The 67,456-nt window shown below is 56.0% G+C and overlaps 3 protein-coding genes across 3 annotated transcripts in view; 1 reads left to right on the top strand and 2 right to left on the bottom strand.

Moving 5' to 3' along the window:
* The window catches only part of CMTM5 (CKLF like MARVEL transmembrane domain containing 5), a 2,680-nt gene extending 1,725 nt beyond the window's left edge, over positions 1-955 (top strand). The window contains exons 3-5 of the mRNA XM_065872384.1: positions 189-281; positions 481-565; positions 666-955. Coding sequence (XP_065728456.1) covers positions 189-281; positions 481-565; positions 666-676 — 189 coding nt within the window. The 3' untranslated portion in view covers positions 677-955. The remainder of the gene's footprint in view (positions 1-188; positions 282-480; positions 566-665) is intronic.
* Positions 956-3,175: 2,220 nt separating this feature from the next.
* Positions 3,176-27,100, bottom strand: LOC136118684 (myosin-6). Its single transcript, XM_065871939.1, has 37 exons — positions 26,900-27,100; positions 25,624-25,767; positions 25,223-25,379; positions 25,098-25,125; positions 24,701-24,812; positions 24,339-24,431; positions 23,374-23,437; positions 23,010-23,108; positions 22,477-22,580; positions 22,254-22,392; positions 19,959-20,227; positions 19,510-19,680; positions 18,008-18,317; positions 17,249-17,319; positions 16,871-16,958; positions 16,664-16,781; positions 16,395-16,518; positions 15,974-16,110; positions 14,447-14,702; positions 14,082-14,324; positions 13,756-13,932; positions 13,325-13,470; positions 13,008-13,098; positions 10,489-10,878; positions 10,011-10,137; positions 9,801-9,919; positions 9,242-9,438; positions 8,515-8,698; positions 8,176-8,341; positions 7,921-8,045; positions 6,711-7,019; positions 6,266-6,469; positions 5,566-5,691; positions 5,079-5,354; positions 3,819-3,914; positions 3,563-3,697; positions 3,176-3,199 (listed from the first exon to the last, which is right to left on the bottom strand). Exons 1-37 carry the CDS (start codon positions 27,098-27,100, stop codon positions 3,176-3,178), a joined length of 5,820 nt encoding a protein of 1,939 aa, XP_065728011.1.
* A 5,352-nt stretch (positions 27,101-32,452) lies between these two features.
* LOC136118685 (myosin-7) lies at positions 32,453-55,250 on the bottom strand. Its single transcript, XM_065871940.1, has 40 exons — positions 55,204-55,250; positions 53,937-53,989; positions 53,307-53,515; positions 52,905-53,048; positions 52,458-52,614; positions 52,255-52,282; positions 51,521-51,629; positions 51,346-51,438; positions 51,179-51,242; positions 50,663-50,761; positions 50,326-50,429; positions 49,523-49,661; positions 49,298-49,416; positions 49,040-49,189; positions 48,591-48,761; positions 47,691-48,000; positions 47,353-47,420; positions 46,931-47,018; positions 46,180-46,297; positions 45,911-46,034; positions 45,492-45,628; positions 44,989-45,244; positions 44,118-44,360; positions 43,795-43,971; positions 42,842-42,987; positions 41,413-41,503; positions 40,320-40,709; positions 39,962-40,088; positions 39,685-39,803; positions 38,712-38,908; positions 37,984-38,167; positions 37,645-37,810; positions 37,390-37,514; positions 36,541-36,849; positions 36,096-36,299; positions 34,884-35,009; positions 34,397-34,672; positions 33,405-33,500; positions 33,149-33,283; positions 32,453-32,587 (listed from the first exon to the last, which is right to left on the bottom strand). Exons 3-40 carry the CDS (start codon positions 53,505-53,507, stop codon positions 32,570-32,572), a joined length of 5,808 nt encoding a protein of 1,935 aa, XP_065728012.1. The 5' UTR covers positions 53,508-53,515; positions 53,937-53,989; positions 55,204-55,250; the 3' UTR covers positions 32,453-32,569.
* Between the last annotated feature and the right edge of the window lie 12,206 nt (positions 55,251-67,456).

The raw sequence follows: 67,456 nt of genomic DNA, 5'->3' as shown, positions 1-67,456 counted from the left end.
CCTCCGCTGGGGAGCTGTGTGAACTTTCTCTCTCTCTTTGTCTCTCAAGCACTTTATGTTGTGTCCAAGGGTATCTCCATGTAGGGATTCACAGTGCCTGAGGGTCAAGCTGCTGACTAGCCTGGAAAACCTCAGGGCGATGCCCCCTGCCCTCTGCTTCCCTTTGACCCTGCCCCCCCAACCCCCAGGACTTCCTCCGCTGTGTCAGCGCCAGCATCATCTTCCTGGTGGTCTCCTTTGCGGCTGTGACCTCCCGGGATGGAGCTGCCATTGCTGCTTTTGTGAGTCCAGCCCCACAGAGCTCTCTGGCTCCCCAAGGACCTTTGGCTGGTGGTTGCACACTTTGTGCCGCTCTCCACCCCAAGCTCAACCCAGTGCCCACACCTTGCCCACACCTTGCCCCATATCACCCACCTCCCTCTCCCCAGTATCAATGGCCCAATGACCTTTGTTGTGCCATCCCTGCTCCTACGCCCACAGGTTTTTGGCATCATCCTGGTTTCCGTCTTTGCCTATGATGCCTTCAAGATCTACCGGACTGAGATGGCGCCCAGGGCCACCCAGGGTGAGTGCCTGTGCTCTGGGAAGAGGAGATGTCCCCTCTACCCCCTGCCCCAGCTACCCCACCCTGTCATGCCCTACCCCACCTGGCTCCATCTTCACAGGGGACCAGTAGTGATACTGGGGCTACCTGGCTCCTGAGCCCAGCCAGAAAAGGGGGACAGCAGAGCCCAGACACGTCTCCTTTGGATTCACTAGCTCCCCAGCCTACTGTCCAGCACCCCAGCCTACAGCGATGGAGCCAGGCCTGAGAAGTCACCGGGGATTTGTCTGTGAGGCCTGGTGTTCTAAGATCTGACTTCTGATGAAGCTCGGCCAGGGAGGGGGTATTATGGATGAAAGGGAGGGTATAGGAGGAAGCTGGTCATTCCCAAATTAAAAGACTTGAATCCTACTGGTGAATCTTTTTCTTCCCCCCAAATTAGGCAGACTAGGAATGCCAAAGAGTATTCATGGGAATGTTGCCTGGAGCAGGTCATGGTCCCTTCTCTGGGACCAGGTGTGAACAATGAGAAAGGGGGGGCTTAGACATCCTTCAACATAAAGCTTCCATGCCACAACTCTTGCGTGCAAGGCCACCTTGCGGTGTGCCTGGTGGCCGGGCACCCAGGCTTCTGTGTCTGAGAAGGCGCAAGCCTTCCGTCTGTGAATGAGTGCCCACTTGCCAAGCTTTTCACATACCTGTCTTAGTGGGTTTGAGGTGAGGTGCTTGCCTGGGGCGTGTGTAGAGCTCCCCCTAGTGGTGAGGGGAGGACTTGGCCCGCAGGCTGCCAGGGAGAGGTCTGCGTCAGATGAGGGCAGATTCCCACATTGCTGGAGCTGCATGAGCCCCCAGATATCAGCTGGTTCAATGCCCTCAATTCACATACGAGAGGACACGCCCAATTAGGGGAAGTGACCTCTTTGTCTGTGACAGAGTTAGGGCTGGACCCCAGCTCTCCTAACACCTGAACAGGTGTTCTGGATATGGTACTGAGCCCCTGTAACTCACAAAAAATGGACCAGCCTCATTTCCAGCTCCCTCCACCAGCAGGTCCACCTTCCCAGCTTGCCAGTGCGTCAGCAGGACATTTCCTGAGCATCCCATGTGCAGACCCCGTGCTGGGTCCCAGGGATTCAGAGGCGCCCAGCAGGCCCATCCTTGAACGCTCACAGATGGGGAAGAAGACCGGCTAGTGAAGGGCAGTCATGGCTCCGGGGGACTTTGGAGTCAGCCCTGCCTGGCCCATGACAGTTCAATGTGGCCGGGACATGCTTGCCCAGCCCCGCAGAGCCCAGCGTGGCCTAGCTCGTCCAAGCTGACTTGCTAGCCCCTCTCCAGTGCTTCTGTGTCCCTGCCCTGAAATGCCTTCCTCCTTCTAGGGTGCTCCTTCCAGATGCAGGCCCCAGCACCCAAGCCCTGCCTGAAGCTGAACTCTGGTAGAGTTGCTCTGCTCCCCTCGGTGCTAACCACCAGCCACTCTTGGTCTGGCTTTTCCTGCCTCTGGGTTCCTGTTCTCCTGACCTCATGTCCTGGCTCCTCACCGGAACTGGTAGCCTCTCCAGGGCTAGAACCGATTGGCTTTTGTGTTTCTCTGGTCTCTGCTCTCAGTTCTCAGGACTTTACCAACAGGCCATTCTCAAGACTGGTGACCAATCTTGGGCAGGGGCGGTCAAGGCCTCAGAAGAGGGAGCGGAAGGGCTTAGCCAGGGGAGTCCAGGAGATGGGGGGGCGGGCAATGAAGGGATGAGAAGGTGGTCAGGAGGGCCTGGCCATAGTAAAGCCCAGCAGGGGGCAGGGATTTGCTAGGAGCAGAGTGGGGTAAGGACCCGCCTTGACCCCTGAGCAGCCGTGTGACACAGGCCAGCAGAAGTGTGCTCTGTGGTGTGCACCTGTGCGTGCCCTGCTCATCTGTGTCTGTGTGAGAGGTCAAGATGAGACAAGCGGGACCTAGGTTTGGTCCACACTTTGGTTCAGTTTGGTGTCAGCTGGCTCCAGCGTCTCAGGATGGCCTCATGACGAGGTGTGGCCCACAGACCCGGGCCCCAGCCGACTGTACCGGGGGGTTAGGGGTTAAGGGGAGAGGGACTCCCTGTGGGTTACTTCCAAGGGGCTGACCAGAAAGGGACCTGCGTCACCCTCTTTATCCACATCTCCATCCCCAGCCAGCTCTGAGCCTCTCCTGGCATCGGTGGGGAATTCATTTTGGAGGAAACAGGTGTCCCAGGACAACTTTAACTCCTGTGGCCTCAGGGGTGGTGTAGGTGGAGGGTGGCTTCAGCTTCCGCAGTGCAATTCTGTCTCCTAGTGTCTGGAATTGGCTCACCCTCTGGTGCCTTTGTTTTCCCCACTTTTGGAATTTCTCCCTCTCTTCCCTTGTCTGGTTGGCTGAGCAGTAGGGGGACTCACGGCTCTGCCACCTCAGGGAAGCCGCCTCACCTCCATGGGCCTCGGTTCCTCTTCAGTAAGTGTGGGGTGTCTTGGCTCCCCCAGCTCTGACACAGGGGCAGGGCCCCCCCTCCCCCAGGAGTCCAGGACGGCTCCTGGATGGTCGGCGGGGAAGGATAGGGGCTCAGGCAGAGTCTGGCACTCATGTTTATTGCAGGTCAGCAAGAGCGAGGCTCAGAGGCAGTGTCACTCCTCATCGTGCATTTTTTGCTGAGAAAGAATAAAAGGTGTGAGGGGGCAGCTGGCGGGAGGGAGGAAGGGTGTGGGGAGGAATCTCTAGGGCTTTGAGGGGCCTAAGGGAGATGCCCTTAGTGGGGAGAGGTTCAGGCCTCAGGGATCTTGGGGTCCCATTTAGGGGCCCTTGTGGTTCGGGGTGGGGGTGGGACTGGGCTTTCTAAGGAGGTTCCAGTCTGTGGGGGGCTTCTCTGAGCAGGAGGGGGGATGCTCAGGTGTGAGTGCTGTGGGACCCTCAGGGCTATCCAAATACAGGGGGAGGAGTGCCCACTAAGAGGGCACTGACATTGGGGCCGCGCTGCTAGGGGGCTGAGTAGTGGGGTCTGGGGAGGGACCCACCTTGGCGCCGATGTCGCGGCTCTTGGCCCGCAGCTTGTTGACCTGGGACTCGGCGATGTCCGCCCGCTCCTCTGCCTCGTCCAGCTCGTGCTGCACCTTGCGGAACTTGGACAGGTTGGTGTTGGCCTGTTCCTCCTGCGGGGGTTCGGGGGGGCGGGAGGATGAGGTGAGAAGAGCCAGGGATTATTAGACTCCCAGCCTGGGGGCCGGCTCCTTGTCCCCTCCTCCAGGCCTGGGCCCCGTCAGGGTCACTCACCGCCTCCTCGGCCTGGCGCTTGTAGGCCTTGACCTTCAGCTGCAGCTTGTCCACCAGGTCCTGCAGCCGCAGCAGGTTCTTCCTGTCCTCCTCCGTCTGGGGGCATATGGACGGGAGAAGCCAGTTTTTTTGGGGGGTGGCAGGAGCGATTGTCTCTCCCTCCCTCACCACCCCATCTTCTCCTCACGCCTTAGCTGCTCTTCCCTCCAACAGGCCAGGTCAAAGAGGTGGTGGGGAAACTTCATCTCTGACACTACTTATAGGTCAAAGGGCACGGCAAGGTCCTCAGTCCAGGATCTAAAAAGCAAGGAGGGCTGTGGCCCTAAGGTGAGAAATGGGAGGAGGGGCTCAGAACCAAACGGGATTTCTTCATCTGATAATATGGAGACATCAGGGGTGTTCCAGCTCTAATCTGGAGCACCAGAGGTGCTCTTGGCCAGTGGTTCTGGAGTGACCAGAGAGGACTAATGAGGAAAGCAGAAAGAAGGGATTATCAAAATCCAGGTCATTCTAATCTATCATAACCCAATATATGTTTTACTGGGTCAGGTATCGGGCACCAGGATCAGTGGCTCCAATGTCACGTGATCATTCCTGATCATTGCATGTGCTAGGGTGCTATCGCCACTTATGCCCACAATACACCTGAAGTTCTACATCTGTGTCTCTTTCCTGTGTCTCTCATATCCAGCTGTCAAATGGACCAATACCCCCTTTCTCTGTCTCTCCTGCCCAGGCACACTGTGAAAATAACAGGTCAAAGGCATAAGCTCTGAGCTATACAGATGGAGGGCTTAGAACATTTTGGGATTTCTTTCTCTAAGGCCTTCTGTTTGTGGTCCTAGAAGTTCCATGGAAGATCTGAGCCTTTTCCCATCCCTGACTTTTATCACTAAAAGGCCACACAATGCCCCTGCCTCTGAGACTGGTGGAAAGATTGCTTGGACTGTTCTGAAGCCTTCATGGTAGCGCTTCAGGTTATTAAAAAACTGGGGAAATGCTGGTTCAAAGAGCTTTCAAGAAGTAGAAGTAGATTTTCCCTTCGCTAGAAAAATTCATGGACTCAAGCCAAACTATCTGCAGAGATTGTGAAAGAAAATTAATCTCAAGACAGCTTCTCAAGGAGCAGGTGGCGAGAGGGCTGGGTGGCTCCGTGTGGGGCCTGTGTGGGGCCTGTGTGGGTCAGGAGGGGGGCGCGAGGGATGCGCTTTCACATCCACTCCTAAGGGCCTGGCCCCAGAGCAGCCGCCGTGCCCGCACCTGGTAGGTGAGCTCCTTGATGCGACGCTCACTCTTCCTCATGCCCTTGATCGACTCTGCGTTGCGCTTCTGCTCGGCTTCCAGCTCATTCTCCAGCTCCCGCACCCGGGCCTCCAGCTTCTGCAGCTGCTTCTTGCCGCCCTTGAGGGCGATCTGCTCGGCCTCGTCCAGCCGGTGCTGCAGGTCCTTGATGGTCTGCTCCATGTTCTTCTTCATGCGTTCCAGGTGCGCGCTGGTGTCCTGCTCCTTCTTCAGCTCCTCCGCCATCATGGCGGCCTGTGCACGGCAGAGAGCGTAAAACAACAGGACCCCGGGGCCCCTTCTTTCCATTAAGGATCACCTCTTTCCCATCCTGCCGTTTGCTCCCTGAGGCCCTCAAACCCACAGAGTGGCAGAGTCACCGCTGTTACAGCACAGTGGCCTGGCCTGGACCCACAGGCCTGGTTCGAGTCTTTCGGGGAGGGCAAGAAGGGGAGCGGTCACTCACGTCCGTGATGGCCTTCTTGGCCTTCTCCTCGGCATTCCTGCACTCCTGCACTGCCTCCTCCACTTCGCCCTGAAGCTGGGACAGGTCTGCCTCCATCTTCTTCTTCTGGTTGATGAGGCTGGTGTTCTAGATAAAGGCAAAGAAAACTGTTGAATGTCTGCTTTGCTGCCTGATGCTACACTTTTTTTTTTTTTTTTTTGCGGTACGCGGGCCTCTCTTTGTTGTGGCCTCTCCCGTTGCGGAGCACGGGCTCTGGAAGCGCAGGCTCAGCGGCCATGGCTCACAGGCCCAGCCGCTCCGCGGCATGTGGGATCTTCCCGGACCGGGGCACGAACCCGCGTCCCCTGCATCGGCAGGCGGACTCTCAACCACTGCGCCACCAGGGGAGCCCAAAAGTCCCATTTTAATACAGCAAGCTGAGGCTGGCTGTCTTCTCGATGTAGGATATCACATAACAGCATGCATTCCACGACTCCCAGATATGTGATTTTGCCAGGCACCACCAATCCACCATGACACTCTTAGCTTTTAAGTGTAGACCCCTTTCTCAAGGCTGTGGTTCCGCAGCCATGACTAACAGAGGCGAGCTGGTCCAAGAGATGAAATAATTTATGACCCATGTGCTTGGACGTATGCTTTCTCAGGGCATCTGATTCAGAGCATTGCTAGGTGCCCTGGCTCTGTTCTCCTGGCCTCTCACCTGGGAGTGCAGCAGCTGCACCCGCTCGCTGGTCTCGATCAGCTCCTGCTCGGCCAGCTTCCGGGACCGCTCCGTCTGCTCCACCACGGCCCGCAGCTCCTCCAGCTCGGCCTGCAGCAGGTTGTTGCGCCGCTCCACGATGGCGATGTTCTCCTTCAGGTCATCGTTGGCACGGACCGCGTCATCCAGCTGGATCTGGGTGTCCTGCGCATCAGGAGAGTGGGCGTGAGACAGGCAGCTGGGCTCTGGCCCATCAGAAGGCCGGCAGCTGAACTGGATGCTGTGGAGAGCCCCTGGCGGTGGCTCAGGTGGGACCTGTGGGAGGTGCCTGCAACGGCCCCGGGGGCAGGAGGGATCTGGTGCTGTGATGGGACGCCACCCCCCAACTCGGCCACCGCCCCTCTCTGGGTGAGGTGACTTCCTGATTCCAAGAGTCACCAGGTACCTTCAGCAAGCTCTGGAGGCTCTTGACTTGCTTCTGGGCCTCGGCGGCCACGCGGTTGGCGTGGCTGAGCTGGATCTCCATCTCGTTGAGGTCGCCCTCCATCTTCTTCTTCACCCGCAGGGCCTCGTTGCGGCTGCGCGTCTCCGCGTCCAGGGAGGTCTGCAGGGAGTCCACCACCCGCAGGTGGTTGCGCTTCGCCTGCTCCATCTCCTCGTCCTTCTCTGCCAGCTTCCGCTCCATCTCTGCCTTGATCTGGTTGAACTCCAGCTGGGCCCGCAGGATCTTGCCCTCCTCGTGCTCCAGAGAGGCCTGGAGGGGGGTGGGGAGAGAGGGTCCGAGGAAGTCAGGGCACAGGGTACATTGGGGAGGGAGGCTGGGAGGATGCAAGGTGTCAGCCAAGAGGAGAAGAGATGGGGAGGGGGGACCTGCATCCCAGGCCATCCGGGTGCTCTGGGGGAGGAAGTGCTGGATACCCCTGGTTTCCTCTGTCAAGGAAAGGGGTCTGAGCTCACAACTGTCAAGACCCTCCAGCACCAACACTGCATGATCCTGACCCATCTAAAATAGCATAGAAAAGGGAAGGATTTTTACAACCAGAAATTTGAACATTTCTCTTTGTTTCCCAGGTGCCTCACCCTGTAGTGAAAAACGTTAGAAGCCCCAAATCTCGGGGCTATCGCTAGGTTCTCACAAATGAACAGTAACAATAGCTAACGTATATTAAGCACTTAAACACGATACCTCGTTTAATCTTCATAATAGTCATGCGTAAAATCTCATGAGGTATGTACAACTGATGCCATTTTACAGATGAGAAAACCGAGGTACAGATAGCTTAAGGAACTTGCCCAATGACAAAGTGGTGGTCCTGAAGCCAAGTTTCAAACTCAAGTCTGTTTGAGTCTGGAGCCCATGCTCCCACCCCCTGTCTGAGGGGTTGTTATGATGGCCAGGTTTCAACTTTATAAACCCAGTGGGAAACAAACCTATGATCAAGCTGTGTGTGGCATTTTCCTTTGCACAGACCTTGGCTTTGGAGGTAGTCATGGGTAGTGGGTATATGACCTTGGACTAAGAATAAGGAGCTGATAGATTTTGTCTTGGGTCAGCGTCACCCCCAGGTGAGGGAGTGTGCGGAGTCAGAGACAGGAGGGCAGGGGTGGGTAGGAGAGGGTCGGAGGCAGGGGTGCAGGCAGAGCCAGGCCCTCACCTCGGCCTCCTCCAGGGCCGACTGCAGCTCCAGCTTCTCGGCCTCCAGCTGCTTGCGGACCTTCTCCAGCTCGTGGATGGTCTTTCCACTGGAGCCCAGCTGCTCAGTCAGGTCGGAGATCTCCTCTGTGGGAGGGGCGGGCCGCTCAGCTGGGGGCAGCCAGGCTCCAACGGGGCGCACGCCTCTAGGAGCCGCTGGGTGGCGCCACGTGCGGACCCTCCCTGCCCCGCCCCCACCCCCGCCCCCGGCCCGCACCCTGCAGGTTCTTGTTCTCCCGTTTGAAGGTCTCCAGGTGCTCCAGGGACTCCTCGTAGGCGTTCCTGAGCTTGAAGAGCTCGGTGCTGAGGGAGCGCGCCTCCTTCTGCGAGGACTCCAGCTCCGACTGCGACTCCTCGTACTTCTGCTTCCACTCGGCCAGGATCTGCGGGGACGGGACGCGGCTCACCGGGCAGCCCCAGCCCCACGTCCAGAGGCGCCCAGGCCCCTCTCCTGGGCTCAGCCTCCTCCCAGCCTCTGCCTCCTGGGAGGACGTTCCTGACTCCCGCCTGCCCGCCTGCTCTGGCCCCTGGCTGCGAGCCCCCAGCCTGGGCCCACCTTGTCGAAGTTCCTCTGCTTCTTGTCCAGGGCCGCGGCGGCCGCGTTGGAGCGCTCCACGTCCACCATCAGGTCTTCGATCTCATTCTGCAGCCGGTGCTTGGTCTTCTCCAGCGAGGAGCACTTGGCGTTGACGGCCTCGACGGCCTCCTCGGCGTCCTGCAGCCTCTGGGCCAGCTTCTTCCTGCCCGGCGCGTTTGGGTGTATGTGTGTCACTCTACCTGGGAACAGCGGGACCTTGGGATGGCCCCTCCCTGAACTGCCAGATGAGGAGGGCCCGGCCCTCCCACACAGCTCCTTGGGACACTGAGCAGCCCTTCAGCCCTGGAACCCCAGCCTCCAGGGAGCCAGGGCTTCGGGTGCCTAGAACAGAGGCTCTTCCCTACAGGGAGCGGCATCAGGGTGGCAGCCCTCACTTCTCCCCACCCAGGCTGATCGGCGGTAGCTCCTCTGACCAACAAGCTTTTTGCTCGTCTTATACGTGAGCATCAGGTATAACCCGGGCCAAAAGCTCGCCCGTCACAGGAAGTGAGTCAGGGCCAGCCAGGGTTCACTCAGAGCGCAGGATCCCAGCTCCCTCGCAAGCACCTGTATTGCCTACCACGTTTCTCCCCACCTCCTCTCTTCCACCTCAAGTCTGCCTCCCGTGCCCACTCTGCCTGTCTCTACCCATGTCCTCTTGAGCCTTCCTCTCTTAGAAGCAGGGTGGGGTCCGCCCGGAACTCACTTGGCCTCCTCCAGCTCCTCGGTCCTCTGGATGGCGTCCGTCTCATACTTGGTCCTCCACTGGGCCACCTCCGAGTTGGCCTTGGACAGGACGCGCTGCAGCTCGGCCTTGGCCTCCGTCTCCTCCTCGTATTGCTCCCGCAGTAGGTCACAGTCGTGCCGGGCTGACTGCAGCGCGTGGGCCAGGGCATTCTTCGCCTGGGAGAGGCAACACCGGGAGGTGGGTTCAGCATCTGGGAAGGTGGGAGGGAAGGCCCTGTCCCCATTCTCCAGATCCTTTTCATATCTGTGAACTTCAACCAAGCCTCGGCCTCCTTCAGGGTGAGGGCTGGTGTGGAATCTCAACATCTTAAGGTACCTTCCCAGTCTGCCCATCCCTTCCAAATAAGAAAGGAGGCACTCAGTGATGTTCGGGTGTGGCTTAGCTGAAGAGTAGAAGAACCTGGCCTGGAGGTCTTTTCATTACAGAGGGCTCTCTGCAGCTTCCAGGCTCCATTTCTGAGGTTGGTTGCCCCAGGGCTGCCATCAATCCTGTCTGCTGCCCCGTAGCCGGGCCTCACCTTGCCCTCCTCCTCCAGCTGCCTCTTGAGGTCCTCCAGCTGCTGGGTGTAGGAGAGCTTCCCTCGGGTCAGCTGCAAGATCAGCGCCTCCTTTTCCTCCAGTTGCCGGGACAGCTCACCTGCAGGTGGGAACAAGTGTTTGTGGGCCATGGAAGGGGGCAACTGATGATCTTCCGTGAGGCAGGCGCAGGGCTGGTTAGGGGCACCCACCATTCTCCGTCTGCAGCTTGGCTCGCTGGGTGGAGAAGTCATTGAGGGAGCGCTGGGCCTCTTCTAGCTTCGCCCGGTACTCGTTGGCCTGGTCCTCCAGTGTCCGGGACACCTTCTCCAGGTTTGCCTTCAGGCGGTAAGGGACGAGAGAAAGGTGAAGGTGGGAGGGGCTGGGTTGACTGGAGGAAGGAAGGGAGGGCCAAGGTTGGGGAGCGCACAGATGTGGGGGGTGGGGGGTGAAATGGGGCGGGGCTGGAGGGGCACAATCTGGAGGGGATGCATGAATTAAAGAAGGGAGAGATGGTGAGGAGATGGAGACACAGGTGGAGGGCAAGGCAGGTGCAAGGGAGAGAGGGAGAGAGACCAGAGGGTGACGGAGGGAGTGAGAATAAGAGCGATGGCAGAGAGGAAGTGGAAGGAAGGCGCACTGCGCGGCTGTGAGGGAGGAGAGGGCGAGGAGAGGAGAGCAGAGGCCCACCTTGGCCTTGATGATCTGCTCCATGTTGGAGGTGACGTCGTCCAGCTCCAGCTTGAACTCGCTCTTCTCCTTCTCCAGCTTCTGCTTCACGCGCTGCAGGTTGTCGATCTGCTCGCCCAGCTCAGCCACGCTGTCGGCGTGCTTCTTGCGCAGGGCGGCCGCCGTGGCCTCGTGCTGCAGCGTGGCCTCCTCCAGGTCCCGCCTCATCTTCTGAAACTCAGCCTCGCGCTTCTTGTTCATCTCGATCTGCACGGACGTGGCCCCGCCAGCCTCCTCCAGCCGTTCACTGATCTCCTCCAGCTCCCGGGACAGGTCTGAGCGCAGCTTCTCCACCTTGGCCCGGGCAGCGCGCTCGGCCTCCAGCTCTTCCTCCAGCTCCTCGATGCGTGCCTGGGCAGGGTATAGGGGGCTCAGACCCACCGCCTGACCCCTCCATCACAGCCCCCTCCCCAGGGCTCTAGAAGGCTCCTGGCCAAAGCACCCAGGTCCTGCAGAGCAGTGGTTCTCACCAGGGGACATTCTGTGCCCCAGGGGACAGTCAACGAGGTCTGTCGACATTTTTGATTGTCCTGACTTGGGGAGTGGGTGTTGCTACTGGCATCTAGTGGGCAGGGGCCAGGGAGGCTGCCAAACATCCTATAATGCACAGACCGTCAGTGGGAATTTGGTTGAAGCCAAACTCTCAAGGCGTTTCCTGGAGGGGCGTCTCAGACCCAGTCTGAGCATCTGCAGCCCTGAGTCCTGAGAATCTGTCTTCAGAGAGGGATCTTGAGATCCCGTGAGGTCCTGGGTCTCAAAGATTCCACAGATTCACTAGGCTCTGCTCTGCTAATGATAAGGCAGGAAAGCTGGTGCTTGTAGTTTACAAATATTTGCAACAGTACGCCTCCAAATGATCAAGAACTTTTGTAATCTTCCGAATTAACCACAAACTCCAATCAACCATATTCCTCACTCTCCAGGGCTTACTTCATTTATGCCCAGGGCCTGGTTCCAGCTTAATTGTTCCCTTCCAGGCCAGGTGAGTGCTAGCAGGGTGCCCTCCTCTGTATCATGTCCCTACCTCATTATTTTCTGGCCTTAGCCTTGGCCTGACTAAATTGGCAGAATGTCCCATTTACAATTTTGATCTGTTGTCTGACTAGCAAGGAGCAAAGGGGAGGATTGGTGGGATCCCTTCATCTGTGGTTATGGATGTGTTGATGCAATTGTGTGAGGGGGTCCTGGGAGCAGGAGAGAGAGAACCACCAGACCCTTGCTCCCGGGATGGAGAATGGGGACTGAGTGCAAGAGCTTGGACAGGAAGGAGGAGGAGCCACAGCACACTGCCAAGACCTGGTGAGGATAACAGCACAGTTGTTCTGGGTTCAACAGTCAAAGAGGTTGCCCAGACCAGGGTAGGAGAACCTGGGGACGTCCTAATATTCGGGCTAAAACCCAGAAGGGGCACCCAAGAAGATGGGAGGGGAGAGTATCACTGAAGGCAGACCAGCCCCTGAGCAGCCCCCAGAGGAGGGGAATTGTGTTCATGTGTCACTTGTACCCTGGGCCATCGACCCTGAATGCTGAGGGGAGATTAGCTCTCTCCACTAGTGGTCTCATAAGAAAATGAGAGGATAAATAGCTGAGTCCCTGTGGCCTTGGGGTCACTATGTCCAGATCTGGCCGTATAGCTTCTGCAGCTATGAAATGGGAACGAGAGAACCTGCCTTCCTTGCTTCCAGGGCTCTTCTGACAAACATGGGACTAAAAGCACATTAAAATTCAGGGTGCATTAGAGGCAAGGGAGACTCTGGCTGTTAATTCAATCTCCTCCTGCAGAGGGATGAGAAAGCCATGCGAAAGACAAAAGAACATCTTCTTGCAAGTGGCCGGCTCACTTCTCTAGCCTGAGCTATATTAAAATAACATATATATGTTGCCTCCTGGTTGACAAAGTGGGTTCCTATACAATGTCTCTTCTGGTCCTCTGCAAGGCAGGGGTCATTAGTCCCATTTTACAGATGAGAGGAGAATCTGAGGCTCAGGATGGGGAGTGACTTGTTCAAGTTTGCAGGAGTTGATTCCATATCACGGTGCTCTGTGGGGATCCAGACTGAGTTAGTGGCTAGGGTAAATACCTGGGAAGAATAAGAACAGAGCTTCCCATGGCAAGGTGCTCCATGAAGGCTCTTCTCACCCCCGTGAAGTGGGGAGAAGCACCACAAGTAAGGGTTAGAGGAGAACGGAGCCCTACCAATTGTCCCAGAATAGAAAACCCACGAGGTGGAGCATAGCTCAGCAAGAGAAGCCCTTTTAGTAAGTATGATCCCCACCCTCTCCCCCAAATAGTCCTGCTGAAATAAGACACTATTGCTCTAATGGGGGAAGGCTGATGTTCCCAAGTGCCTGTAAGTCAGGGCTGTTGGGGCCTCCGGGCGGCTTGGAGTTCTAGATACTGTCTAGAACCCTAAGCAGCTCCTACAGCCTCAGCTGCCTCAGCGCCCTTGGGCTCCCGGTGGCTACACCCAGAACCTCACCTGGTTTTCCTTCAGTTTCTTCTGCAGCTGAAGGGCCAGTGCCTGCTCATCCTCAATCTTACCGTTCAGCTGATTAACGTCAAACTCCTTCCTGGAGGAGAAGAGGGTGACAGGTGGTTTTCCTTTCTCTGTGCCCATCCTCTCCTTCTGCCTCGGTATGCGAGGACCAGTCCCCTCCCCCTGGCCCCCGAGGGTGAGGTGGGGGGCGGGGGCTGTGTGCCCAGAGCAGCCTTGGCCAGAGGTGCTGCAGCACCTTGCCGTCTAACCCTCAGGCCAGACACCCTCAGTAGCCCCTCCTGGACGCCGCAGGCTCCTACTTCTTGAGCTTTTCTTCCAGATGCAGCTTGTCGTTCTCTAGGTCCATGTTGCTCTCCTGGGTCAGCTTCAGGTCACCCTCCAGCTTCCGCTTGGCTCGCTCCAGGTCCATGCGCACCTTCTTCTCCTGCTCCAGGGATCCCTCCAGCTGGTGGAGAAAAGAAAATGAACAGGATGTAGGAAACCTGAGATCCACAGTGCATCCTCTTCGGCTCCCTTCTAAACCCAAAGGCCAATGGGGTTGGAAGTCAAACCAGCAGAGTTAGCCCTGCAAGCATGAAGGATTAGAGACCCAGCCTAGTGAGGAACTGCAGAAAGAAAAGGGCCCCAGGGGTCATGGAAGTTAGTTCTGGGGATTGGGAACCCCTTGGCCATTGGTGTTGCCTGAAAGATCCCAACCTGAGAGGGATGGAGCATGGTTGTTACTACTCACATCATCCACCTGCTGCTCCAACTTGACCTTGGCCTTGGTCAGGGTGTTGACCTTGTCCTCCTCAGCCTGAAGGTCATCCAGGGCCTGTTGGTGGGCCTCTTGCAGAGCTTTCTTCTCCTTGGTCAGCTTGGCAATGATCTCGTCCAGCCCAGCCATCTCCTCTGTCAGGTTCTTCACCTGTTGACCAAGAACCCCATCCCCTTTAGGGTCAAAGGTCACCAACCTGGAGACATCTGTGGAGACCTCCAATGCCAAGGACCGGGGCCGCACTCAGGTCTCGGAATCCTGAGGAGACTTGGGCTGGAGCCAGAGGGAGCTGCCCTCACCTTGTTCTCTGTGGCGTGCTTCTCCTTCTCCACCTTGGCCAGCGTCAGCTCCAGGTCATCAATGTCCCTCTTGAGCTCAGAGCACTCGTCTTCCAGCTTGCGCTTCTTGGCCGTGAGCTCGGCGTTCATCTCCTCCTCGTCCTCCAGCCTCTCGGTCATCTCCTTCACCTTGGCCTCCAGCTGGATCTTGTTCTTGATCAGCTGGTCGCAGCGCTCTTCCGCATCAGCCAGGTTGTCTTGTTCCTGGGAGAAGACGACAGAGAGGAGAGATCCAGGGTCTTAAAGAGAGCCAGAGCTCTGAGACTCAGTCCCTGGTGATGAGACGGGCTATAATCCAGGGGAGGTGAGAGGAGAAATGGTCTCACCGCCTGCACTTGGAGCTGCAGGTCGTTCTTCTCCTGCAGCAGGGACACCATCTTCTCCTCCAGCTCCTTGCGTCGAGCCTCCGACTTCTCCAGCGTCTCTTTGAGGCGCCCAAACTCCTCCTTCATGGTGGCCATCTCCTTCTCTGTCTCTGCGCTCTTCAGCAGCGGTTTGATCTTGAAGTAGAGCTTCATCCAGGGCCAATTCTTGACCCCCATGAAGGCCCGAATGTTCCACTGGATTACCAGCAGGGCATCCCTGGCAAAGAAACATGGAGGCAGGGAAGGGCACTGTAAAAGAGCGCTTCGCAATCATGGGGCCAGCGGCACTCGGCTCCCAGCACATGTAAGCAAGTTTGTAGGCACCTGACGGCAGGCACCCTGTCCTGTAGCCTTGATAGGCAACCCCACCTCAGCATAACCACACTGAACGTGGAGTTGCTCCACAAATAGTTATTAATTGATCAATTCAACAAAAGGGCAGTTTATACCTTCCTTACTGGAGTATTAGTAGCTATGGAAGCTACCACTTGTAGAATGTCTACTGTGTTCGGTGTTTCTAATCTCGTAAGAACCTCAAGCATGTTAAAAAGATGATATTTTCCATTTAGGAATATCTATAATATATGTGTAAGTTATGAAGCATGAAACAAAATGACTGTCCATGAACTCATCACCCAAACAAGAACTAGAGCATTGCCATCGCTGATTCTGCCTGTGGGCTCCACCCCATCCCCTTTCCTGGTCCTTCCACCAGAAGAAGCCACTACCTCGAATCTTGTGTTTTTTGTCTCCTAACTTCTTCAAAAAATATTTTAACCATGTGTGTATGCATCTTTTAACAATATGCTATTTTAAAAATTATTTCTGAGATTTATAAAAATTGCATCACACAGTAAGTATCCTTCTGTGACTTGCTTTTGTTTACTCAGCAATAAGGTGCAAACATATTGTACCATGTAGTTTTAGTTCCGTCCTTTTTCATTGCTTTATAATATTCCCATGAATGAGTATACTACTATTCACCCATTCTCCTGTGGATGAAAAGTCAAGTTGTTTCCAGATCTTTGCTATTTTGACCAATGCTACTATAAAGATTCTTTTTTTGTCTCATGTTGAACACGTGCAGGAGTTTCTCTGTGGCAATGCACTCAGGAGTGGAAAGGTATGTAACTGTTCAACTTTAAAAGAAAATGATACGTTGTTTTCCAAAGAGATTGCACACATTTACACATCCATAAGCAGAGGGTCAGACTTCTTGATTTTTGTCAATCTAGTGTTTTAAAATGGTATCTCATTGGAGTCTTAATTTGTATTTCCCTAAGGGGAATTTTCTTTTTTTTTCTTTTTGGAATTTTCTTTTTTAAAGAATTCAAAATGAGACCCAGAGTGGCAAAGTCACTTGCTCAGGCTAGCTAGTAAGTGGTGCAGCCAGGATTTGAATTTAGGTCTCCTGACCCACGACACTTCGCTCTGCTTGTCTGCCTCTTACATCTCTGGGAGTGCCTCTCTCTTTCCCTCCAGCCTCACCTGCGCTCCAGGATCTTCTTGAACTCAATGCGCATGAGCTGACCCCGGGCTTGTGCCTGGATGCGGGTGATGATGCGGCTCAGCCTCTCGTCCCGCATCTCCTCCAGCAGCCCCAGCAGCCCCGCCTTGAAGAACACCTGGGGGTGAGGGGTAGAGCCAAGGGGGCCACAGCCTCAGAGAAGCGTAGTCAGGGTGGAGGGAGAGTGTGGGAGACCCTGGCTCAGCTTCCCAGGGCCCTGTTACCCGCACATCCTAGACCTGGGAGTGAAATGTGAAAAACAAGACAGAATGGAAGCCTGGGTTCCAGCCCTTGGTTGATACGGGTAGCCAGGAATCAGGGGTCTGCCTTCCAAACTCCCAGCTGGTCCACTCAGCATGGTCGCACATCCTGCAACGCCACCCCATGGGGCTCTAGACTCACCTTGGTGTGGCCAAACTTGTACTGGTTGTGGTCAATGTCCAGGGAGCCCAGCAGCTTCTCTGACCCTTTCCTGCTGTCAATGAACTGGCCCTCGGGGATGGCTGCCGGGTTCAGGATGCGGTACCTGGGAGGGAGGTGCCTGTAGTTACCCACGTTCTGCACTGATCTGCTCTGCCCAGAGAATCTGAGGCCACCTGAAGACTCCCCTCCCACCCGAGGCTGCCCACGCTCCCCCTGTTCCCTGAGCCCTGGGGGGCCGTGGTGCCCACCTCTGCCGGAAGTCCCCGTAGAGGATGCGGTTGGGGAAGCCCTTCCTGCAGATGCGGATGCCCTCCAGCACGCCATTGCAGCGCAGCTGGTGCATGACCAGGGGGTTGTCCATCACCCCTGTGGCAGGGAGGGAGAGGGAGGGGTCAGCCTTAGGGCAAGTGGATGCCAAGTGCCCTCTCCAGACTAAACCCTTGTGCATCGCTCACCGGGAGCCTTCCGTTCATTGGGGATGAGGCAGCGCACAAAGTGAGGGTGGGTGGTCCTCAGGTTGGTCATCAGCTTGTTCAGATTCTCCTGGGGGTGGATGAGAGTTGGAGGTCAAGAGCCACAGGGACCATCCCTTTGGTCCCTGAGCCCTGGGACCCAGACAACCTGTCACCAGAACCCTCAAAGGGATAGGGAGCTGATACATAATTTATGATGTGAGTTCAGGCTTGTATAGAATTTACATGCCAAAAATGACCACATAACTCTAGCTTCTTTCCTCTCCAAACTCAGAGCATCAGGTTAGGGTGGTGCAGACAAAATGCTCCGGGCTGGGCCTGCCCACCACAAGTCTCTTGGCATCTCTGGGTCCTTCTTACCCGGTGGAGGGCCGATACTGTCTGAAATGATGAGCCCTTTTTCTTGCCTCCTTTGCCTTTACTGCTGTCCCCTAATAACAAGAGAAGGAATGATGAACAAGGGCTTGAAAACGGAGGAGCCCTCGGGTAGGGGCAAGGCTCTGCTGCTCACTAGATGTGTGACTTTGGGCAAGTTATTCTCTAAGTCTCACTTTTCTCATGAGGAGGAGAAGATTAGAAAAGATCAAGCATGGAGCTTGCCTTTCCAGTGCTTGACACAAAGCAAGCATTGAAATAACATCTGTGCTTTCTCTTCCCATTCCCTTCTAACCCCTACCCATGCTTACATCTTTCCACTTTCTACTTTTCTTCTTGTACTTTACCCTCATCGTTTCAGTTCACACCCTTTCTCTTCCTTCTCTGAACTGGAGGCTCGTTTGTTCTACTGTATGTTCAGTGATCCTCTCAACATTTACTGTGACCTCCTGCAGGCACGGCTCCATGCCAGGCCTGCTGCAGTGATGTGCGTGCCACCCTCACTGATCTTCAGTTGCTCAGAGTCTTGAAGAGATGCACAGCATGTACAACAACGTCCATAACCCAAAGGGCAAAATGGCACTTCCACAGAAGGGGTAGAGATGGGCCGCTGTGGGATCTCCTGACCCCCTCCCGTGGCTCACGGGCTCCCTCCTGCCTTTCGAGTTGTGTGCTTTGAAGCAGCGGGATCCTGGCCCCTTGCACCTCCGGAACTGCTCTGGCAGTGCAGGGCTGCCCTCTTACCGACATCAGTGGAGGCATACGAGGAGAAGAGTGTGGCCATGAGCTTGAGGGAGGACTTCTGGTACAAGCCCACTACTGTCTCGTTGAGCGGGTCTTTGTTCTTCTCCAGCCAGCCTAGGATGTTGTAGTCCACGGTGCCAGCATAGTGGATCAGGGAGAAGTGGGCTTCCGGCTTCCCCTTGATATTACGTGGCTTCTGGAAGTTGTTGGACTTGCCCAGGTGGTTGTCGTACAGCTTGGCCTTGAAGGTCATGTCAGTGGCCTTGGGGAACATGCACTCCTCCTCCAGGATGGACATGATGCCCATGGGCTGATGGCAGGGTGGGGAGGGGAGAGCATCACTGAGTGCACTCCCAGGCTTGCAGAGTCCCATACCCCGACAGAGGAGAGACTGCAGCCCAGCGTAGCAGGCAGGCCACAGAGAGCCTGAGCTGGTACCTCGTGTCCCGATACAGGAAGCCAATATTCCTGGAGTTAACCTAAATCCGAATACATTCAGATCTGGGCAATGTAACCTCTTTCTAACCCAGTGGACCCAGAGAAGAGCCCCGTACTCCCAATCCCCAGCCCCTGGCCCCCCAGGGCTCAAGAACAGCCCCTTCTTCCTGAATGGCTCCCTGCCCCAGCACGGGGTGAAGGCTGGGACAGAGATGTGTCAGAGGCACCAGACTACAGGGCAGGCCAGACTCCTGCCTATATGACGGGTAACAATCGTTCAAGGAACGGTTAGAGGGATCCAGGCTCTGCACAACGTCCTGCACTTCAGAAAGCGTAGCAGCTCTTGACTTTTCTTGGGGCAGGGATCCTACTGAGAATTTGGCAAATCCAAAGACTCCCTCCCCAGAGAAACGCACATACACACACACACCCACTTGCATATACACCTCGCCCACCACCAGTCCACACACACTTTTACATACAATTTCAGGGAAATCTGAGGCCTCTGGAAGAGCAGCACCCTGGATAACTACGCAAAGCTTTTGGGGAAGGCCCTGTTTTCTGACTGGCCAGTGGCTGGGCTGGGAGAGGGGCAGTTGCTGCGGCCTCTGGCCTCCATCAGCAGTGGAGCCCTGGGAGCAAGTCAGCACTGGGAGCCTCCCACAGGCTCCATCCTGTCTCCTCTGAGGAACCTCCATAGATAAGAGGAGCTGAACAAGGGCTTATCCTCAGCCAACAGGGAGAGGATGGGAAGCTGACATGTCTAGTTTCAGCCTAGTTTCTTTCCACGAATGACGCTTCTCATGGGGTGTCAGAGGGGCCAGGAGCCCTCTCCTTCACTACATCCCCCTCTTAAGACCCTGGGAGGTGTCCACCAGACAGGACAAGGTCTTAGGTGTTGGGGAGAGAAGGAAGGGCTGGACCTGTGTATGCTTGTCATGTCACAGTGTGTGAAAGCAGGGCTTGGGATTCTGGGACTAGTTTCCTGGGTGTAGAGGGACAGGGCTGCCACTTTGTCTGGGATGGCGGGTGAAGGGGACCGGGTGGAGGGGCCGAAGCGGCACCTTCTCGATGAGGTCGATGCAGGCCTGCAGGTCCATGCCGAAGTCGATGAACTCCCACTCGATACCCTCCTTCTTGTATTCCTCCTGCTCCAGCACGAACATGTGGTGGTTGAAGAACTGCTGCAGCTTCTCGTTGGTGAAGTTGATGCAGAGCTGCTCAAAGCTGTTGAACTACAGAGTGGGGGGTGGGGGAGGGGAGCGGGTCAGGCGGGCAGCTGTCCGTGGCCCATGCGGTGCGCCCAGGGCCGCGTCCAGCCCGGCAAGGGGTGCAGCTGGCCCCTCCCCTCCCCTGTCAGGGCGGGGAGGGAGGGCGCCCTGAAGACACATGACCGTCTCCACCAGAGCACACCGCCGTCCCCGCGCCTGGCCTGCAGCCGGCTCGGCCAGCGGTGGCTTCCTGTGCGAACCAGGGAGTTACTGTTCTCCCGGCCCTGGGGCTCCCCACTCACGTCGAAGATCTCGAAGCCGGCGATGTCCAGGACGCCTATGAAGTACTGGCGCGGCTGCTTGGTCTCCAGGGTGGCGTTGATCCGCGTCACCATCCAGTTGAACATCTTCTCGTACACGGCCTTGGCCAGTGCCCCGATGGAGTAGTACACCTGCTGGACATTCTGCCCCTTGGTGACGTACTCATTGCCCACCTTCACTCGAGGGTGGCACAGCCCCTTGAGCAGGTCGGCTGAGTTCAGCCCCATGAGGTAGGCAGACTTATCAGCATCTGGTGGAGAAGGAAAGGGATAAGCAAGCACTTTCAGCAGACCCTCTTTCCCAGGACCATCAGGTCCTGCCTCTCTCGTTAAAGAGTAGCAAATAGGGACTTCCCTGGTGGTGCAGTGGTTAAGAATCCGCCTGCCAATGCAGGGGACACGGGTTCGAGCCCTGGTCCAGAAAGATCCCACATGCCGCGGAGCAACTAAGCCCGTGTGCCACAACGACTGAGCCTGCGCCCTAGAGCCCGTGAGCCACAACTACTGAGCCCGTGTGCCACAACTACTGAAGCCTGCACGCCTAGAGCCCATTCTTCGCAACAAGAGAAGCCACCGCAATGAGAAGCTTGCGCACCACAACGAAGGGTAGCCCCCGCTCGCCCCAACTAGAGAAAGCCCGCGCACAGCAACGAAGACCCAACGCAGCCAAAAGTAAATAATAAATTAAAAAAAAAAAAAGAGCTGCAAATAGAGGCCTGAAGGGCACAAGGCTTGCAATGGTGACACAGCCAGTGTGTGCCTGAGTCAGGCTGGAGCCCAGGCCCCTCCCTCACCCCAGGACCTCCTACCACACTGCATCCCTTCATCTCTCCAGGGCAGGGACTGTGGCTGATGCTGTCCTCTGCTTCTTTCCTCCTTTGTCCCCAGTCCCAGGATCTAGCCCAGGACTGGGCCTGCTCTACCCTGAATCTATGTGTTGGCCAACATGGCTGGCTGGGAAATCAAGGTTCCTAACAGTATGTTGGTCACCCTCCCCCAATCCCCAGCTCTCCAGATGTGCCATCCAACATATGATATCTAGTTAGAAGGAATTTATTTGGTTTAATTTCAAGAGTTCTGTGATAACTGGCAACATGCTATTGTGAAACTGAGGCTTGGCATTTGATCTGGACAGACATAGAGAAGGGGTCCTTGAAGGTGGGCCAAGAGGAACGTTCTTGGGCGTTTGTCCAGCCCTGTTCACACCCCTTCACATCTCCTTCTCAAAGGATTCTCGAGATAGCCTTAGAGGGAGCTGGGAAGGGCTTTCGCTCCATTCCACTGAGGGGGAAACTGAGGCCCAGCGATGTGGGTGATGCGCCAATGCCCTGAGCTGTGTCCTGACCCTTGGCTTCCCGCCTCCCAAACAGAACATGGCACGGAGGCTGCGAGGGGCTCACCCAAGGCCTGGGCATCCCTCACATACACACTGCATTAGTGATGGGGATGTGCAGAGATCAGTTCTCTGCTTTCCTGGGCTTGAGGGTGTCTTGGGTGCAGAAGGAAGTCTCCCCAATTCGCTTCTGCTCTGTGCAGCTGGGTTGAGAAGCTAGCGGGATTGAGAGGTGCCTCCCTGTCTGCCCACTTCTCCCATGTCCCGGCCTTCACCCACCCACAAGCCTCCGGTCCTCTGGGAGCCAGCCTGTCTGGGATGCAGGGTGGCATCCGGCTAGGTTCTAATGGAGAAGAAAGCCTGGAGCCTGGGCCAGGTGGCCTTGGGGTGGGGCTGAGCCCGCCCTGGGAGAAAGCGCAGCCTTTCAACCACCTGCTTCTCCTACTCCTGGTTTCTTTCCACTTTCTCTATCGAGGTCCTAACATCGCTACTGTGAACGTAACTCCTTAAAAATCATTGAAAGGGGCGCATCCCTGGTGGCACGGAGGTTAAGAATCCGCCTGTCAATGCAGAGGACACGGGTTCAATTCCTGGTCTGCGAAGATCCCACATGTCGCGGAGCAACTAAGCCTGCGAGCCACAACTACCGAGCCAACGTGCCTCAACTACTGAGGCCCGTGCTCTTAGAGCCCGTGCTCCGCAGCAAGAGAAGCCGCCCCAATGAGAAGCCCGCGCACTGCAACGAAGAGGAGCCCCCGCTCGCCCCAACTAGAGAAAGCTCACGCACAGCAACGAAGACCCAACGCAGCCAAAAATAAAATCGTTGAAAGGCACCCCTTTTGGACACAGAATGGGAGACCGTGCTCCCAGAGGACTGTCTCTGCATGACGGGCAGATGCCCATCCCCTCAGGCCTTCTCAGTGCCTGCTCTCCTGTCCTCGAACCTTCAGTGCCGTCGGGCTCGGCCTGCTCCTCCCGCTGCTTCTGCTTGAACTTCATGTTTCCGTAATGCATGATGGCACCCGTCAGCTTGTAGACACCGGCCTTCTCCTCAGGAGTGAAGCCCAGCACGTCGAAGGCACTCTGGGGCAGGGCAAGAGAGGCAGAGTGGGTGGCGGGGCGGGTGGCCCAGGAGCCCCGGGACCCGCCCACTGCCTCCTAGCTCACATCCGTGGCTACCAGCTCCTCGGAGTCGTCGATGGAGGCCACGGACACCTCCCCCTGAGACACGAAGGCGTAGTCGTAGGGGTTGTTGGTGACCAGCAGCATGTCTGTCCAGGCGGGGGACAGGGCAGGGGGCAAGGGGGTGGGAGGGGGCACGGTGGGGGGCAGGGGTGGGATGAAGGGAAGAGCGGGAGCAGGTAGAGAGGAGGACCGTCAGCAAGGACCAAGGGGAGGACCCAGAAGGAAAGGAAAAGTGGGCAGCGAGGACCCAGGGTGGGAGGATGGTGGGAGAATGACAGGTGGGAGAAGGGGAGGCAAATGCAGAGGAGAAGGAGTAAAGCAGCAAGGAAGGGTGGAAAGGGAGGCAAGAATTGACACAGGGGAGTCCAAGGTGAGGGAGGAAGAGAAAGGCAAGGGGCAGATGGAAGGAGTGGGGGTGAGCAGGCTGGCAGGACGGGTGAGGAGGAGGGATCTGCCCTGCACAGGCGGGCTTGCGGAGGGCGCTGGGGGCAGCAGGGCCATCGGGCTGGGCTCACCCAGCAGCTCTGGCTTCTTGTTGGACAGGATCTGGTAGAAGATGTGGTAGTTCCTCTCAGCCTTCAGCTGGAAGATCACCCGGGACTTCTCCAGGAGATCTGAAGTGAGGAGAGGCGGGGAGGCAGGTAAGGAGGGAAAAAGCCAAGCCAGCAACAGGGTGGAGGTCAGGGGAGAAGGGCTCTCACAGCAAGTGGAGAGAGCCCGGGGAAAGATACGGTTTAAAGGAAGAAGAATTCTAAAGCCAAGAGGCAAATGTAGACAGAGACAGAAGATGGAGGGGAAATGTTGAGGTGGGGCATCTGGCGGGAATGAAGGCAGAGGTGGAGGACCCAGAGGTGTGGGCAGGGCTCCCCACGTACTCACAGGTTTCTATGTCTGCAGAAGCCAACTTTCCAGTGGCTCCAAAGTGGATCCTGATGAACTTCCCCTGGGGGCAGATGGGACAAAGAGTGAGAGAACTGGCCAGAAGAGACGCATGGAGATCCTGGACCTCATCGCAACCCAGAATGCCCTGGACGGTTCTGGAAATGTAAATGACTTCTTTGGAATCCCAGTTTAGTATCAGTAAAACAGGGAAGAGGATGCCCATCCCCACATGCCACCCAGGGATCTCTGAGCAGAAATGACACAGGAGGGGACTTCTCTGGTGGTCCAGCTGTTAGGATTCTGCTCTCCCAATACAGGGGGCCCAGGTTCAATCCTTGGTCAGGGAACTATTAATAGATCCTGCACGCCACAACTAGAGATCCCGCATGCCACAATGAAGATCCCACGTGCCACAACTAAAGACCCAGCTCAGCCAAATAAATATTTTTTAAAAAAGAAAGAAATGACACAGGAATGAGCACTGATAGAATGTGTCCTGTTTGTACCTCTGATATGATCTTTTGTAATCCTCCCAATAACCAGCAAGGTAGATACTACTACCTCTGTCTCACTGATGAAGGAACTGGGGCTCAGAGGGGTGTGGGGACTTGCTGGACAGATGGAATGTTGGGGAATTGGCTCCAACGCCCATGCTCTCTTCCCACTTCCAGTGTGGAAGAGCTTTGGAAACAGTCATAAGGAAAATCTAGAATGTGACCCAAATCAGCCCTGTTACTCGGCTCTGGAACAGCTGTGGTAGCTCTGGGTCTCTTTTCTTGAGTTCCCAGCACTCGGGGGCCTGGCTGAGTGGGGAGGGTTTGGAGTGTGTGTGTGTGTTATTTGATATCCCAAAACCAAATGCAGGACAATCAACCAGGTGGGGTGACTGTTGGCAAAACTGCACCCCCCTTTTTTTTGTTGAGGCCGCATGAGGCCAGTTGGCAGTGGTCAGGTGCACTCACGAAGCGGGAGGAGTTGTCGTTCCGGACTGTCTTGGCGTTGCCGAAGGCCTCCAGGGCGGGGTTGGCCTGGATGATCTGGTCCTCCAGGGTGCCCTGCAGAGGGAGCAGAGCGTGGGGCTGCATCTCCAGTCCACCTCCAGGTGGTGGTGGGGAGGGCAGGGGTGTGGCCGGATGGACTGCTGGGGGGGTCTGCTGCTCCAACGGGTCATATTCAGACCACAGAGTGTGTGTCTCCTGCCAGGTAGGTCTTGAGCACTGGGCTCAGGGGTGCAGTCCACACTGTTTCCCAGGGCAGGGCTAGGGGTCACCTGGTCAGCCCACCCCCCAGTCCCCCTCTGCCGAGCCCGTGGCCCACCCGGCACCTTGGTTGCATTGACGTTGTCCTTCTTGCCACGGTCACCTATGGCTGCGATGCTGGCAAAGTACTGGATGACACGTTTCGTGTTCACAGTCTTCCCTGCCCCAGATTCTCCGCTGGGGGCAACAGGGACCCATCAGAGCCCAGATTCCCACCGTCCTCCATTCGAAGTTCAGCACTGCACCCTCCTCTCTCAGAGTCCCAGCCATCTAATCTCCTCCCCCGGGGCCCAGCTCCCTGCAGAGTCTGCCCAGCACTGTAGGTCACTCCGGCACTCCTCGGAGAGCCCAGTTCCTTGCAGTCTCCGCCTTAAACCTTTCCTCCCCACCCCATCACCCCCAGGAATCAGCCTGGATCCCCCCCAGCCCACGGCCCTCTGTGGGTGGATGGTGTTTGCTCACGTGATGAGGATTGACTGGTTCTCCCGATCTGGAAGAGAAAAGAGCAGAGGCAATGGGGTCAGGGCTGAGGGCCCAGGTCCACGGGTGTGGGGCTGAGGAGCCACAGGTCGGAGCAGCCGGCCCACCTGTCAGCATGTACTGGTAGGCGTTGTCGGAGATGGAGAAGATATGGGGCGGCGCCTCGCTCCTCTTCTTGCCCCGGTAGGCGGCCACCACCTCGGCGTTGTACACGGGCAGCCACTTGTAGGGGTTGACGGTGACGCAGAAGAGGCCCGAGTAGGTCTGAAAGGGGAGATAGGGCAGTCATGAGCAGTTGGAAGGGAGAGCCTGGGGTGGGCAGTGGTGACAGGCAGAAGAGTCCCTGGTCAGCCCAGCTGGCTTCTCTCTTCCTGCAGCTGACCAGGGATGGGATAGGGGCAGAGAGCCCTCTGGGAGAGTTCCAACCCCCTCCCCGTGAGAGAATCGCCCCGGCCTACTTTGGACTCTGTGCAGGACAGGCTGCCCGCCGTGTGCAGGACACACTCACGTAGATCATCCAGGCTGCGTAGCGCTCCTTGAGGTTGAAGAGCACTGCGGGCTCGTGCAGGAAGGTCAGCATGGCCATGTCCTCGATCTTGTCGAACTTGGGTGGGTTCTGCTGCAACACCTGGTCCTCCTTCACGGTCACCGTCTGGGGAGGGGTTGGGGCAGTAGGACAGGGGTGACCACACTCCCACCAGGACCCTTGCCAGCCTCGCCCACTTACCTCCTCCCAGAGTACAGGCTGTGACCCGGCCTCGTTCCCCTAGCTCTTCTCTCACCAGTGCCTGGGCCCTTGCCCATAGCTTCCCATGACACCAGATAATTTACCTGCTCACTGTCTCTCCCTTCCTAGGTACTGTCCTAGAGTCCCTGTGTCTTGCCAGTTCCCCAGACCCTGTGCCCATGAGCATCACCGTTCAGTCCCTGCTTAACTGTCTAGGGCTGGCTACTCTCTGACCTGTGCACACACACCTTACCCTGACTCCTGGGGGCAGTACTTCAGGGAATCAATTGCTCAGGGCAAACCTTGCCACTAATGGAAAAACATCTCATCCATCTACCTTACACTCTTCATTGGTCACTGTCAAATGGTTCGATCTCCACTGGTCAGTTTGCCGTGCCCTGACGTCATGAGATCCTGCAAGTAGGTATTCCAGCATTTTTTACAGTGGAGAAAGCTGTGGATCGAATAACTAAATGATTTGCCAGCATGGTGGCTGCTAGTGGCAGAGCTGGGTTCAGGGTCAAAGTCCCCAGAGGTTCTGAGCCACTGCTGCTGACCAGTGGCAGTTCTCGTGGTCGGCATGAGGGACCAGGACTGTGGATTTCTGAGTGCCAGTCGTCAGCTCTGGACTGAACATTCTGCTCAAGAGTTCCTGCTCTTTGCGTTCATCGGTAAAAGTTTGCTCTTGGTATGGCTGGGGAGGACTGGGGAGACTCGGTTCATGGAGGAAACTGAGGCAGAGTGGAGGGACGCAGGTTTGAGAAGGGAGCTTCATTTGATGCTGTGTCTATGCCCTCTTTATCTACAAGTCCCCTCTGAAGAGGAAACCAGCTGAGGTTTTTGGCCGCCAGCATCCTCTCTGGCAACGGGCTGGCGTGGGGCCTCGTTACACCTGCTCAGACCTAACAAGAAAGGTCAGTTCTTACTCAGATGCTGGGCTTCTCGAGGGGGCTCATCCAGCACCCCCGCTGGCTTTGGCTCTTCTCCAGAGCCCCTCAGCTCCCACTGCATGTGGCTCCACCCCTGCACCCACCACCCCGTGCTGTGCCCCACACACCTTGCCGTTCTCCGTCTCGGCAGTGACCTTGCCTCCCTCCCGGGACAAGATCTTGGCCTTGACAAACTCTTCCTTGTCATCCGGCACGAAGCACTCAGTGCGGATGTCGAAAGGCCGGGTCTGGGCCTCTAGACGCTCCTTCTCTGACTTGCGGAGGTACTGGGCCGCCGCCCCGAAATCGGCCATCTGGGCATCGGTCATCTTGTCCCTCCTCTGCGGCTGAGACAGGAGGGCCCAGGCCTCAGTGGGTGGCATTGCCCTCTGCCCCTGACTCTCTGCCCCACCCCCTCACCACCTGGGTCCTATCAGTCTCACCTCCCTACCTGGCCTGGGTCCAGCCCTCCCCAACTCGGGTTCTGCTTCCCTTGCCCTCTGATGTGAAGCTGAAGGAGAATCTGCGAGGGGTCTGCGTGGGGTGGAATTGGCTAGAGTTTGCTAAGGCGAGGTGCTGAGCTGCTCAGAGGAGAGCAGCAGCCTGGCTTCCAGGAGAAAATTGGGGTGGTTCTCACCCGGCGATCTCTTCACAGAGAATCCTGGAGACTCTAGACCATGGGCGGAGCCACAGAGGTACAGCCAGGCAGAGGGAAGAACAGACAAGGAGAATGAGGAACAACGGAGGCAGGCCCGTGGGGAGAAGTAAGCCGGGAAGCTAAATCGAGAGCCAGCCGAGTGGGACAGACCGACATGGGCAGTCGGGCAGATGAGAGGCAGGGAGACAGAAAAGAAAGGACGCAGAGCTAGTAAAAGTGAGAGGAGTGGGATGTGGAGTCTGAGTTGGAAACAGAGAGGCAAGGAGATTAGAACACGCAGCTGTGAAGGGCAGGAGGAGAGACAGACAAAGAAGTATGATAGTGACAAGTACTGACAAAGACCAAGAGGCAAAATAAAATTGGACAAGGAGAGGGAAGCCATCCAAGGAGGGACAAACATGGAGAAAGCACACGCAGGATACAGAAAGCAGGAGAGGACAGATGCAGGGAAAGAAATGTAGATGGGAGAAGAAAAGAGGTTTCTGGTTTTCCCCTTAGAACCTCCCCTCTGTCAGTGGGAACTTCCCAGGGCTGGAGAAAGTCAGTTTTAGCAGAACCCTTGGGCCTCCGACTGACTTGCACCCCCGTTCCCCTCAAGTTGGGGGCTCTGAGGGCTAGGTACGGAGCTCCCACCCAAACCCCATCTTACCTGGTTCAGAGGAGTGTCAGTCTGTCCCTAGAGCACGATCCTTTATATCCTGCTGCACCCACCCACTGCCTAAATTTGGAGTCCTTCCCTAGGGACCCTCCCTCCCACCTCTCTCCCCTCCCGGCCCCTCCTCCCTTGATCCCTTGGCTCTGGAGGTGACAAGAGGACAAGAGGGCCTCCAGATTTGCCCATGAAAGGTCTGTCGCCCTAGCCCCTCTGGCTCCAGGCCCTTTTTTTAGTCCTTGGGCACATTCCTCCCCTCCAAAGGACTGATGGGCAGATAGTGGGAAGACAGGACTTCTCACACCACTACCCCACCCCCACCCCACCCCGCACCACCAGGCCCTTACCTTGGTTATTTTTAACCTGAAGGGTGAGTTGAGCACTCTGGGTGAGGGCCACCTTCTCCTGCAGGCCAGATGCTTGTCCCCTGCCCCCAACCACGGGCTCCCCTCCCTCGTTTCCTCCCCAGCCTGTCCTCACACAGCCCAGGCTGGGAGCAACTCCCCACTCTCTCTGGACCTGGAGTCCCATGGTGCTGGGGACTGGCAGCTGGAGCCAGGATGCCCAGGGAGGGGCTCTACTTCCCAGATCCTTGACTCAGTTTCCTTTTGTCAGGAAAAGAATTGCCATGCTGTCCTCTCTGTGCGGTCCTGGTTTCCTTCTGATCCCCAAGTCTGCAGGCAGGTATCCTCCTGGGAACGTGAGGCTGCATTACTCTGGGGACACATCTGGAGCCCCCAGCACCTCCCCTGCTGCTCCTGATACAGTGACCACCGTCTAGCCGCTCAAACAGGGGAAGGGATTTCCCCACGCCACCAAAGCAGATTCGCACCCAGACCCACAGTCCAGCACCCTCACACATGGCCTTGGCCACCATGGGTCCGTGCCCATTCTTAAACACGCGCATACAGATATTTCACACTTACACACCTAAGTTTGCAGATTTTCCTTCATGCTTTTATGCACACTGAAACACACATTTGCACACATAAGCTTTTACTCCTCCTCTGCCACCCTCTGCTCCCGGTGAGGGGCGGGGTAGGGTGGGGAGGGGCAAGAGGCGTTAATCCCAGGGCCTGAGGCCGGAGGGGGTGGGGGCTGCTCCCTTCCGCCTCTCTGGGCTGCCAGAGGGTGCAGGTGCTGCTGCTGAGGCTGGCTGGGGTCCTGGCCGCCCCGGGGAGCTGGGCCCCAAGCTCTGCGTTCCGCAGGGCGGGGGCGGGGCTCTGCCGTCTGCTCCCCCTCCCCAGTTAGAACCCCAGCGCTCCCTCCCAACCGTCGTGGGGCTCATACTCACACGTCCGTCTTCGTGGGTGTCCCCCAGTGCCCCAGACTCGCAGGGCCCCCCTCCCCAGCCTCCAGTGATGCCGCCTCTCAGAGGCGGTAGGTGTCAGGTCTTCAACAGGCCATGCCTGTTATGACTAAGTGGACATTGTGTGCAGGAAACAAAGCCAGACTCCCCTGCCCTGGCTTGCCCTACACCCTCACACCCAGGAACGCTCTCCCAGCTGCCCCTCCCAAACCATCTCCTGTCACCTCTCAATATAGCTCTAGAGTGGGGAGGTGGGTAGGACGGACAGGGGTCAAATTCTCTGCTTTCCACCAAATATGTGGTCTCTCCCCCAAGGCGCCAACTCCTTAGGACCCTCCACTGCCCCATTAATGGACTCAGGGATACATCTGTCTGCAGGGAACCTGTACTCCATATCCAGTGTCCTTGGGGAGACCTGAATCAACCCCACATTCCCATCTCCGGCAGGTGCATATGCCAAATTGTTCCCCCAGGGGATGCAAGCTACTCGTCCTCAGCTCTAGGTCACTGGAGGACCTAGCGTGCAAGCTGGGGGTCAGCCTGTGGCCCAGTGCGCCACTGCCTGGTTCCCATTGCCACGGGGATGTGATAAGGGGCTGAGAACTCCAGGTCAAGCTGGGTCAGGCCCAGATGACAAAGACTAGGCTTTGCCCTCAGGGAACCCTATGTCCTGAGCAGGCCAGACTGGGTACAGGTGGAGTGGGGGTGAGGGGTAGGCAGGCAGTTCCCACTGTCTCCTGTGGAAGGAGGAGGAGGGGAGGGGTTAAATTGGTCCCAGGGCTCTGCCCCCCATCTGGTCTGGTTGGCCCTTCTCTCCCTTTCCTAGGCCCCCTTCTCTCCCCAGCTCTCACATCCATCCCTGCTCTCTGTCCTCCCTCAACTGCCTCCTAAAGCAACTCCTCATTCTGCTAGAAGTCCTGGCCAGTGAGGGCACGGGATGGAGACTCCTGCCACAGGAAAGGGGACGCGGAGGCAGGGCTAGCCTTGGCACCGGGTTGCCCCTGTTTTGCCTGGCTCCCTGTATGTCTGCCTCCCTTTCCCTCTTCCTGGTTCCCTGTCTCAGAGTTGGGCCTGGCCTCTGCTTCTCCCTGGCACCACGTTTCTGCCCATCACGGGGTCTGACATACCTGCATTTCCATAAGTCTCTGCCTTCTCTAAGCCCACCGTCGGCTTGCTCTCTGCCTGTCCCATCTCTGCCTCCACACCCTGCTCCTGGGTCTTCATCCGCTTCTCTCTAACCTGTTCTCTACTTTGCTGATTTTGCTTGCATCTGAAGGTGACCCAGGATTCTCTCCTTTGCCCAGTACCGCCCCGCCTCGCTCTCCCAGCTTCTCCATCCAAGGCTCACCCTCCCTGTCTCCTCTCCCATCCTCTCTCGGCACCCTCTTCTGTGGCTCGGCTGCCAGCCCTGTCAACTGCCCCCCATCCCCCGGTCTGCTGCCCAGTCTCTGGCTGTTCCTCAGCCTCTCTCCTCTGCTCTGGGAGCTTGGATTCTCTGGGCATCCCCTGCGTCTCTCATTTCAAGTGTGTCCCTCTCTTTCCTTCACTTATCTCCTCATTGCTCTCCAGGTCCTTCCTAGGAAGAGGAGCAGTGCTAGGCGAGGAGAGTGGAGGAGGATGTGAGGAGAGAGGTGGGACAGGCTGTTGGTCTTTCCAGGGGAGGACACAGCGCTTCCTCTATCTTTTCTCTCTGTTGGTTTCCCTGGTCACCGTCCTCCAGGTTTTTGAGCCCTCTCCCTCTCTCTCCACTGCCCCACTCCTCAGGTCTTGCCTTTGGTTTTTTAGTTTGTTTGTTTGTTTTTTTGTGGTATGCGGGCCTCTCACTGCTGCAGCCTCTCCCGCCGCGGAGCACAGGCCCCGGACGCGCAGGCCCAGCAGCCATGCCTCACGGGCCCAGCTGCGCCACGGCATGGGGGATCTTCCCGGACCGGGGCACGAACCCGTGTCCCCTGCATCGGCAGGCGGACTCTCAACCACTGCGCCACCACGGAAGCCCAGGTCTCGCCTTTTTCCTTCCCTATTCCCCTTCTCCCCTCTCCCTCTCCTCCTGTTCTCTAATACTGGCATTCCCTTCTTCCTGGCTGCTGCATTGGGAGCTCAGAGCCCAGAATGGCTGTGTGTGGTGCATGGGGGATATTCAGGCCAGGGCCTCCCAAGCCCCTGCCCTCTGTGGCCCATAGTCCCAGGCCTTCCCTGAGCAGTGCAGGTGTGGCAGCGACTCCAGGGGAGCTAGGCTTGTTTAGTTGGAGGGGAGCCTGCTCCTTCCTCCATTTTCCAGCCCTCCGGCAACCCATTCCCTCCCCTCCCTTCCCCAGGGTCCTGCTCACACGTGACTCTCCCCAATCCCTCCTCTGCCTGCCTCCCCTCCAGATGGCCTGCTCTAAATGGGCCAAAGGACCCCCATCTTCCAGCAAGACCAGACGAGGAGGGTCTCGGGAATGGAAGCTACCGTGGGAAGTAACGAGGGAGAAGAATGGAGTGCCTTGGACCAAGGGCCAGGCCCCAGGAGGAGGTGAGGAGGAGAGGAAGGTGGGCTAGGGTACAGTTCTCCTGGTCATGGTGGGGAGGTGGTTGGAGACCATGGAGGCCGTGTCTGGAAGGGGGTGGGCTATGGATGCAAGTCCTTGTGCCCCCTCAGATACCTGCCTCGGACCGGGGCTGGGGGCCCACCTGCCCAAGTGGGTCACGCCTCAGGGGGCACCCTTACACACCAAACCTCCCCCCCACAGCCCAGCTTCAGTATTGTCAGGGGTGAGGGTAGTGTTGATCAGATCTGGGGTGTAGGTCCATGCAGGTGGGCTCACTTGCTCTAGGAGAGCCTTAAGGGCTTCCCTAAATCTCCTTTAACTCCCAGGGTCTCTGGGCCAGGGAGAAGGCTGGCAGGAGGAAGTGAAGGGGAGCACCTGGCAGGGCTGCACCGACGATGCTCAGAGCCTCACAGGCTCCCTAGGGAGGCCTCTTGGGTCTGGACTCCTCCTCTGGAGCACCCACCCCCACCCCGTGTCCATGTCCTTGTGTTCCTGTGGCTGGCAGACTGCGAAGAAAAGTCTAGAGGCAGGATCTCACTTCAAGGAAAACTGCTTTATTCTGCTTCCTCCAAAGGGGCTGCTCTCCAGGCTCCAGGACTGGGAGCTTCGTTGCACCCCCAGGATGGGGCAGATCGAGGAGATGTGGCACAGCTACTCCTCGTTCAAGCCCTTTGGAAAGGAAACAAAGTCCAAACTAGCTCCGGAGAGGTGGGTGTTGGGCAGGGATGGGCACAGGCAACAAAAGGGAGGTGGGCACCAATGGGGGCAGGACCACTGTGTGGCCTGAGGGAGGCCCCCTGGTGGTGGGAGATGGGTCCTAGGGGTCAGTGTGGAGGGCAAGTTCCAGAAAGCAGGGCTCTGGGGTCAGCTGGAGGGGTGCTTCCTGGGTGAGGACAAGGGGTCCTCTGGGAGGTGCATCTTAGGTTGGAATTACAAGGTTGAAGGCCTAAACTAGGTGGAAGAGAAGTAGATATAGCAGTTGGGGGAAATTGGGACACACTAGGTGTCTATCAGTCGGGGTCTTTGCTGACCACCCTAGGGCTGAGATTCACAAAATCATTGGTAGTCAGAATGGGAAGAACCCTAGAAATCATGGAGGACTGAGTTACCCCGCCTCTGGGGTCGTGGGGTTCAGCTGTGGGGGTGAATGAAGGGAAGGGATGCTGGGGCGAGGGGCTCTGTCTGAGGGGGACCGATGTGTGTCTGGGTGCTGCCGTGCGGGAAACCCACCTTGGCGCCGATGTCGCGGCTCTTGGCCCGCAGCTTGTTGACCTGGGACTCGGCGATGTCCGCCCGCTCCTCTGCCTCGTCCAGCTCGTGCTGCACCTTGCGGAACTTGGACAGGTTGGTGTTGGCCTGTTCCTCCTGCGGGGGTTCGGGGGGGCCGGAGGATGAGGTGAGAGGAGCCAGGGATTATTAGACTCCCAGCCTGGGGGCCGGCTCCTTGTCCCCTCCTCCAGGCCTGGGCCCCGTCAGGGTCACTCACCGCCTCCTCGGCCTGGCGCTTGTAGGCCTTGACCTTCAGCTGCAGCTTGTCCACCAGGTCCTGCAGCCGCAGCAGGTTCTTCCTGTCCTCCTCCGTCTGGGGGTCGGGCAGAAGTGAGTATGGCATAGTCATGGGAAGCACTGCAGCCCCTTCCCCCCTCATCAGCTTTACCCTGAGTACAATATCCTGACCCATTTCAACTCCTGGATCCTCACCAAACACTTGAGTTCTCCTCACAATTTCTTACCAAAAAAGTTATGAATACTTTCAATGGTTTGTACCAAGAAAGAGTCTAGGGAGCGGATGGGCTCCCTGAAATTGCACACAAAACTGTGTGTGTGCACAGGCCCTGGGGGGGTCCTGGGGGCCCATGGAGAGTAAGCCCCCTGTTTCTAGAACCCAGCGTGTGCTGTCAGGAACTCTGGGACTGCAGGCCTGATGGGGTTTCCTGGGCTGCTGGGAAATGACATTGACTTGATCTAGGTTAAGGACAGGTATGCATAGAGGGATGGCGAATCTCTGGATTGGAATGGAAAGAAAATCTAATTGACAGTCTGATTCTAGAAAACACCATAAGAGCTAAAGTCTACACCTCCCTGAGTAACCGAAAAGTTCTGAGATTCATTTTAATGGTTTGGTGTTTTTTGGTGGTGATGACGCCAGGCTAAGGTTTGGCTACATATTTGCTTTCTGGTAATCTGTGCTGGGTAAGCTCTAGCTCGAGCTCTGGCGTCTGCAGGGGAAAGGCTGAGGGGGAATGCTGAGGTGGAACTTGAAGGCCAGGGGACTCAGAGACTGCCCTCTGAGCCAGGGGACACTCAGGGTAGAACAGGGTCGGGCAGTGTAGAAACAGGGCAGCCAGGGGCTGTACTCTCACTCTTTGACCTGTAAGAGGCTAAGAGAGAACACTTCATCCCTCTGGGGTGGCTGTCACCCGGGCTTCATGCCATAATGCAGAGGCCCTGGCCCCAGAGCAGCCGCCGTGCCCGCACCTGGTAGGTGAGCTCCTTGATGCGACGCTCACTCTTCCTCATGCCCTTGATCGACTCTGCGTTGCGCTTCTGCTCGGCTTCCAGCTCATTCTCCAGCTCCCGCACCCGGGCCTCCAGCTTCTGCAGCTGCTTCTTGCCGCCCTTGAGGGCGATCTGCTCGGCCTCGTCCAGCCGGTGCTGCAGGTCCTTGATGGTCTGCTCCATGTTCTTCTTCATGCGTTCCAGGTGCGCGCTGGTGTCCTGCTCCTTCTTCAGCTCCTCCGCCATCATGGCGGCCTGTGCACGGCAGAGAGCGTAAAACAACAGGACCCCGGGGCCCCTTCTTTCCATTAAGGATCACCTCTTTCCCATCCTGCCGTTTGCTCCCTGAGGCCCTCAAACCCACAGAGTGGCAGAGTCACCGCTGTTACAGCACAGTGGCCTGGCCTGGACCCACAGGCCTGGTTCGAGTCTTTCGGGGAGGGCAAGAAGGGGAGCGGTCACTCACGTCCGTGATGGCCTTCTTGGCCTTCTCCTCGGCATTCCTGCACTCCTGCACTGCCTCCTCCACTTCGCCCTGAAGCTGGGACAGGTCTGCCTCCATCTTCTTCTTCTGGTTGATGAGGCTGGTGTTCTAGATAAAGGCAAAGAAAACTGTTGAATGTCTGCTTTGCTCCCTGATTCCACACTTTTACCCAGAGAAAATTAGAACTGGTCATTTTTAAAAAATATGTCTTGTTTTTAGTATTTTCCTTGTTTTGCACCTGCTTTCTCTTTTCCTATGAAAATAGATATATTCTAGACAATATATCTAAAGGGACTCAGTTCTGAAGAAAGACTTCAAGCAGGAAAGGGTCTGTAGTTCTACTCCTGAGCTCTGTAGTAACATGTCTGTGCAGGAGTATGCAAATATTCCAAGGAAAAACTTGGTTAAAGGGACTGTATCCTGGAAGCGATTATAGTTATAGAAAGAGTGGGGTAAGGAAGAGAGGACCACATCCGTGGGTGATGTCATTCCCATATGTACTAGATTACGGAACAAAACTCCACAGGGCAGTGCAGTGAGATGGACATAAAAACTCATTACCGAGTATAGCTGAAAACAGTGTGTATGGGATTGCAGAAAAATGGTGTTCTGTGGAGAATTTGGTTTGCAAGTAGATGCAGTTGTGCTTCTTTCAACTCCAAAAGTCCCATTTTAATACAGCAAGCTGAGGCTGGCTGTCTTCTAGATGTAGGATATCACATAACAGCGTGCATTCCACGACTCCCAGATTTGTGATTTTGCCAGGCACCACCAATCCACCATGACACTCTTTTTTTTTTTTTTTTTTTTGCGGTACACGGGCCTCTCGCTGTTGTGGCCTCTCCGGTTGCGGAGCACAGGCTCCGGACGCGCAGGCTGAGCGGCCACGGCTCACGGGCCCAGCCGTTCCGCGGCATGTGGGATCCTCCCGGACCGGGGCACGAACCTGTGTCCCCTGCATCGGCAGGCGGACTCTCAGCCACTGCACCACCAGGGAAGCCCCACCATGACACTCTTAGCTTTTAAGTATAGACCCCTTTCTCAAGGTTGTGGTTCCGCAACCATGACTAACAGAGGCGAGCTGGTCCAAGAGATGAAATAATTTATGACCCATGTGCTTGGACGTATGCTTTCTCAGGGCATCTGATTCAGAGCATTGCTAGATGTCCTGGCTCTGTTCTCCTGGCCTCTCACCTGGGAGTGCAGCAGCTGCACCCGCTCGCTGGTCTCGATCAGCTCCTGCTCGGCCAGCTTCCGGGACCGCTCCGTCTGCTCCACCACGGCCCTCAGCTCCTCCAGCTCGGCCTGCAGCAGGTTGTTGCGCCGCTCCACGATGGCGATGTTCTCCTTCAGGTCATCATTGGCACGGACCGCGTCATCCAGCTGGATCTGGGTGTCCTGCGCATCAGGAGAGTGGGCGTGAGACAGGCAGCTGGGCTCTGGCCCATCAGAAGGCCGGCAGCTGAACTGGATGCTGTGGAGAGCCCCTGGCGGTGGCTCAGGTAGGACCTGTGGGAGGTGCCTGCGACGGCCCCGGGGGCAGGAGGGATCTGGTGCTGTGATGGGACGCCACCCCCCAACTCGGCCACCGCCCCTCTCTGGGTGAGGTGGCTTCCTGCTTCCAAGAGTCACCAGGTACCTTCAGCAAGCTCTGGAGGCTCTTGACTTGCTTCTGGGCCTCGGCGGCCACGCGGTTGGCGTGGCTGAGCTGGATCTCCATCTCGTTGAGGTCGCCCTCCATCTTCTTCTTTACCCGCAGGGCCTCGTTGCGGCTGCGCGTCTCCGCGTCCAGGGAGGTCTGCAGGGAGTCCACCACCCGCAGGTGGTTGCGCTTCGCCTGCTCCATCTCCTCGTCCTTCTCTGCCAGCTTCCGCTCCATCTCTGCCTTGATCTGGTTGAACTCCAGCTGGGCCCGCAGGATCTTGCCCTCCTCGTGCTCCAGAGAGGCCTGGAGGGGGGTGGGGAGAGAGGGTCCGAGGAAATCAGGGCACAGGGTGGGGGCAGGGGTCTGTCCATGAATCGTGGATATAAAGTGAGTTCAAGAGTGGTGTAAGTGGTTCAGTCAAAGAAGCAGAAGGAGGAAGAAGAAAAGAGAATTTGAAAGAAAAAAAAAAGTCCTAAGAGAAGGTGATTCAGGCTCTCACAGAGGAGAGCAAGCTATGAAGACAAAGAGGAAAATGAAGAGAGTGGTGTTGCCAAGGAAACCGAGGCAATCAGGCACAAAATGTAAAAACCCGAAGAGGGAGGCAGAGATGGAAGGCGGGGTGGGGGAGTGAAACAGGAAATCTTGTCTAAGATGTAATAGGTAAAATGTTTGTGTGAAGGGAACTGAGTGACCGGGTTCATTCATCATTCCACAATATTTGTTGAGTGCCTACTATGTGCCAGGCACTGTTCTAGGCACAAAGGGAGATGAGAACAGGGACCATAGCCTAGAGATCAGCTTCTTCTCCCACCCCCTGCGCACCCCCTACCCCTGTGCGCGCACCTCGGCCTCCTCCAGGGCCGACTGCAGCTCCAGCTTCTCAGCCTCCAGCTGCTTGCGGACCTTCTCCAGCTCGTGGATGGTCTTTCCACTGGAGCCCAGCTGCTCAGTCAGGTCGGAGATCTCCTCTGTGGGAGGGGCGGGCCGCTCAGCTGGGGGCAGCCAGGCTCCAACGGGGCGCACGCCTCTAGGAGCCGCTGGGTGGCGCCACGTGCGGACCCTCCCTGCCCCGCCCCCGCCCCCGCCCCCGGCCCGCACCCTGCAGGTTCTTGTTCTCCCGTTTGAAGGTCTCCAGCTGCTCCAGGGACTCCTCGTAGGCGTTCTTGAGCTTGAAGAGCTCGGTGCTGAGGGAGCGCGCCTCCTTCTGCGAGGACTCCAGCTCCGACTGCGACTCCTCGTACTTCTGCTTCCACTCGGCCAGGATCTGCGGGGACGGGACGCGGCTCACCGGGCAGCCCCAGCCCCACGTCCAGAGGCGCCCAGGCCCCTCTCCTGGGCTCAGCCTCCTCCCAGCCTCTGCCTCCTGGGAGGACGTTCCTGACTCCCGCCTGCCCGCCTGCTCTGGCCCCTGGCTACGAGCCCCCAGCCTGGGCCCACCTTGTCGAAGTTCCTCTGCTTCTTGTCCAGGGCCGCGGCGGCCGCGTTGGAGCGCTCCACGTCCACCATCAGGTCTTCGATCTCATTCTGCAGCCGGTGCTTGGTCTTCTCCAGCGAGGAGCACTTGGCGTTGACGGCCTCGACGGCCTCCTCGGCGTCCTGCAGCCTCTGGGCCAGCTTCTTCCTGCCCGTGTTGGGGGAAGGGGGGTAGTGGTGGGAGAGGGTGGGGAGGATGGAGGGTGTGGATTTGGACAAGGGTACACATTGTGAGGCTTGTAGAAAACAGTCTTTGAAAACTCAGAAGCGTTGTTGGAGAAACCTGAGGACATGCCCAGGGGCTGAGAACGGGGCAGGCAGAGGTTCTGGGAGGTGTGAAGACCCACAGCACCCGGAGGGCCCTTTGCGAGGCATCCCTAGGCTCTAGGCCGCAGACACGGAGGACACATGGGCTCTGAGCACCCCCATCTCCCCTGCCATGGCACCCTGCCCCAGGTGGGAGCACTCTGCCCTCAGACAAACCTTTTGTTCGTCTTATATTCGGATGAGAAACATAACGCGAGCAAAAAGCTTCCCTGAGAGGAGAAGGAGGTGGGGCCGGGGCAGGGTCTTCTGTGTGGTCAAAACACAGCTAAGCATCCATCCCCTGTGCCGGACCCACTAAGGAGTGGGCTGGGCCGCATCCTACCCTCACAGGGGCCTCAGCCAGAGGCAGGCCGCCCGGGACTCACTTGGCCTCCTCCAGCTCCTCGGTCCTCTGGATGGCGTCCGTCTCATACTTGGTCCTCCACTGGGCCACCTCCGAGTTGGCCTTGGACAGGACGCGCTGCAGCTCGGCCTTGGCCTCCGTCTCCTCCTCGTATTGCTCCCGCAGTAGGTCACAGTCGTGCCGGGCTGACTGCAGCGCGTGGGCCAGGGCGTTCTTTGCCTGGGAGGGGCGGCACCGGGAGGCGGGCTCAGCTTTCCCTGTGATGTAACTCCAGTTCCTGCCCGTCTCCTCGCCCTAAATTTCAGCATCCTTGCGTGGCCTCACCTATCTCTAAATCCCTAGTGGACCTGGAATGGTTTACTAAGTAGTATAAGCAAAGAAAGTCCGTACAGCACTGCACTATTTACAAAATGCTTCCTGCCCGTCCCCCCTGTGCTCCTCACTGCAGCAGGCATTATCATCCTCACCCCTGTTTTACAGGGAAGGAGACGGAGGCTCACAGAGGTTAGTTGATTTCCCCAAGGTCACCAAGCTCTAAGAGGCAGGTTAGGATTTGAGACCTGGCCTTTTTTAAAAGTCATAGTCGTTTCCCTTTTTCATGAGCCCAGCGGAGTGCTAAGAATTTCAGGAACCAGTGGAGTTTCTTTCTGCAGTGTTCAGCTTGCTCTGCTAATCCCAGGACCACTTGTACAGTTTCTGCATCCCATACCTATACCCAGTGAAGGCCATCACACCTCCCTAGTTTATTTCCTCACCTCGCTTCCCCCCGACCTGGGCACCCTTACTGCATGCCCTCCAGAGACAGCAGCAGAAAGACAGAGGGCCTCCGCATGGGGAATAGATTAAGGAGGCGCGTGGTAGAGTCTGGGCTATTATCCCTTTTGGAAAATGGGAAAATACTGGGTAGATGGCAAGCCTCATTCTTAGGAAAGGAAGTGATGTGGATGCGAGGCCAGCCAGTATGCTGGACCAAGTGCCCTGAGTCCAGGCCTCACCTTAACCTCCTCCTCCAGCTGCCTCTTGAGGTCCTCCAGCTGCTGGGTATAGGTGAGCTTGCCCCGGGTCAGCTGGGAGATCAGCGCCTCCTTCTCATCCAATTGCCGGGACAGCTCACCTGGAGAGGCACCGAGGCACGCTCAACTCTCAAAGGTCAGTCAGTCCTCTCTCCCCCAACCCCTCCCCTAACCCTCGGGTCCCATTCTCTGGAGAGATATGTGTGTGCACCCAAGCCTGGGGTGGCTCAGGAAGTTGGGAGACTAGGGTGGGGCTCACCATTCTCGGTCTGCAGCTTCGCCCGCTGGCTGGTGAGGTCGTTGACAGAACGCTGGGTCTCCTCGGCCTTGCTTCGGTGCTCATTCATCTGGTCCTCCAGGGTCCGGCACATCTTCTCCAGGTTAGCCTGAGACAGGAAGGGGAGTCATACGATCTATGTAGGGGGCGCTGAAGGGGTGTGAGTGATGCAATTAAAGGAGAAGGGAAGAGAAAGGCATGGAGGAACAGAAGGGTCCAAGAACTGGGTCGAAGAAGGGAAGCAGGAAGCTGAACCATCAAAGAAGAGAGAGGAGGCACGGACAGAAAGTGGAGGCAGGTGGAGGGAATTGGAGGAGGGGAGAGGAGAGCAGAGGCCCACCTTGGCCTTGATGATCTGCTCCATGTTGGAGGTGACGTCGTCCAGCTCCAGCTTGAACTCGCTCTTCTCCTTCTCCAGCTTCTGCTTCACGCGCTGCAGGTTGTCGATCTGCTCGCCCAGCTCGGCCACGCTGTCGGCGTGCTTCTTGCGCAGGGCAGCCGCCGTGGCCTCGTGCTGCAGCGTGGCCTCCTCCAGGTCCCGCCTCATCTTCTGAAACTCAGCCTCGCGCTTCTTGTTCATCTCGATCTGCACGGACGTGGCCCCGCCAGCCTCCTCCAGCCGCTCACTGATCTCCTCCAGCTCCCGGGACAGGTCTGAGCGCAGCTTCTCCACCTTGGCCCGGGCAGCGCGCTCGGCCTCCAGCTCTTCCTCCAGCTCCTCGATGCGCGCCTGGGCAGGGTATAGGGGGCTCAGACCCACCACCTGACCCCTCCATCAGAGCCCCCTCCCCAAGGCTCTAGAAGGCTCCTGGCCTGTCTGGAACAGCAGGCAGCTTAGTTCCACCAGTGGACAGGTAGAAATAACAGGATTTGGGTGAGATGGTTTGGACAGCTGAGTTTGGGCCAGAACATTGTACATTGTCTTTATTGGAAGGAAAGTGGTTGAAGCTTGCTCTTGAAGAAGGACAAAGAGACATGTGTTCCAGGGATAGTTTAAGCAGTTTTGTGGCAAAAATAATAGAAGTTGGAATGAGAGAGCCAGGTTCGTCTGACCAGACAACTAAAGACCCAACACAGCATTCACTCTAGAGGTAAGAACTGAAGTCACAGACCATCAGGGCTGAAGGGACCTTAAAAGCCACAGGGAACAAGGGAGGACATATAGACCCAGAGATTGGCAGTGGACTACCCACAGTCACCAGCTGAACCACAGCTGATATAGGAAGCTGGGATTTCTGTCCCCAGACCTGTGAGTGTTTCAAGATCTCTTCCTATGTCATCCTTGGATCAGCCAGCCCTCCTCGAGGTGCTCCACAGGGGAACTGTGACAGCCCAGCACCTCCCTTCACAGACACAGAGCCAGTGCCTGTGATGCTGGGAGAGAACGGCCTGGAGGAGGGTTGGGGGGCTGAGGACCAGCCCAGGGACCTTACCTGAAGCTCTTTGAGCTTCTTCTGCAGCTGGCTGCCCAGGGCCTGCTCATCCTCAATCTTCGCATTGAGGGCGTTCAGCTCAAAGTCCTTCCTGCGGGGAAGGAGGGAGGGTGAGGCAAGGGAGGCTGCTTGGGCTCCAGGAGGGCCTGCCAGTGGTTGGAGATGGTAATGAAACAAACGAGGAGCAAAATTTCATCAAAAAAACCCCAGCTTCCAGGGCTGTTGTAAGGTCCCTGAAAGTGTAACACCTGCTGAAGGATTGAAGTTCAATAGGAAATATAACAGGAAGAGCACTGTAGGTGGAGTGACAGGACCTGGGCTCCGAGATGCTCCCTTCTTTGGTCTGTAAAATGAAGGCGTTGGACTAGGTCGACTCAAAGGCCCCTTTTAGCTCTGATGGTCTTTAATTCTATCACTTACTTTGGGCAACTTGGTAACCTTTCTGAGCCTTCCTTTCCTCTTTGGTAAGTGGGGTTCAAGTACCATTCTTTTTTTTTTTTTTTTTTTGCGGTACGCAGGCCTCTCACTGCTGTGGCCTCTCCCATTGCGGAGCACAGGCTCCGGACGCGCAGGCTCAGCGGCCACAGCTCACAGGCCCAGCCGCTCCGCGGCATGTAGGGATCTTCCCGGACCGGGGCATGAACCCGTGTCCCCTGCATCAGCAGGCTCTCAACCACTGTGCCACCAGGGAAGCCCCAAGTACCACTCTTAAAAGGTGGTTTGAGGATCACTGGGATCATATATTTATTCATTCATTCAGCAAGTACTGTGCCTGGGGAAGTGTGAAGATTTCCTGGTGAGACTGTAGACCAGGATGAGTTTCACAGCCTTTCATAGTCCTGACCCTAAAGCACCATAAGATCTTTGATCATCCAAAAATGCCCCACAGACTCACTGTTCGCCAGGTGTGAAAAGTGGATCTACACATTTTTGAAGATCTTGCAATAAGAATTGGAACCACAAGATCACTGAACAAAGAAGTAGCCAGACCGTGCACTGCTCACACGTGGTGGCTGAGCCGTTTCTCTGTGGTCCTCTGGGCTCTCTGTGAAGGACCTGAAAGGATTTACCTGAGAGGCTTTTGTGTGGAGCTTTCCTCTGTGTTAAGCAACTGGTCTCCAAAGAGACTTGTGTATAAAGGGGGTGAGCTGTTGTTTTCCATCCCTTTTGAGTGCCCAGCAGGAAGAGAGGGCTTGAGGGATCCGGGTTAGACTTTTGCCAGGGAGGCCTGCCGGGCCCTGATGTGCGTGTCTGGGGGAGGAGAGCACTCCTCCTGGAGGCTTTGCCCACAGTTTTGCACCTACTTATGGAGGCTGCGTGAGGCTGTTGCCTCTGAGGTTGGATGTCCTGGCTCAGCTAATATTGCCATGGGCGGAACAGTCTGCTGGGCGGGGGAGGAGGAAGGGCGATGGGGCCGGGAACACGCTACTTTTTTAGCCGCTCATCCAGCTGCTGCTTGTCGTTCTCCAGATCCATGATGCTCTCCTGGGTCAGCTTCAGGTCTCCCTCAAGCTTCCGCTTGGCTCGTTCCAGGTCCATACGCACCTTCTTCTCCTGCTCCAGGGATCCCTCCAGCTGATGGAGAAAAGGACCAATGTGCCCTGTTAGGCCAAGCATCCTTATTTGGTGATTTGGGAGCTTAGTCCCTCTGTGGTTGAGGAATCCTGAGAGGTGTCAAGACTTGGGAAAGCTTCCCCAGAATGGGCCGGTTGTTGCCAGGGGACTGTGAGAGCACCTAGCATGGAGGGATGCTCAGTAACTATTTGATAAATGATTGAATGAATGACTGTGGGATGAAATCCCAAAGCTACGTTCATTAATTCTGCATCCTATAAGCACCTACTGGATACCAGGCCCCATATTAGGCACTATAGACACAAAATTGAATAAATCCAAGTTCCCACCTAAAGGCAGCTTCCAGTCTATGGCTGGGACGAATACTTCAGTAATGATAACACAGAGTGATAAAGAGTGATTCAGTAGAGATATGCTCAAAGGACTACCTGTGGGAACAATGATCACTAAGGATCAGATCCTGGCTAAAATGTTAGAAGTCCAAAGATCATCCTTGAGGAGCTTCACAAAATTCCCAAGAAAATGTTTCATGTTCTTACAAGTTAACCCTCTAAATCCTGTGGTTGAAGGGAGAGACATATAGGCTTGAACATCAAGTGAAATAAGGAAGCCCATCTCTACTGTGGATCACATCAGCAAGATAAGATATATAAATCAGAATTGATCACCCCTCCCCGTTTCTATTCCCCAGCTCCCTTCTAGAAACATGTCAGGAGAGGGAGCACTGTCCAGCCCCACCCCCCCAAACACACACACACAAGCACAGATGGACATGGTATATCTAGGCCCTTGTGACAATCTACTTACATCGTCCACATGCTGTTCCAGCTTGACCTTGGCCTTGGTCAGGGTGTTGACCTTGTCCTCCTCAGCCTGAAGGTCATCCAGGGCCTGTTGGTGGGCCTCTTGCAGAGCTTTCTTCTCCTTGGTCAGCTTGGCAATGATCTCGTCCAGCCCAGCCATCTCCTCTGTCAGATTCTTCACCTGTTGACCAAGAACCCCATCCCCTTTAGGGTCAAAGGTCACCAACCTGGAGACATCTGTGGAGACCTCCAATGCCAAGGACCGGGGCCACACTCAGGTCTCGGAATCCTGAGACTTGGGCTGGAGCCAGAGGGAGCTGCCCTCACCTTGTTCTCTGTGGCGTGCTTCTCCTTCTCCACCTTGGCCAGCGTCAGCTCCAGGTCATCAATGTCCCTCTTGAGCTCAGAGCACTCGTCTTCCAGCTTGCGCTTCTTGGCCGTGAGCTCGGCGTTCATCTCCTCCTCGTCCTCCAGCCTCTCGGTCATCTCCTTCACCTTGGCCTCCAGCTGGATCTTGTTCTTGATCAGCTGGTCACAGCGCTCTTCCGCATCAGCCAGGTTGTCTTGTTCCTGAGGGCAAGGTACAGAGGGGAGGCTGTTTGGTGGGTGGGGTCCTCGCCCTGGCAAGTGCATGGAGGGACAGGCTCCACCCTCACTATAGGAGGGGAGCTCTAGGATCTCCCCAGCTGAGAAGAACCTCAGAAGGATGGGGAGAGGAAGAGTTTTAGGGCAATGTGACGGGAGCACTGGGGGATGAGAGCCGAGAGGAAGGGAACCAGAAGTCTCTTTATCTGGCCCTCTTCCTCTGGTTCTTCCATCAATGGGAGGGAACTGTGTTTGTTGATGCCAGCACTTTACATATTTACAACCTAGTGAGATGGGTGGCTTTATTTCCCAGCTAGAGATGAGGACATTGAGACTCAAAGATAATGCATTGTTTGCCCAAGGTTGCAAAATTATTAAGCTGTGGATCCAGGTTGAACCCTGGTGGAAAGCCCATGTTTTTAAGTTAGTTCTTTCTCCCTTTCCCTTTCTTTCCCTTGAGAGACCTCTTTGGAGGTCTTTGGAAGTATTGATTCCAGAATCCTCTGCCTACGAGGGCACAAGATGGTGAGCCCCTGGGTGGGGAAGTGCAGGGTGTGTGGGGGATGTGGGCAGGTGTAGGGCAGAAGAGCCAGCAGAGGCCCGGGAGCCTCACCGTCTGCACTTGGAGCTGCAGGTCGTTCTTCTCCTGCAGCAGGGACACCATCTTCTCCTCCAGCTCCTTGCGTCGAGCCTCCGACTTCTCCAGAGCCTCTTTGAGGCGCCCAAACTCCTCCTTCATGAGGGCTATTTCCTTCTCTGTCTCTGCACTCTTCAGCAGCGGTTTGATCTTGAAGTAGAGCTTCATCCAGGGCCAGTTCTTGACCCCCATGAAGGCCCGAATGTTCCACTGGATTACCAGCAGGGAGTCTCTGTGGGGGCACAGCAAGAAGGTTGGTGAGAGAGCTTCCTCCCTCCTCCCCGTCCTGAGGCCTTGGCTCCTGGGTCATGGCCCTGTCCTCCATCCATCCCACACTCCGACAGCAAGGCCCACCCTGTGTCTGTATGTGTGTCGTGCCCCCTTTGTCATTTGAAGACCTGGTGTGCTCTTTCTCCTTATACTGCCCTGAACCAACCTGGGCCTTAGAGACCTGAGAACCTCCTTTTGAGATCTCTCACCTGCGTTCCAACAGTTTCTTGAACTCCATTCTGGAGAGCACACCCCGGGACTGAGCCTGGATGCGGGTGATGATACGGCTCAGCCTCTCGTCCCGCATCTCCTCCAGCAGCCCCAGCAGCCCCGCCTTGAAGAACACCTGTGGAGAAGGTGTGTGTGGACATGACTAGGACAGGCAGGATGGAAAAGAGGGGGTGCTTATCTTAGAGAGGCTAACAGTGCAGGAAAGAACTGGAGGAAGGAGGTCAATGGCAGCTGGAGCTGGCATGGGGGAGCAGTGCTGTCTGGTCCATGGGGAGGGCTAGCACGTGGTTCAGTAATGTTCCTGAGATGGTTGGTAAAAGGAAAGGAGCCATGAGGTGAGGAGTCAAAGGACAAGACAGGTCTTCCTGTAATCAGTTTGTTTCTTCCCTTTCCTCACCTTGGTGTGGCCGAACTTGTACTGGTTGTGGTCAATGTCCAGGGAGCCCAGCAGCTTCTCTGACCCTTTCCTGCTGTCAATGAACTGGCCCTCGGGGATGGCTGCCGGGTTCAGGATGCGGTACCTGGGAGGGAGGTGCCCGTAGTTACCCACGTTCTGCACTGCTCTGCTCTGCCCAGAGAATCTGAGGCCACCTGAAGACTCCCCTCCCACCCGAGGCTGCCCACGCTCCCCCTGTTCCCTGAGCCCTGGGGGGCCGTGTTGCCCACCTCTGCCGGAAGTCCCCGTAGAGGATGCGGTTGGGGAAGCCCTTCCTGCAGATGCGGATGCCCTCCAGCACGCCGTTGCAGCGCAGCTGGTGCATGACCAGGGGGTTGTCCATCACCCCTGTGGCAGGAGGGAGAGGGAGGAGTGTGTTGAGAGAGCACGGGACTAACAGCCAAGAGTTCTGGGTTCTGATCCTGGCTCTGCCACGTACTGGCCTATGACCTTAGCAAGTCAGTATTTTTTACTAGTCATGTTTTGAGAGTAACCGAAAGGCTTTCACAGTCCTTATTTTATATGGTTTATGCCTATTATCATAGGTGATAGCCAGGGCAAATATAGCCCATTTTTTAGAGAATAAAATAAGCCCGGACAGGTTAAGGGACTTGACCGAGGTCACTGAACTGATCAGAAGAGAGCCAGGCCTTGAACCCAGGCACCTGAACTCCTCCATTTCCTTATGATTCATTCAGAAAGGGATAAACAATCCTTACACGTGTCACCAGCGGTTGTAAGGCACTAATGAGGTAATGTCCATCAGAGTGCCTTGCATATTACTCTGAGCTACACATTCCAAATGTAAGGCAGCACTGTGGCCGAGGTGGGAGGTAGTGTGTGAGCTCTCCATGGGCAATGGGATGAGAAGAACGTGATTTGGAAAGCTCCATGGTGGGAGCTCAGGAGGTGACCTAGAAGGCCCTGACCCCGGGGCAACGCGTCTCGGCCTTGGGCTGGGCCCGACTTCTTGGGCTTTACCTGGAGACTTTGTCTCATTGGGGATGATGCACCGCACGAAGTGGGGGTGTGTGGAGCGCAAGTTGGCCATCAGCTTGTTCAGATTCTCCTGTGGCCCAAAACCCAAGAGGGAAAAGTAAAGACAGGGAAAGAAAGAGAAGTGAGCGGAGAGGAAGGAAGGGAAAGAGAGACAGAGAGAACTCGAGGAGCTAGAGGATAAAGGAGGGCTAGGGGAGACGTGGAGAGGGAGAGGATGGGAGGCAGGAGCGACAGTGAAGCGAGGTGAGATGAGAAGGGAGTGGGAGACGAGGCCAGCAGATGAAGGGGAGAGAAGACAGGGTGGACAGGATCAGGAAGGGCCTGAAGAGACTGAGGGGCAGGAGCTGGGGATGAGCCAGGCGGGGGGCAAGCGGGGCTGGGGTGGCGCTGGGCCACACGCTCACCCTGTGCAGAGCTGACACGGTCTGAAAAGATGAGCCTTTCTTGGCCTTGCCTTTGCCCTTTTCCATAGCTGTGGGAAGGAGAGTCGAGAAAACGGGACGAGTGTGCACGTGGGAAGTCTGGACAGGGGGTGAGGAATCACACCCTCTCTTCACATTTAGCCTGCAGGCCAGGGTCTTCATTGTGGGTGCCTCAGCTTCTCCACCCAATTCTATCTCACTGAACCTGTAAAGCTTGGGGCCCAGCCTGACATGGAAGTGGTGGGGTGTAGCACGTGACCTGCCTCAGAACCACGGCAGAAGTCCTTCTCCCAGTCCCCTGGGTCCCAGTCTCCACTCACGTGTGTCAAACCCAGCATAGTTGGCGAACAGGGTGCTGAGTATCTTGAGCGAGGATTTCTTGTACAACTCCACCACCGTCTCGTTGAGGGGGTCTTTGTTTTTCTGTAGCCAGCCTATGATGTTGTAGTCCACGGTGCCGGCATAGTGGATCAGGGAGAAGTGGGCTTCCGGCTTCCCCTTGATATTACGTGGCTTCTGGAAGTTGTTGGACTTGCCCAGGTGGTTGTCGTACAGCTTGGCCTTGAAGGTCATGTCAGTGGCCTTGGGGAACATGCACTCCTCCTCCAGGATGGACATGATGCCCATGGGCTGAGGGTGGAGGGGAGAGTATCACTGAGCCTGCTTTAAGCAGATGGAGATGGACCCTGCTCTAGGGTCAGTATCTGCAAATGGAGATGCTCCTTTGGGTATTAGGTATCAGTGTCAGCTCTGAGTACAGTTATCTATTGACTGACACCTGTTCAAGCCTTCCCATGGTGGGACTTTGTTTGATTTCGGAGGGACCTTTGTGAAAGTCTGGGTATGTGGATGCTACAGGTGCTTTACACACCATTCCATCGCCCAGATCCCTGAGATGATGGGGTTGAAAATAGGTGTTCTCTTATGCTCCCCTGTGCCACCCTCAAACTTCCTGCTCCTTGATGGGTAAACCAGGGCCGCAAGCACACTGGTGTGGGAGGCCATCCTTGAGGTGCCCGTCCTCCGTGTGTCCACTCTCAAACCTCTGGAAACTCAGCTCTCCCAGGCACCACCCTCTCCTGCAAGGTTCTGGGAACTAGCGCTCGGGCTTCTTCTGCTGTCTGGATCTCCCAGAAGGGAGAGGGGTCTGCCACTTTTCTGGGCCGTTCATGCATGTGGGGTGTGAGTGGAGAGTGCAGGCGGAGGGGCCGAAGCGGCACCTTCTCGATGAGGTCGATGCAGGCCTGCAGGTCCATGCCGAAGTCGATGAACTCCCACTCGATGCCCTCCTTCTTGTATTCCTCCTGCTCCAGCACGAACATGTGGTGGTTGAAGAACTGCTGCAGCTTCTCGTTGGTGAAGTTGATGCAGAGCTGCTCAAAGCTGTTGAACTACAGAGCGGGGGGTGGGGGAGGGGAGCGGGTCAGGCGGACAGCTGTCCGTGGCCCATGCGGTGCGCCCAGGGCCGCGTCCAGCCCGGCAAGGGGTGCAGCTGGCCCCTCCCCTCCCCTGTCAGGGCGGGGAGGGAGGGCGCCCTGAAGACACATGACCGTCTCCACCAGAGCACACCGCCGTCCCCGCGCCTGGCCTGCAGCCGGCTCGGCCAGCGGCGGCTGCCTGTGCGAACCAGGGAGTTACTGTTCTCCCGGCCCCGGGGCTCCCCACTCACGTCGAAGATCTCGAAGCCGGCGATGTCCAGGACGCCTATGAAGTACTGACGCGGCTGCTTGGTCTCCAGGGTGGCGTTGATCCGCGTCACCATCCAGTTGAACATCTTCTCGTACACGGCCTTGGCCAGCGCCCCTCTGGCGTACTCCACCTGGAAGGTGGAGGAGAGGCCCCGATGAGAGAGTGGTAGGAAAGAGTGAGTGGCAGAGCTCCCGCTGCACCATGCTAGCCCCCCATTTAACTTCTGAAGGTGACCCACCTGCTGGACATTCTGCCCCTTGGTGACGTACTCGTTGCCCACCTTCACCCGAGGGTGGCACAGCCCCTTGAGCAGGTCGGCTGAGTTCAGCCCCATGAGGTAGGCGGACTTGTCAGCCTCTGGAAGGAAAGAGCAGGTAGGGAAGCTGGTAAAGGATGAGATGACTCCTCTGCAGATGTAGGCTTCAGTGGCTCCGCAGCTGCTCCCCACATCCCTGACTCCCACCTTCGGTGCCATCTGGCTCAGCCTGCTCCTCTCGCTGCTTGAGTTTGAACTTCATGTTTCCAAAGTGCATGATGGCTCCCGTCAGCTTGTATATGGAGCTCTTCTCCTCTGATGTGAAGCCCAGCACATCAAAGGCACTCTGTAGGCAGGCCCCGTATTGGTGGAAGCCAGAAATGGGAGTGTGGCAGGTAAGTGAGACCCCTCTTTAACTGGAGAGAGATCTTGTCTCCCGAATCCCTGTGAGTTCTGAGACTCCCATCCCCAGTGGGGAACTCCAAAACTAAGACGGGAGGTACAAGAGCTGGGTGGGGTGTGGACTGCCTCAGCCCCAGCATCAGTGGTCAGGCTGTTCGCTGGAGGTGCTGTGGGTCGCCCACTCATGTTTCCTACTGTTACCCCTCTTCTAGGCCCTACCCTTGCTTCCCTGCCTGGACCTTTCATATGTGTCTATACCTGTTCTTTACCTAACAGCCTGCCCCAGGCCCACGGCATCTGCATGACCACCACTACCCCGTTTCCCTTGGTAATGCCTTGTTTCTTGGCTTGTCTGCTTCTCTGTCCCATGGCTTTCAACCCTCTCTGCTTTGATTGAAAACACCAAGTACTGGCCTGCCCTGTCTTAACCACACCCGTACCCCGGCACATCCTGGTCATAGGGCACATTTCTGGTCCTCAGGGAGGGCCATACCACTTTGAACAACAGACAGCCAGTGTCTTAGCTCTATTCGTGGGCCAGTGAACTGGCCCCATTTACCCCTGACCGCCGATCCCCTCGCCTCTCAGCTGGGTCCTCACGCACTTACATCGGTGGCCATAAGCTCCTCTGCATCGTCAATAGAGTCCACAGTAGTCTCTCCTTGGGAGATAAATGCATAGTCATAGGGGTTGTTGGTGATCAGCAGCATGTCTGGGGGGGAGAAAGACATGGTTAGAATGTGAGTGCAAACCCCTGGCCCTCCCTGGGGCTATCTGCCACATGACCCGCAGAAAAGCACATGAACAGGGCTTAACAGGGTCCTACATCCCGCAGAACTGAATCCAGCAGTGCCATAAACCCAGGGCCTGTCAACAAGCGGCCACAAGCCGAGGTGACCAGGTTGCCATGGAGATAGTTGGTCTCGGTTGGTAGCTGTGACTCACCCAGCAGCTCAGGCTTTTTGTTAGACAGGATTTGGTAGAAAATGTGATAATCTCTCTCTGCTTTCAGCTGGAAAATAACTCTGGATTTTTCCAGAAGGTCTGTGAATAGTAGGGGAGAAGAAAGAGAGGAAGAAAAGGTCGGGATTTAAGTGTAAGGAAGTAGAGATAAAGGAATGATAAATGTAGTGAGAAAAGGACAGAGGGAGAGGGAGACAAGAGAGGGAGAGAGACGCATACACAGACACACAGAGATGGAGATGGAGTCCCAGAAGGAGAGAAATGATCTCCAAGAAAAGTCCCAGAGAAAGACACACAGATGTGCAGAGACAGTGATGGAGAGAGACCAGAGGAAGTCTCAGAAGGAGACGCATATATAGACCTAGAGACACAGAGATGGAGAGAGGGAGAGAGCCTGAGGGGCAGGGCCCTAGAGAAAGACAAAGAGGGAGGTTGAAACAGAGATGGTTAGAATGAGGGTGAGCTCAGGCTGAGCCCTAGCAGATCCATGGCACTCACAGGTCTCTATGTCTGCAGACGCCAACTTTCCGGTGGCCCCAAAATGGATTCGAATGAATTTCCCCTGGAGAGGTGGAGAAGAGTGGTGATGAGTTGAGGGAAGGCTCATACTTGACACCATCCCTTGACCAGCCCAAATCCCAAGTCCAATGTCAGGGACCACTCACAAAGCGGGAGGAGTTGTCATTCCTGACGGTCTTGGCGTTGCCAAAGGCCTCCAGGGCGGGGTTGGCCTGGATGATCTGGTCCTCCAGGGTGCCCTGCAGAGGTCCAGAAGGGTGGCGGGTGAGAGGCCTTCTCCTCCCTTTTGCAGTGCAGGCCCCTGGAGGACAGTAGGCCTACCTTGCCTGAGGTCTGCTCCTTCTTGCTGCGATCGCCGATGGCGGCAATGACAGCAAAGTACTGGATGACCCTCTTGGTGTTGACCGTCTTCCCTGCCCCGGATTCTCCGCTGTTGGGACAGTTGGGCTTATTAGGCAGTGAACAAACATTGTTTGAGACCAACAAGCCTAAAGTCAGGAGAGATTGCCTAGTTTTACTTGGCAGGGGGAGCCCTGAAGCAGGAAGCCACCAGATAATATGCATCTCAAACACACAGCTGTACTCTGACATACATATGGTCAAGGGTAGCAACCAGGAAGGATGCTGAAAGAAGGTGTGGATTTGGGCAGGTGGAACCTGGTCTTAGCTGGGCAAGGTCAATCAGAGGAGATGGGCCTGGGCTGTTTTGGAAAAGAATGGGTGGGGCTGGAAGAATGGGGAAGGTTTGCGAAGGGAATGATGAAAGAAAATGAAGAGGTGAAGAAGATGTGGTGTTACTGGGATTATGGATAAATGAGTGATGAGCTGGAGGGGCGTGAGTGAAGGAGATGGGAGAGGAAAAAATAAGAGAGGGATGGGAAGCAGAAAGGAAGGGGGAGAGCAAGGAGAGGTCAGGGTGAAGGCCAGAGAAGAAATCAGAGCTGGCATGAAGGTGGAGGGAAAGAGAACTGTGGGTCTATGCACAGGGGCTGTGGTCCTCATAGAGGCTGGGCTCGGGGAGATTCTGGAAGGGAACGGGTAGGAGCCACACTCACGTGATCAGGATGGACTGGTTTTCTCTGTCTGGTGGGGGGAAAATGGGGAGGAAAAGTCAGGAGCCACACAAGATGCTCCGTCTGGCTTCCCCCACCCCCCCACCCCGCCCCAGCTCCCTGCCTCTCTTCGGCAACTCCCAGCGGCCTGAACCCCTCCGGAGGAGGAAGGGCCCTCAGGAAACCCTTTGCTTGGGGCCTGTCACCTGTCAGCATGTACTGGTAGGCGTTGTCAGAGATGGAGAAGATATGGGGCGGCGCCTCGCTCCTCTTCTTGCCCCGGTAGGCGGCCACCACCTCAGCGTTGTACACCGGCAGCCACTTGTAGGGGTTGATGGTGACGCAGAAGAGGCCCGAGTAGGTCTAGGGGAGGAAAACGAGGAGTGAGTTGCCAGTGATGAAGGGGGAGGGTTGGCGGTTTTCGGAGTTACAGAAAGGTCTTAGGAGAGGAAGAGAAAGGAAAACGTATGAACGTGCTCAATCTGAGGAATCCCAGCCCTCAGGGTATTAGAATTGCACCAAGGATGCAAGGATTGGGACAGAGTGCAATACTGCCTGGGCACAAAAGACAGAAACTCTCGGGACTCCAGGAGGTGGAGATACGTGGAGCAGGAGGCCACTAGATTCAGAGGGATGTCCCGGGGTGCACTCACGTAGATCATCCAGGCTGAGTAGCGCTCCTTGAGGTTGTAGAGCACCGCGGGCTCGTGCAGGAAGGTCAGCATGGCCATGTCCTCGATCTTGTCGAACTTGGGCGGGTTCTGCTGCAACACCTGGTCCTCCTTCACGGTCACCGTCTGCAACAGCCCATGTGCAGGCCCTGCTGTCAGCCCCCTCAGCAGGGATAGGATTTGGGCAAGTTACAGGACGATGGTGCTCATGAGATAAGGACCCAGGGTCCCAGAGAAGAAAGACCGGATGCTGGGGATGAGAAGGACTATTTGGAGGGAGTAGGTCCCTACCCAGAGGAAGGGCAATCCTGGTGGCACCCCTCTCTGGCCACCCAGGTGTGGGGGGCATCTATGGTGGCCTCTCACACCGGCCCTGCCACCTACCTTGCCATGCTCTGTCTCGGCGGTGACTTTGCCACCCTCTCGAGACGTAATCTTGGCCTTGACGAACTCCTGTTTGTCATCAGGCACGAAGACGTCCTTCTTGAGGTCGAAAGGCCTGGTCTGGGCTTCCAGCCGCTCCTTCTCCGACTTGCGCAGATAGGGGGCGGCCTCCCCAAACGCAGACATCTCTGCATCCCCCATGGCTGCGCCTGCAGTGGGAGGGAAAAGGAGCTGGCTGCCCTCCCCTCCACTCCCCTCTCGGTGCTCTCCCCTTCAGCAGGAGCCCCGAAGCCTAGCACTGTGCTCAGGGCTCAGGAGGGGTCACCGAGAGTCCCTCGTTCCTTGAGCTCATCCTCTAGCCTGAGAACTCCCTAGCAAACCTGTCGGGGCAGAGTGGGGAGGCTAACTTCTGTCCTGGCTGGGGGTCTCCTAGAGGAGGGAGGAGTGTCCCCAGCTTCTGCGAGCAGGAAGCTAACTATACCCACTGTACCCATCTCTGAGCCTCATCCCTCCCTGGCTCCCTCACTAGTCACAGGTAAGAACTCCTGGCCACCAAGCCATGCTCCCAAGGCAAGGCAGAAACTAGAGTTGTGTGTCTTCCCAGATCCCCCCATCTTCAGCTCTCCTTACCTTGGCTTCTCGAATGTGCCTTCGAGAGGAAAGGGGCTCAAGCTGGCTGGGGCCTGGAGAGAAGGAAGGCTGGCTGGTGAGGACTACTTCCCTGCCTCGCCCTGGCCCCGCCCTTCATCTTCCCTCCGTCTCAGGCATGAACGTGGGTGGGCGGTGGTGGTGGCTTCTCTGGTCCTGTCCTCTCTCTTGCTTTCCCCGCCCAGGTTCCTGATGTCAACTCAATGAGCCCCTCACTCCTCACTCCTGGCAGATGGCCCCACCCTTGCCTACCCCCATCTAGTGAAGCTTGCCTTTATGAGCCACCTGATGTACAACCGGTGGTCACATTTTGGGGCTTTACAGCCTACAGAGCACTTTTATGCACGTGCTCCTCCTCAGTCCTCACCCCATTCTACAGAGGAGGAAATCTAGGTTAACCGGCGTGCTTGTCCAAGAACATGTAACAATAAGTGGTGGAGCCAGGACTTGAACCCCGGTCTCAGGACTCCAAAGCCAGTTCTCATCCTTCCTGTCCCCGTTTTATCGTCAGTTGTGGTGAACACTGTCAGAGAGGAGCCGCTGTGGGTCTCTTCTCGTAGACAGACCCATGGTACAGCCGAACGCTCTCCACAACAGACGTGCACATTCAGTATGTATACAGCACGAGTACAGTGTCAAGGGTACGAAGACAGGAATAGCCACACCACGTGCCTGTGCCTGGGGACAACTTTTGCAGGGGGCACACACACGGCAGTGGGCTCGACTCCTAGTTGTGCACGCGAGCCCCTCCACGTGCATGGACGTGGGTAGTTACACATCGCAAGCCTAGCATTTATGCGCACACTTCCTAAATAATCGTCCTCCGCCATTCTCTTGCCCCTCCCCACAGATGGACCTACCTGTCCTCAGGCCTGACCGTAAACATGTCTCCCAGTTGATATTTCTGTGTCTTAGGCAGTGAGGTACATAGCCTCCCTCACCATGCATTCAGACACCACACACGTGCGTGCGTGCACACACACACACACACACACACACACACACACACACACACCCCTCTTGTGCATTCCGGTCCCACATGCTCAGATACACACACCTCCCCCTGTAACACAGGAGCCCCCCGCTCCCCTGGCACATACATGCATGTTTAGACCTTCCCATGTGTGCTCAGTGACCGGACCTGGTACTCTGCATGAAGCCCTGCGTACAGTTTGCTGTTCCTAGGGAGCTCCTTTTGAAACCTGGGGCCCCTTTTCCCAGAGAAAGGCCCCCAGCTCTACGCTCTTACCTGAGAGCAGCAAGGAAAGAAGACAGAGTGCAGGAGAGAGCTGTGGAAGTGACCTGGTCAGGGGCTGTATATATGGGGCAGCAGGGCACCCCCCCCACCCCCACCTGCACCCAGTCCCCAGCCAGATTTAGAAAGGACTGTTGTCACTAGAAGCATTTCCCCCAGGCTCCCTCCTCCTTCCCAAACCGTGCTCCCCTCCCCGCCACCTCCAGCTAGGAAACAATTGGAAGTGGTTGTCATTGTTATGGCATGGAGTGAGCAGGGTCTGATTCCAGGGGGCGGGGATGGCTCCAAGTACAGCCAAAATATCTCCCAGGCCAGGCCTCACATTCCACAGCTGGCAGGAGAGGGAACTGACCACGACCACCATGACCTCAGGCAGGCAGGGCCCTGGCCCTCTGCTCCCCGTCTCCCCCGACTCCGTGCTCTCCTGGCCCCTGACACTGCTGCCCTCAGGGCCCCTGCCCCCAGGACCAGCCTGGTTCCTCTTGCACAGTGTCCTTCCTACTCCTTGGCCTGGGTCCTGCATCCAACTGTGAGATGGGACGGGGCTGAGTGTCAGCAGCAGAGGGCTAGGGCAGAGTTGGGCCCAGGGTAGGGGCTAGGTGGGGGCAGCTAGAAGGAGGTTTCCCAGCCAAATGGCAAGAACGACGACCAGGGAGCTTAGAGATGGGGACTCTGGCTCGGGCACTGATTTCTTTGGATGGCTAGGCGATGTGTTGAGGTCACCAAGCTTCAGAGCCAGACAGGTCTTAGTGATGGGTCCAAGTCCTTCACTTTATGGAGAGAGGAAATGCCTTCTTTAAGGTCACGCAGCCAGTCAGGGCAGCAAGATTCAAGGGCAGTGGAGAGGAGCTCAGCAGATGGAGATGGAGCCCAGCCAGTGGAGGGAGGCCTGGGAAGGAGGGCTGGGAGTCCAAGAACTCGAGGACCCACTGTGCGCAGAGGGCAGGACCCGGCTGCCTGATGGTCCTAGTTTGGAGCCTTTTGCCCGTTTTCCTAGCTCTGCCCACAGGTACATAATGCCCTAGCCCAGGGCCATAGGTAATACAGCTGCCCTGATCTAGAAGGAGATGCCTAACCCAGACAGCTGTGCCTGCCCACACCCCTCTTGTGTTCTGTGGGGTGATATCTCTCCGGTTCTGGTGAGATTGGTATTCTGGCAAGTTGGGCAGAGGGACAGGAAAGATCTCCCACTTCCCTGGGGGCCTGAGGAGAAGCCACAGAGGAGGGGAGGAAAGGGAGCTGGGGCTCAGCCTGTGAGCACAGAACGTAGCCGATGCCACTCCTCCGGCAACCGGGTGTGCAAGCTTCGCTGGCTCCGTGTCCAGGCAACCACTGCGTGGTTTGGTTTGAAATTCCCCCTCCTTCCCAATCACAGCTCTTCAGAGCACGTGGGTTACTCCGTCTGATTAGCTGTCTGCTTGGAAGGACAGCTTCAGGCTGGGGGGCGGGCGGTGCAGCAGGGTAGGGCCAATCCAGGTGGGGGCCTCGGTGAGGGCTGCTTGGTAACCAAGACACAGTATGAGGGTGCTGAGCAGCATTAGGGGCAGGGAGCAGGCAAGTGGGGGGCGGACCATGAACCGCAGGGGCTGCGCGTCCAATGCAGCCGCAGCTCCGCAGTGTCAAGGTATGCAGCTGCTGGGTAGTCCCCACAGGCCCTGCTCAGCAGATCAAATTCTGGGGGTTCTCGACCAGGCCCTGCCAGGGGCTGAGCGATTAGGTCCACTGGTAGGGACCTCAGGACTGGTGATGAAGGGCAAAATCTCTTTTCATCCACCCCTCCATCTTTCCAAGCTAAAGCTGCGCCCCACCCCCTGGTTTCCCAGGGCTCAGACATAGATGCAGGCAATTGAGATGCACAAAGAGTGTTTGGGAGATAGCTGAGCCGTTTCAAAGGCAGTATCTTCATCATGGGCCAGCCTCTGTGGCGTGGAACTGGAAAGCCTTTTCTACAGTTAGTAATAGTAAATCAATCATACTTTGTTTCCCCCCTGTTGGGTTTGAGGTATTATGGTGTTACCGTTCTCCACACCCCACTTCAGAATAGTACTCGCCTGTCTGCCTCTAGGCTCTCGGCCCCAGTGCCCCAATTTGGAGACAGACTGGAGGGTCTGAGGTCCTAAAGATCCCCACTGTTTCTCCAGCCCTCCGGCACCTACTCTTGCCTCCATCATGATTCTCTTCCTTCAGCTCGCTACTGTTTGAAGACTGAGCAGCTTCGCTGATTCCTTCATTCAACGAGTATTTATGGAACAGCGATGTGCCAGACATTGTTCTAGTCAATAAGCATCTGACAGTGACCGATACAAAGATCCTTCCTCCAGACAGCTCTCTTCAACTGTTTGTAGAAGTGAAATCCAGGCCTGAGCTTAGAGCCAGTGCCTTTGCTCACATGCCCGTTCGTGGTGGGAGGAGCGAGGGGCCAGGGGCCCCTCGTGTGGCGGGTGCGTGGGGAGAGTGCAGAGTGTACTGGAGTGATAGCAGACAAGACAAAGGAGAGCAGAGCGAAGTGCTATAAATAAAGAGGGGCCCGAGGGAGGGCTGCTTCACCAAGGTAGACCAAATAAGGCCTGGAGTGGAAGGAAGGTAATCTGTCTCCCCTGCTCTCCCCTCCCCAGCATTGTGACTGCTTTGTCTGGGCTCTGTCACCACCCTGATCAAGTGTCAGGCCCAAACAGGGGCCATTTGCTGTGAACATGCCAGCGGGAGTTCAGAGGAAAAGTTGCTAAAATTACTACCAGGAATGAGAGGAGGAGGGGTGCACTAGGACAAGTCAGAGGAGACCTCAGCATGAAAAGAGGGAAATCAGAAAGGAGCCCCCAAACCCAAAGGGATGGGAGCAGGAGAGGGGTAGAAAGAGGCAGGGGTCTTGGCCCAGGAAGAGGAAGGAGGCACGGGTTGTTTGTGTACATGGGAGAGGGGACCCACCCTGGAGTGGGCCCAGCACTCCTATCTGCCTGCCCCCAGAGTCCCTGACCTTGGGGGGATCCCTACCCTGGCTCCACACGAGCCTGGGCTTAGGGCCTGAGCTTTGTGCCTGTCTCAGGTTTCCCTTTAGAAACAGCTGTTCCTTCTTGTCATTCTTTTGTCTTCCTGCTGGCTTCCAAATCTTTGACCCCCTGCGCTCTGCCCCCACTCCCTTGTCCAGTCTCTGCTTTCCGATAGACAGTGGACAGCTGGACGGAGGGGCCTGGGGGGATGGGGCTGGCCCAGTTTAGTTTGGGGTGCTGGGGAAGGTAGATCTTGCCTTCAGGGAGTGTTTAGAGGGGCACAACTCACTAAAAGAGAGGCTTGGGTGGGGGGTGACTAGTCTGGATCTAGGCTGGAGGCCCCAGAGAGCATTCGAGGGGCAACCTGGCAAGCTTTGGAGTCGGTTACAGAGGTCCACTTTGAAACCCAGCCCCTCCATTTCCCAGCTGTGTGGTTGATGTCAGTCATGGAACCTCTCTGAGTCAGTGTCATCATCTGTAACACGGGGATAGTCACGGGCAATTAAGGCCATTAGAGCTTGCACAGATAAAGGTTCCAACACACTATATGTCCCTAGACATATTAAATGACAGCTTTGGGCATTAGGAACACAGACCTGACTGTAGGCAGGTAAGGTGGTTTCCCTGCCATAGGTTCTGTGCCCCACATCTCCCTCAGTCCCACTAAGTCCACTTGGTTCAGGGGATGGTCTGGGCCAAGGTAGGTCAGAGATCCAGCAGGCCAATGGTCTCTTTCGCCTAGATTGTGGCTGCCCTTGGGAACAGCATGACCAAGTCCAGACCCACAACCCAGCCCTGAGGCCGGGAGAGACACCACTGCATGACTGACAGGCCGCTGTGCTGAGTCCGACCAGGAGTCACCCAGACTAAGTGGTGACATTGGCCGAGGACACCTGACGCGACAAGATGCCCTGAGGTGGAAGCTGCTTGACCATTAGAACAAACTGTCGGTTAGATTTTGTGCGTGTGTCCAGGCCTGAAGCTCTTAGTGATCCTGGGTGGAGCTGCCTAATGGAGCTGGGCTGGCCCTAGGGAATGGGAGTTGGGGTGTGGAGGGGGGGGCAGATAAAACTGAGGCCCTCAGCGAGGCGACTGACCGAGGTTCCTTCAGCAGTTCTAACCATCCCTGGGCTTGAGCCAGACTTAGCATGTAGAGGGCCTAGGAACCTCCGGAAGGAGAATGGCCAGGGTATTGTGCTATGAACTAATTGGGCAAACTGAAAACCCGCAACCTGGAGTCATCTGGGCACTTCGGTGTTAGACCTGGAGCCCTGCACACTGCTCTCTCTGTGTTGGGCTCTAGCTGGGGACCCAGCCCAGGTCCCCGGCTCTGCCACCCGAGGACCTCTGCTCTGTTCACAGGCATCCCTGGGGCAGTATCCTGGCTGCCACGCCTGGATCAGCCCAGGATATAGAGAGACCATGGGATTTAATAGGAGTGGCTGGTAATTGCTCAGTGAGGAACCAAGAGGTTGAGTAATCGGCTGCCCCTCCCCAAGGGGAGAAGGGGTTCTCTATTTTTGTTTAGTCAGAGACCCCCTTTTCTTAAGCAAGCCTCCCTGGTACCATCACCTGTCTCCCCACCTCTACTCCTACCATAAATTCAGGTGAGTGGCCATGAGCACATGTGCCTACACACTTTACACATACATGAGTATGTATACATCTCCGCAAAACACCTATGGTACAGAGACAGAGCCGTATCTGTAGCCAGTCTCAAGACAGAGCATTAGTGTTTGATGAACTCGCCAGGAATGCCTCTCTTCCAGCTGCCAGCCTGTCTCATTCTTCCTTCCACCCTCCATCTGGGTCCCAGTCAGTCACTTAATCAGGCACCTTGCTGAGACTGCTGCATGCCCAGGTCTGTGGGGGCCACAGGAAGATCACATGGCCTCTGACTCACAGGCATTCCCATCAGGAAGCCACAGGTAGCACACTGGATACCAAGTGAGGATGGCTCAGGGCTACACAGTGTGGTCCACATCCAGGACGACCCCAAGGCAGAGAAGCTCTTGTTCAGTGTGAGCTGGAACAAAGGTTTCTAGGTGGGGCTTGAAGGGAAGGTAGGACTTTGAGAAGCACTGGGAGCAGGGATGTGGTCCAGGTAGTGGGAATCCCAGCATGACCGAAGGCATGGCAGGGGAATGGCGTGGTGAGGTAGTAAGGACTCAGAGGACATACGCCTGGCCAGACTCTGAGCTCTGGAGATTTCAGTTGGGCTCACGTTGTAGAAGAGGGGAAAGGGCTGTTCGTACGTGGAGTGCCTATCTGTGCCAAGCACCACGCCCAGTGTTTGAGGCATATCATCTCCCTTAACGCTCACATTTGCCAATCAATTAAATTGCATTTTATGGTTCAGCAATGGGGTCCAGAGAGCTAAGAGGTTTGTTCAAGATAAAGCAGAGGGACTTCCCTGGTGGTGCAGTGGTTAAGAGTCTGCCTGCTAATGCAGGGGACATGGGTTCAAGCCCTGGTTCGGGAAGATACCACATGCTGCGGACCAACTAAGCCTGTGCGCCACAACTACTGAGCCTGTACTCTAGATCCTGCGAGCCACAACTACTGAGCCCACGTGCCATGACTACTGAAGCCCGTGTGCCTAGAGCCCGTGCTCTGCAACAAGAGAAGGCACCGCAGTGAGAAGCCCGCACAACGCAAAGAAGAGTAGCCCCCGCTCGCCTCGCCACAACCAGAGAAAGCCCGCACGCAGCAACAAAGACCCAACGCAGCCAAAAATAAATAAATGAATAAATTTATTTTTTAAAAAATCAAGCAGGAAGTGTAGTGCTGGGATTCAAGCCCCATTCTGTCTTACTCCAGGGTGCTTTCTGCTGACTCTGCCATGTGTCCCAGACCAGCAAAACGGACAGTGTCCTAGAGGCAGCGAAGAATGACTAAAGCTCTGTAGACCTGGGAGCAGTCACTGTGATGTCATGACAGCAGAGTTTGAGGGCCCAGCACAGGTATTACTGGGCACTTTGAGGGAGAAGAGGCTGAAGGCGGTGAGATTGGAGAGGAGGGTAGGGTAACGATCAAGGTCAGGAGAACAGCGGGGCCAGCAGATGCAAAGGGGAAAGGGCGAGGCTGGAAGGATTTCTCAGGTAGAAATAAAATGCCTTGCTGACAGACTGGACGCAGGAGATGAGGAAGGCAGACTCATGACTGTGTCATGTTGGCAAGGATGGGGGTAGCAGCAAAAGGGAACAAGCTCTTAGGTGGGCAGGAAGAGGACAACGTATTTGGTTCAGGGGAGTTGGAGGTCACAGTGGGGCATCTGACGAAGATGGTCTGCATCCCTGTAGGAAGTTGGAATTAATGGGACTGGTGGGCAGGGCTGGTACATGAGACTGACTGCCTCGGGGGATGGCCATGAGATCGGAGAGCCTGGAGAAGGCGACTCAAAGAGCACCGAGGAGCACAAGAAAAGGGGAGTTTCCTAAAAGCCAGAAGAAGTTCTTCAAGAGGAGCAGGTGGCCATAGCGTCAGATGCCAAAGACAGACTGAATGTCAGGGTGGCAGAGAGGAGGAACTCGGGTGATCTTGGAGCAAAGCACCTTCCGCGGTCACAGGGCACAGCCAGGCTGCAGCAAGGTATTAAGAAAAGGATGAGTGGCCAGGAAGTGGAGGCAGTGGGTGTGACCCCTGCATTTGAGGAGCTTGGCAGTGAGTTGAGAGATTAGACAGCAACTAGAAGGGGAAGAGGGCCGAGTAACACGATTTGCTTTGTTTTAAAAATCGGGCAGTCCTGGGCTTCCCTGGTGGCGCAGTGGTTGAGAGTCTGCCTGCCGATGCAGAGAACACGGGTTCGTGACCTGGTCCGGGAGGATCTCACATGCCGCGGAGCGGCTGGGCCCGTGAGCCGTGGCTGCTGAGCCTGCGCGTCCGGAGCCCGTGCTCTGCAGCGGGAGAGGCCACAACAGTGAGAGGCCCGTGTACCGCAAAAAAAAAAAAAAAAAAAAAAAAATCGGGCAGTCCTGCACTTGTGAAGAGGGGGTGATAAAAGATGCCCTTGTTTTGTTCTCCAGTCCCTTTTACATTTTCTGGTTCTAGTTTCTTATTCCTTCTCTCTTTCGGGAAGCTGGAGGGGTGGTTTGGGAATACTTGGAGGGCTGAGGTGACTGCCTCCATAAAGTGGGCTTGCAAACGGGAGGAGACTCAGCTGGCTCGCTCCTCATTCCCAGAGATGCACGCAGGGAGCTCACAGCACAGCACGGGGACAGCCGTGCTGTCATCCTGTGGCCCTCACCGACTGAGGCCTCCTGTGTTCCATGGTATGAGTACTAGCCTAGGGCTGGAGGGCAGAGAGTAGCCCTACGGAGTGATCTGGAAACATGAATAGCACCCGTGGTTCAGCTTCTTCTGCTTCCTTATGCCTGAGTATGTTTATTGCACCTGGAAAGATGATGTTCCTGGTTTGACGACCCAGGTACCTCTGCCTGTCCCAACCCATAACCCGCCGTGGGAGAACGGCTGGTCTCCTGGAGCAGGGCTCTCGCTGGTGTTCCAAGAGGATGGAAGGTGGAGGCCGGTTCTTCTCTGATCTGTCTGCACTGCAGTGCAGGGCAGCATTCCTGTTGCTGGGTTTGCAAGCCTGAGTTTTAGTGCAGGACTTTGATACCTGTCCTCTGCCACATATGCCCCAAAGTTCTACACAAATATTAGAAACTGATTAAGAAGACAAAGAGATACATACATACATCACGCAGGTCCTTCCTGTCATGGGGCAGGGGTGCTGAGCAAACTCCCTGGGTCTGATTTGGAACAAAGGAGCCGGGGAGCTGGCTGCCGTTTTCTCCCAGGGGAGCTTTTCAGGGGCAGCAGGCAACCTGACTGCCAGCTCACCTCGGATCCATGGACCAGACTAGGGATTGAGAGCTGGTCACAGTCCTCAAGGTCTCAAGAGACCGGAGCCGGGGTCTTAGCTTCCCCACCTGCAGCAAGGAAAGAAGAGCCTTTATTAAAGGGCTATTGACTGACTAGATAAAAAAAGCCTGACCCATATTGAGCAGGAAGAATGGGGAGGCAGTAAGATGGGAAGGGAGTTGGTTTGCTGGGAGTGGGGAAGAACCAGGAAAGGGTGCGTGGGGAGCAGGAGATACAGCGGAGGAGTAAGGGGTGAGACGGCAGAGCTGAGGTTCAGCTGTGAACTGACCAAGACTGCACAAAGAGTGGCAGAGCTGCGTAGCTGGGTGTCTGTGCATTGTGGTGGGAGATGACCTTGCCCCAAGGACAGAGCCTTTATGCTCTGAGAAGTCAGGGCAGGGGGCAGTTTCCAGCCCAGCCTCCCATGTCTGGGCCCCTTTTCTCTGAGATTACAGCCTCGGCTGCCAAGGGCAGCTCCATGGGGGTGGTGTGACACAAAGCAAAAGGCCCTTTTGTGGTACTGGGTTCCTAAGAATAGCTCTGGCTGGGCTGCGGGAGGTATCCCCTATGGCCTGCGTGGCCTGGGTCTCGTCCTCAGAGGTATCCCTTTGCCTGGTGTGTAGTGCTGATGGTTTCTAGTAGTTAGGGGAGTAGAGGCTGTCAGCCCACCTCAATCTCTGCTACTTGTGCTTGTCCAGCTCAGCTTTGAGGGAGGGGACACAGCAGCAGGACAGAGGGAGGAGTGGACAAGACACTGGTCCAAAAGTGTTAGGAAAGGGGAGTCAGAGGCCACCAGCCTGGAAAACAAATCTGGCACGTGAAGCTGAAGAGAGTGAGTGAGGAGAGGTGGTGGGCAAAGGGGCCAGGAGGGAGACAGAAGCAGGGGGAAAGGTAAGTGGGAAGGACTTGCGGAAACTGGTGGAAGGAAGCAGATCTAGGCAGAGAAGTAGGGAAAATAGGTGAAGGGGTAGGAACTTAGGAAGAAAGGGGATGAGGAATTAGGATGGGGCTGGAGAGGAACGGGGGACAGGAGGAGGGAACGGGAATGGATGGGCGTTTGCAGAGAAGAGCAGATGGAAAGAGAAGAGAAAGAAGTGGTGAGAGAACAGTGGTGGGCACCCCTACAGAGACACAGGGCAGGGGAGGAGGTGGGGCGGCTCTTGGAAGAGCTTGGAAAAGAGACACTCCCAAATGAACGCCATTCCTGTGAGATAACAATGCAGTTCAAATTCCTCCCTAATCTCCCGTCCTATTCTTAGCCCTGCGTCTTCTCAGAGAAGAGGCCACAGGGCCCTGGGCTCTGTCCCTTCCCCCATGCCCTTGGCTAGAATTAGACAGACATGCCTGCATGGTCATCTGCTAACCAGGGTCCTCCTGGCTTCTGGCACTGTCACTGGAGAAGAGCGTGGAGAGGTGGAGGGAAGGGGACAGGAAGGTCACTGCACACCCTCTGTGGACCAGGCAGCACCTAGACTCCGAGGGGGTAAAGAGGCAGGTCAGAGGCCCCTTTGTCCTCAGAGTTTTCAGATCAATGAACACACGGCCAACGTGATCACAGGTCTGGAGTGGCAACACTGAACATGGGTATAATAATAGAAAATTTGAGTCCATAAATGCAGGAATGCAGAGGCAGGGCAGTGAGGGGAGAGGGCGATGAGGGAAGGTTTCTGCGGAAGGTAAGCTGGAGGTGGGTCCTGAAAGGGCTGGATCTTGAGCAAAGCCATCCATGGCCACTGTCCAAAGCTGTGTCCATCCGGGGGAAATAAGGGCGACAAAGGCTTCTATGTCGACCTTTTTGGCCCAGCCTCCAGGGAACAAGGCTGTCATGGCTTAACAGGGAGCAGCAGCCTCCAGGATTTTTAGGCACACTGGTATTTGTTGCTATTTACTTGAAACTGCTGTTTCTTTCTTGTTCTTTTTCTGTTTTCCCCTTGCCCTCCCTCTTGCCTCTAGCCTCTTTAAATATTTTTCATTGTTTTGATATTTTAAATGGCCAGAAGTTATTATGTATATTTTTATCTTGAGCTCTTTCAACTCTGATGAATCTAAACAAAATAAATGCATGATGAATAATGTACCAAAGAAGGTGAACAGCTGCTGTTCTCTTTCCTGTGAGGGCTCCAATTGCTCCTGCAGGATAGGGACATAGATGAGATTCCCTGGATCTTATTCAGGGAGAGAGTGGAGGAGGCTTCTCTTTCTGTTCCTTTTTCTTTCTCTTTCTCGCCCTTCCTCCCCCACTTCCTTCCCCCCTTCCTTCCTTCCTCCCTCCCTCTTTTTTTGTCTTTCTACTTTTCTTCTCTCTCTCAAATCGTTCTTTCTTCCTCCTTCCCTTCCTCCTCACATATTATAAAAGTATGCTTGCTACTTTAAAAATTCAAACAATATATCTTCTACAAGGCAAGTGAGGTAAAGCTTCTTCCAATATTCACAGTCCCATTCTGCAAAGGCAGCCATGGTTAATAGTTGGAGAGTGTCCATCCAGATACACTTTTATATGTATGTATAAAATAGGGCTTCCCTGGTGGCGCAGTGGTTGAGAGTCCACCTGCCGATGCAGGGGACACAGGATCGTGCCCCGGTCCGGGAAGATCCCACATGCCGCGGAGCGGCTGGGCCCGTGAGCCATGGCCGCTGAGCCTGCGCGTCTGGAGCCTGTGCTCCGCAACGGGAGCGGCCACAACAGTGAGAGGCCCACGTACCGCAAAAAAAAAAAAAATAAATTAAAAAAAAAATAAATAAATGCTTGGGATTTTTTTTTTTTTTACTGGGATACACAAAGATGAAATGTTTGTAGTTTTGGAGGTTTACCAGGGGTCCCTCCTCAAGTAACTTGCATTTGGATGATTACTAGAGTCTCCAGAGGCTAAACAGTAATTAGCTCTTAAAAAAGAACCCAAATGGGGCTTCCCTGGTGGTGCAGTGGTTGAGAGTCCGCCTGCCGATGCAGGGGACACGGGTTCGTGCCCCGGTCCGGGAAGATCCCACATGCCGCGGAGCGACTGGTCCCGTGAGCCATGGCCGCTGAGCCTGCGCGTCCGGAGCCTGTGCTCCGCAATGGGAGAGGCCACAACAGTGAAAGGCCCTGCAAAAAGAACCCAAACGAGAATGAATCCAAGAAGCTCAGGAGGATATGTAAGGGATGCCAACAAACATCCCCCTTTGGTCTCAGCTTGTCTTTGTCCCTGGACATCCTCCTCTTGGAAGAGGGGTCACTTGGACAGAGGGACTCTCCCTGGGGGCAGAAGTGCAGGAGGTATGTGGTGGGCTTTGGGGCCATGGGAAATTATCCCAATACAGCAGAGGTTATATCTGTCTCTGCACAACCCTAACACTGACATAAAGATATCTGCGTATTTATTTTGCAAAGCCAATTCTGAATTGTCACATTTTTCATGCTCAGAAATTTATCTGGTCATTTTTCTGTTTGGGGCTCTGTAACTTATCCTTTAGGTCACATTCGTACCTGTCCTTTGCTGACCTTTAGCCAGAAGTCAATCAAAAGTTCTGACCAAGCTCCTAATATAGTTGATGACTCTGATGCCGCCCCTGAGCTGACAGCTGGTGTAACATGGATGGCCGGATTCCTGCTGTGGAAGCATAAGTCCAGAAGCATCTGAAATACCCCGCACCTGATTCTCACCCTGCTCTGTGCTACTCCTGTGGGCCCCCCACTCCCCACTGAAGACCCCAGACGTAGCCAGTACTAAGCGTCCCTGGTTTCTGCCACTTCCCAGATACCTATACCCTGGGCATTCAAAGGGAACAAGGCAAAATTTAAGGTGATGGAAAAAAGAAAGAAAAATTTAAGGTAATTGCTATGGATCCTGATAGGACAAGGTCAATAGGATAGGGGCCTGAAATATGGAACCATCCTGTCATTCAAACAGGGAGTTGGTATGTAGAGGATTGAGGTGGGAGGAGGGCTTGAAATCAAGAGAAGAGAAGGTAGAAAGGGAGAGTGCAGGGGATGGGGTCAGCAGCCCCAAAGGATGCCTAGCCTCTCTGGGCAGTGCCAGGGATCCCAGGGAGGAGGGTGTGAAGGTGGTGTGGCTCCCACCCCTATGATCTTTCTCTCCTCTCCCATGTGACCTTGTCACACTGGCAGGATCAGTCCTGCCCCAGGCTCTGGCCCCATTTCAGGCTCCAGGCAGGAGGGATAGAACAAGCTATTGCCTACCTTTGGAGTGTCATCATCAAGTCACCCTTGCTTCTGTGCTGTAGTTCTGGAAATGCAGCTTCTATCTTGTTCCTAAGACTTGGGCCCCACCCTGTGCCACAGTCTGGTAACTGAGCCCTGGTTTTGTTCCCTCTGCCAGAAGCCCTGTCTTGGTAACCCTCTTAGTTTCTCTGGTGCCTGTCTACTTCTCAGGGATTAGATTTTTTCCCTTAAGCCC

Source organism: Phocoena phocoena, chromosome 2, assembly GCF_963924675.1.
Source record: "Phocoena phocoena chromosome 2, mPhoPho1.1, whole genome shotgun sequence".
Classification (NCBI taxonomy): Eukaryota; Metazoa; Chordata; class Mammalia; order Artiodactyla; family Phocoenidae; genus Phocoena; species Phocoena phocoena.
This window is presented reverse-complemented; position numbering and strand designations above follow the sequence as displayed.

Coding starts and splice junctions, on each gene's coding strand:
- LOC136118684 (XM_065871939.1), bottom strand. CDS start 27,100: ATGACCGATGCCCAGATGGCCGATTTCGGGGCGGCGGCCCAGTACCTC. Junction 23,438..24,338: donor ACGACAACTCCTCCCGCTTC/GTGAGTGCACCT, acceptor ATCTGCCCCCAG/GGGAAGTTCATCAGGATCCA. Junction 8,342..8,514: donor AGCAGAGGAACTTCGACAAG/GTGGGCCCAGGC, acceptor CCGTCCCCGCAG/ATCCTGGCCGAGTGGAAGCA.
- LOC136118685 (XM_065871940.1), bottom strand. CDS start 53,507: ATGGGGGATGCAGAGATGTCTGCGTTTGGGGAGGCCGCCCCCTATCTG. Junction 48,762..49,039: donor CCGGCTTCGAGATCTTCGAC/GTGAGTGGGGAG, acceptor CCCGCTCTGTAG/TTCAACAGCTTTGAGCAGCT. Junction 33,501..34,396: donor TCAAGGAGCTCACCTACCAG/GTGCGGGCACGG, acceptor CCCGACCCCCAG/ACGGAGGAGGACAGGAAGAA.